Source organism: Phyllobates terribilis, unplaced genomic scaffold (genome assembly GCF_046119375.1).
Source record: "Phyllobates terribilis strain yellow unplaced genomic scaffold, ASM4611937v1 Scaffold_7__3_contigs__length_470593459, whole genome shotgun sequence".
Classification (NCBI taxonomy): domain Eukaryota; kingdom Metazoa; phylum Chordata; class Amphibia; order Anura; family Dendrobatidae; genus Phyllobates; species Phyllobates terribilis.
Genome location: NW_027362767.1, coordinates 269,792,296 through 269,864,384, shown reverse-complemented (window position 1 = coordinate 269,864,384; position 72,089 = coordinate 269,792,296). Strand labels below are relative to the sequence as shown.

Here is a 72,089-nt window from a genome sequence, read left to right as displayed (position 1 = left end):
ATATATATTGTTTTATATGTTTATGTTTTATGAAAAAAAAAATGTATGTTTGTGGATGTTTTTATTCTTTTACAGCCCGAGGACGTGCTGTGATTTACCAGGGGGGAATGTAGCACCCTGAGGATTCGGCTGCTACAGGGGTATTACACCTCAAGCCAGAGGTGTGATATTCCACTCCCGGGTAAGGATGGAGTGTGGAACTGAGCTCAGTAGGCTGCATACACTACATACATCCCATTTCCGGGGGACAGATCGACGGTACTCCCACCAATATATGTGCAGGTACGATAGTGTCTGTCCCTGGCTGGACTGGGAGGGGGGTGGAACATCCCAGTAGTGTAGGGGCAGATAGGGGGAGCAGTCTGGGTAATGCTAGGAGCTCATTGGGTGCTGGTCACCTGAGCTCACACATGGAGGGAGTATATAAGGTGGGAACCATCTTAGGTCAGGGTCAGACAGGCAGACAGCAACTAGTCAGTCTGTTGTAGAGGGTCAAGCAGTCCTGAAAGAAGAGAGAGAGGAGTCAGAAGGACCCAGAGGGGAAGAAGAGGGAACCCCAAGAGCCCAAATACAAGCAACAGGGTGAAGGGTTGGCACAAGGGTACCGGATCCCAAGCTGGTGGAGGGCACTAATCCTCAGCCAGAGACCGGAGGTTGTGGGCAGGATCTGCCACGACCCCCCCACTAAATCCACCAGGAAGGCAGACCAAGTATAGGGTCAGGGAACCCAGAGGAGGTGTACCCACCAAGAGACCCGAGGGAGCCGGACATAGGTGGATCCCTGGTGGGGAAGGCCAGAGAAAAGGAACGTAAGAAAGGGAGCTCAGGATCACGCTCCAGAATTACCTGGGGGTTGGCCGAGTCCAGGACCTGGTGGACGCAGCACGGCTCGGGCGGTCACTCAAGGCCGGAGTGACCAGAACAACAGCAGTAAGTAAAAACCCTGAACTGCACAGCCCGACTCTGAGTCTCAATACCATCCTCACTGCACCACCACAACCACCACCCTCTACAACTGACCCCCTGAGGCTATACCCCTCCCGTTGGGGGTTATACTACCAGAAGCTGCACACACACCATCAGCCTCAGCGGACCCTGCTGCAGCGGCGGCCGTATTGACCGCAAATCAACGGGTGGCGTAGTCGACACTAAAGAACATCCAGCAACATCTGTAGGACTGCCACACACTGAGCTTGACACCCTGGGCACGGACCGGGTCACCGCCACTCGGAGACTACAACCCCCATCTGATCCGGCTCCGGGTATCCCCCAAACAACACTGGCCCAGGGGGCGCGTCACATGTTTTTGGAGAAATAATAAAGATCCATATAGGATAATACTATAGCTTGTACTTACAAGTTATTCGGGAGCGCAAATAGCCTGGAGGAAATCTTTTTCGGATATTTTTCCTATGATAACTCTGCCCGAGTTAAACAATAGCCACCAGGGATCTGCAGCATACCGCTTAAAAAGGAAGATTATTACTGGATGTTCTGTGGTTCAAAAGGGACCTATAAGCAAGTGACCAAGGCCTAATAAAGGTGAGTGCAACTAACACCTATCTATGACCTGACCATACACCTACATTTAGATCTGCTTTCTTTTCCCTCTCTCCTGCTGGACATTTTTTATTTTTTGACATTCTCTCGGGTCATACTACAGTGCCTACAAGTAGTATTCAACCCCCTGCAGATTTAGCTGGTTGACACAAGCGGAATTAACTTGGCATTGTGACATTTGTACTGTAGATCAGCCTGGAAGTGGGAAATGCACTGCAGCAAATTTTTTTTTTTTTTTTTTTAAACGTAAAAAGTTAATTCAGAGTGTCATTTATTATTCAACCCCTCAAACCACAAGAATTCTGTTTGGTCCCCCTAAAGTATTAAGAAGTAGTTCAGGCACCAAGAATAATGAACTTCACATGTGTGGATTAAAGATCTCTTTTGCCAGCCTTTTCTGACTATTTAAGACCCTCCCCAAACTTGTGAACAGCACTCAGACATGGTCAACATGGGAAAGACAAAGGAGCATTCCAAGGCCATCAGAGACAAGATCGTGGAGGGTCACAAGGCTGGCAAGGGGTACAAAACCCTTTCCAAGGAGTTGGGCCTACCTGTCTCCACTGTTGGGAGCATCATCCGTAAGTGGAAGGCTTATGGAACTACTGTTAGCCTTCCACGGCCAGGACAGCCTTTGAAAGTGTCCTCCCGTGCCGAGGCCAGGCTTGTCCGAAGAGTCAAGGCTAACCCAAGGACAACAAGGAAGGAGCTCCGGGAAGATCTCATGGCAGTGGGGACATTGGTTTCAGTCAATACCATAAGTAACGTACTCCACCGCAATGGTCTCCGTTCCAGACGAGCCCGTAAGGTACCTTTACTTTCAAAGCGTCATGTCAAGGCTCGTCTACAGTTTGCTCATGATCACTTGGAGGACTCTGAGACAGACTGGTTCAAGGTTCTATGGTCTGATGAGACCAAGATCGAGATCTTTGGTGCCAACCACACACGTGACGTTTGGAGACTGGATGGCACTGCATACGACCCCAAGAATACCATCCCTACAGTCAAGCATGGTGGTGGCAGCATCATGCTGTGGGGCTGTTTCTCTGCCAAGGGGCCTGGCCATCTGGTCCGCATCCATGGGAAGATGGATAGCACGGCCTACCTGGAGATTTCGGCCAAGAACCTCCGCTCCTCCATCAAGGATCTTAAGATGGGTCGTAATTTCATCTTCCAACAAGACAACGACCCAAAGCACACAGCCAAGAAAACCAAGGCCTGGTTCAATAGGGAAAAAGTCAAGGTGTTGGAGTGGCCTAGTCAGTCTCCTGACCTTAACCCAATTGAAAACTTGTGGAAGGAGCTCAAGAATAAAGTCCACATGAGACACCCAAAGAACCTAGATAACTTGGAGAAGATCTGCATGGAGGAGTGGGCCAAGATAACTCCACAGACCTGTGCCGGCCTGATCAGGTCTTATAAAATACGATTATTAGCTGTAATTGCAAACAAGGGTTATTCCACAAAATATTAAACATAGGGGTTGTATAATAATTGACCCACACTTTTATGTTTAAAATTTAATAAAATTCAACTGAGCAACATAACTTTTTGGTTTGTAAGATTTATACTTCTGTTCATAAAACCTACTCTCGTTTGCAGTTTGAAGGCTCTAACTTATTTGCATCTTATCAAACCAGCTAAATCTGCAGGGGGTTGAATACTACTTGTAGGCACTGTATATAAATCCATGCCGTTTGCATGGATTTATATAGTGTGACCAAGTTGACAAGCACTTTCCAAGTGATGCTAAAATCGCTTGGAAAGCGCTTGTCAACCCGCATGCGGAAATGCATGTGAAGAAATCTTCACATCCGCATGTCCCTGGCAGGAAAAACGCATGTACAATCCGCAAGCGTTTTTTTCTGCCAGGGAGATGCAGAAACGCTCAGGAAAAATCCGGAGCATTTATGCATCGTGGGCACATAGCCTAAGAGTTTTCGCAGTATCAAAGGTGAGAAAAGGTCAGATTTCTGGAGATGTTTTTAAGGTGCAGGTGACATGAGCGAATGAGTGATTGTATATGGGGAATAAAGGAAAGTTGTGTGTCAAATATGACTCCAAGACAGCGAGCTTGCTGCTTGGGAGTTATGGTGGCACCACCCAAGGAAATTGAAAAGTCAGGTATAGTAGGTTAGTAGAGGGAGGAAAAACAAGGAGTTCAGTTTTGGAGAGATTCAGTTTCAGATAGAGGAAGGACAAGTTAGAGACAGCGGACAGACAATCACTGGTATTTTGTATTAGAGTGGGGATGATATCAGGGGAAGAGGTGTATAGTTGGGTGTCATCAGCATAGAGATGATACTGGAAACCAAATCTGCTGATGGTTTGCCCAATAGGAGCAGTATACAGAAGAAGAGGAGGGGACCTAGGACTGTTCCTTGTGGAAGTAAGGGGAAGATTAGTGTCTTGTATTTATTGTGGGAGTCTGAAAATATTTTGTGAGTCTATTTATTGTTGCATCTTTCTGTATTTATTTAGGAGCTTTTGTGACGCCCAGCTGCGCTTGGTATCACAAATCCTAGAAGGGTGTATTGAAGGATTCCTCCACCAGAGGGCTCTCTAAGCATTCACACACCTCCACCTTCCACCTCAGACCACCAGAGGGAGCCCGTTAGGGATATTTAAAGGGAAGGTGGAGCCAGGCAGCTCAGTGAGTGATTCAGCAAGTTCCTGCTCAGACACAAAAGCAATCAGTGCAGTCGAGCCAGAGCCTAGCAGTTCCTGCAGAAAGAGTTCAGTACAGTCTGTAGAGTGTGTCCAGACTAGAACTCACAGAGCTCAGGATAGAGAGCTAGGAGTGTGCCGACACTCTGAGAGTGGCGAAGAAGAGCAGTGTCCCGGCTGCAGTGTGTGTAGCTTAGTGACGGCCCGAGCGGGGCCGAAGGCGAGTGGAAAGTGAGTAACATAGGGGGCAGAGGAGCTTAACCAGCTGATCCCGAAGTAATAGCGGACACCGGGTCCGAATCTACGTGGATCTCTATGACCAGTAGAAAACTACCGGAACCCCTGGCGAACTACATGTCCCAGGATCACCAAAAGCTGATACGTACCAGGGTCAGGAATCACAGAGACCCCAAAGAATAGGGAGAGTGATCTCCAACAGAAGGCCCTACCACAAGGTCGGCAGGTGCAGAACAGAGACTAAGGCCTAGCTCCAGGCAGGTCAGAAACTTACCACACAAAGACCAGAGACAGGAGGCCCTATCCCCGCTCCCTGGGGGGGGGGGAATCCGGCAATGCACCCTTCACCCTACAGTGCTCCGGGATGTGCCTGAACTTCCATCAGTAAAAGGTACTGAAGTGACTATCGTGTCTGTCCCTGTTCTTGCTCTGACCCGGCGGGTCCCGTCTGTCCTGCATCCTTACATCATACGCTGCCCTGAGGCCTAGCTCTACCTGTGGGGAGCTGTACCATCAAGCTGCCTTACCACCGGCCTCAGTGGACTGCCGCAGCGCTGGTGATTCTCACCAGACACCACAGGTGGCGTCACGAACTTTCCCATCTAAACTATTCCCTTTTTGTTTTGTCCCTTTCTTTTTACTGACCGCCCTGGGTCACGAACCAGGCCAGCCACCGTGATAATCCCCGCAAGCAGCCATTGGCCCGGCTGTCGAGTACCCCACGGCCCAGGGGGCGCGTCACTTTGGTCTCCGGTCTGTATTAAAGGGGTCTATATTTATTTAGAGGGTCTGGTCTACAGTCTGTTTTTTTAGGAGGACTGTTCTGAGGTCTGTAGTTAGAGACCATATTTATTGAGGGGATTGGGTCTGCAGTTGGTATATAAGGGGTTTCTATTTATTTGCTAGTGTTTTCTAAGGTCTGTCTTTTTTTAAATCTGTATTTATGCTGGGGTCAGGTGTGTCATTATTTTGGGGGTCTTTTTATTTGGAGGACTGATCTGGTGGCTGTATTTATTCTCATGTATGTATTTAAGTTTCACCTAGGATTTTCATTAACCCCAGACCATTCTATCAGACAATCTCACTGAAAACTGTCCATTTTCTATAACTAGAACATATTCACTACTAGCTCAGCTGTGCAGTGAGAATAATCTGTTATTACATCTCCACTGAGGTCACTTGTAGCAATGCCATCCTATAATGTGACACCGAGACCTTTTGAGATTTGTAACCTACAGAGCCCTTATTGCTATTGATAGTTGTCAGAATGTACAGTGGAGGGAGGGGTGAAGTAATAAATCAGTGTATGCTCTTAGATACATTACACCCCACTGTTCTACCACCTGGAAAATCAGTAAATGTGTTTTTGGTTCATTTCATTTAGGCTATGTGCCCATGATGCAGAAATGCTCCGGATTTTTCTTGAGCGTTTCTGCATCTCCCTGGCAGAAAAAAACACATGCGGATTGTACATGCATTTTTCCTGCCAGGGACATGCGGATGTGAAGCATTCTTCACATGCATTTCCGCATGCGGGTTGACAAGCGCTTTCCAAGCGATTTTAGCATCACTTGGAAAGTGCTTGACAACTTGGTCACACTATATAAATCCATGCAAACGGCATGGATTTATATAGTGTGACCAGAGAGAATGTCACAAAATAAAAAATAAATCTATACTTACCTTCTGATGGCCCCCGGTGTCTTGCTTCGCTCGGTGCTGACTGCCGGCAGATCGCAGTACACTGAAGGACCTGCCGACGTCAGCTTCGCTTGACCCGTCACATGACTATGACGTCAGCGCAGGTCCTCCAGTCCATCGCTATCTGCCGGCAACGGAGGAGGAGTGCATCGGGGGCCATCAGAAGGTAAGTGTAATATTTATTTTTTATTTTATTCTTTTTTTTACAGTTTCTATGGTACCCAGGTCCGGAGGAGAGTCTCCTGTCCTCCACACCTGGGTATCATCCACACATTGAACGCATGTATTCCGCATGTCCTTATCTAGTGAAGCGGAATACATGCGTTCTAATGCAAGTCAATGGTGGTGAAAACGCAGCGCTTCCGTAAAATAATTGGTAGTGCTGCATTTTTTTCCGCAATAATAATCCGCAGCGGAAATTTCCGCAGCATGTGCACAGCACCTGCGGATTATCATTGGGGAACATGGCAGGCCTTCTACCATGCTTTTTTTAAGCGTTTCTGCAGCGTTTTTGCCGCTGCGGAAACGCTTAAAAAACGCATCGTGGGCACACAGCCTAAAAAGCAGAAAAATAATGCACAGAAATTGAGCTGTGTTTTCTCAGAGCAAATAATTACACTGTAATTAATTTAGTGGCATGGGGACGGTGTACCTGCAGAGATAAATGTCACGCAGGGTGTGGGAAAGACTTAGTGAAACACAGAGGGAAGAGGGAAAGGGAGCCCTGACACTAGGGAAAGGGGGGAGTGGAGATCTCCCAGTCTGGTCTAGTGTCACCCTGTCTCAATTACCGTCCCTATATTGGCTCTTCACCAATCGCCGCACGCGTGCCTCGCCCTGACTTTCCCTGGCATATGGCTAAGGCTAGGGAATGGAGGAGATGAGCACTAGTCGATCTCCACTAAACTCTACTGTATAGACAACAAGGGTAGACAAACAGGGGGGATTGCTTAGCTTTAGACGACTCTAACCAAATGCGCACACAGCCTCAAGCTCCAGAGAGGACGAAGTACTGCTCTTGCTAAAGTCTCACAAGAAGTAATGAATATCGCCGGTACCTCCCTCTCAGACACACCAGGTATTTATACACTCCGGCCAGGGAGCTAATCAGCCAGAGGGAGATAGCTGCTGGGTCCTAGAGACAGCTAGCCTCTAAGAAGATGTCTGTAATGCCAAATGTAGAGATCTTCTGCAACCAACTGCAGGGCGACTGTCTGTCACCTCTGACACACCCGTGACAATAAATGTGCAGGGCTCCTGTTTATACATTTCTTTACATATTATATGAGTTTTAAACCACAGCTAGAGTAATGAAAGTCAAAAAGTCTACTGATAAGTTATGTGCACCTAAGGCTATGTGCCCACGATGCGTTATTTTAAGCATTTCCGCAGCGGCAAAAACACTGTAGAAACGCTTAGAAAACGCATGGTAAAAGGCCTGCCATGTTCCCCAATGATAATCCGCATGTGCTGTGCACATGCTGCGGAAATTTCCGCTGCGGGTTATCATTGAGGAAAAAAACGCAGCACTACCAATTATTTTGCGGAAGCGCGGCGTTTTCGCTGCCATTGACTTGCATTGGAACGCTTGGATTCTGCATCACTGCATCTGTATATGCGGAATCCATGCGTTTCAATGTGCAGATGGTACCCGGGTGTGGAGGACAGGAGACTCTCCTCTGGACCCGGGTACCATAGAACCTGTAAAAAAAAGAATAAAATAAAAAATAAATATTATACTTACCTTCTGATGGCCCGCGGTGCGCTCATCTTCACTTGCGGGCAACTCGCGGTGGACTGAAGGACCTGCGCTGACGTCATAGTCATGTGACGGCAGGTCCTTCAGAGTACCACGAGCTGCCGGCAAGCCAGGACGGAGCGAAGCAAGGCTCCGGGGGCCATCGGAAGGTATGTAAAGATTTTTTATTTTTATTTTTTACCATTCTTTAAGGTCACAGTATATAAATCCATGCCGTTTGCATGGATTTATATAGTGTGACAAAGTTGACAAGCACTTTCCAAGTGATGCTAAAATTGCTTGGAAAGCGCTTGTCAACCTGCATGCGGAAATTCATGTGAAGAACGCTTGACATCCGCATGTCCCTGGCAGGAAAAACGCATGTACAATCCGCATGTACAATCCGCATGCATTTTTTCTGCCAGGGAGATGCAGAAACGCTCAGGAAAAAATCCTGAGCATTTCTGCATCATGGGCACATAGCCTCAGGCTAAGTGCCCACGTTGCGGAACTGAAGAATATTTTTTACGCTTCTCCCTGGCGGGAAAATCGCATGCGGATTTTACATGCGGTTTTCCCGCCAGGTAGAAGCGTTTGTGAGGCGTCTTTGCAGCGTCTTTGCATGCATTTCCGCATGCGGGTTATCAAGCACTTCTCCAAGTGATTTAAGCATCACTTGGAAAAGTGCTTGACAACTTGTTCACACTATATAAATCCATGCAACCGGCATGGATTTATATAGTGTGACCAAGTAATAGTTAAAAAAAAGAATCAGAATGGTAAAAAATAAAAAAATAAAGTTTATACTCACCTACCGATGCATTCTCTGCCCCGTCCGGAGTCTTGAGCGGCTCACGCTGTTGTGTGCAGAACCTGCGATGACGTCATTGAGTCATGTGATGGGTCACATGACTCAATGACGTGGCAGCGCGATGGAGGGAAAACATCAGAAGATAAGTATAAACTTTATTTTATTCTTTTTTTTACAGGTTCTTTGGTAACAAGGTCTGGATGAGAGTCTCCTCTCCTCCAGACTTGGGTACCATCCGCACATTGATTCCGCATGCGGAAACGCAAAATTAATGAACATGCTGCAGATTTTTGACCGCAGCATATACGCTGCGGAAAAATCCGCAGCATGGGCATTGACATTGCGGAATGCCATTGGGGACCATGGGGTGCGGATATACATGCGTTTTACAAGCGTTTACGCTGCGGAAATTCCGCAGCATATACGCTTGTAATACGCAACGTGGGCACGCAGCCTAACAGTACCAGCAGACATTGTTTCTGACCCTGGCAGGCAGGACCAGCTTTAGTGATGCCAGCAGTACTGAATGTTAGTATTATTGGAGCACTCTATGTATGGTGATATTACTTATATTTACAGTGGAAGCAGCATTGTAGTTGGTATATTTGAGCGCTTTATGCATTGTGGCATTTATTACTTATATTTGCAATGTATGGTGGCTCCAGCACTGTATGTTGGTATTATTTGAGCACAGTGTATGGTGTTATTTATTACTTATTTTACAGTGTATAGTGGTGGTAATATTTAATCACTGTACAGTGGTATTTATTAATTTCATTTACATTGTATAGGGGCCGTAATTGAGCACCATGTTGTGGTATTTACTCATTATATAACGGTGGTAATTGAGTACTGTATGGTTTTTATTTTATCATATTTGCAGTTTATAGCGGTGACAGCACTATATAATAGTATTATTTCAGCACTGTATGTATGGTATTCATTTGTATTTGCAGCATATAGTGGTATTATTTGAGCACTGTATGGTTGTATTTATTTGTAGTTTATAGTGGTGTCAGCACTGTATGTTGGTGTTATTTGAGTACTGTATGTATGGTATTTATATTTATTTTTGCAGTGAATAATGGTGGCAGTACTGTATGTTGGTATTGTTTAAGCACTGTGTAGTGGTATTTATTACTTATATATACAGTATAGTGTATAGTGGCAGCAGCACTGTATAACATTGTTACTTAAACAACTTTATAGAAGTTTTATTTGCCCTATATATGGTTTTATTATGCAAGAACAGTCTTGCGCAGTCAGGCACTATGTGTTATACTTATTTGTACACTATATGACACTACAAAATATAGTTGGGGTGTGCCAATAGGAAACACTACAAAAGACATTGTACAACAAAAAGCCAGCAAGGAAACCTATATATTTTTATGGCTAAAGAACTACAAACATCAATTCTGGATAGCTATAAGATATCTCTAGTTATTTAGATTTGTCCTAAGCAACATACAGTACAGACCAAAAGTTTGGACAGACCTTCACATTTAAAGATTTTCTGTATTTTCATGACTATGAAAATTGTACATTCACACTGAAGGCATCAAAACTATGAATTAACACGTGGAATTATATACTTAACAAAAAAGTGTGAAACAACTGAAAATATGTCTTATATTCTAGGTTCTTCAAAGTAGCCACCTTTTGCTTTGATGACTGCTTTGCACACTCTTGGTATTCTCTTGATAAGCTTCAAGAGGTAGTCACCGGAAATGGTCTTCCAACAATCTTGAAGGAGTTCCCAGAGATGCTTAGATGTTGGTCCTTTTGCCTTCATTCTGCGCTCCAGCTCACCCCAAACCATCTCAATTGGGTTCAGGTCTGGTGACTGTGGAGGCCAGGTCATCTGGCGTAGCACCCCATCACTCTCCTTCTTGGTCAAATAGCCTTTACACAGCCTGGAGGTGTGTTTGGGGTCATTGTCCTGTTGAAAAATAAATGATGGTCCAACTAAACGCAAACCTGATGGAATAGCATGCCGCTGCAAGATGCTGTGGTAGCCATGCTGGTTCAGTATGCCTTCAATTTTGAATAAATCCCCAACAGTGTCACCAGCAAAGCACCCCCACACCATCACACCTCCTCCTTCATGCTTCACGGTGGGAACCAGGCATGTAGAGTCCATCCGTTCACCTTTTCTGCGTCGCACAAAGACACGGTGGTTGGAACCAAAGATCTCAAATTTGGACTCATCAGACCAAAGCACTGATTTCCACTGGTCTAATGTCCATTCCTTGTGTTCTTTAGCCCAAACAAGTCTCTTCTGCTTGTTGCCTGTCCTTAGCAGTGGTTTCCTAACAGCTATTTTACCATGAAGGCCTGCTGCACAAAGTCTCCTCTTAACAGTTGTTGTAGAGATGTGTCTGCTGCTAGAACTCTGTGTGGCATTGACCTGGTCTCTAATCTGAGCTGCTGTTAACCTGCAATTTCTGAGGCTGGTGACTTGGATAAACTTATCCTCAGAAGCAGAGGTGACTCTTGGTCTTCCTTTCCTGGGGCGGTCCTCATGTGAGCCAGTTTCTTTGTAGCGCTCGATCGTTTTTGCAACTGCACTTGGGGACACTTTCAAAGTTTTCCCAATTTTTCGGACTGACTGACCTTCATTTCTTAAAGTAATGATGGCCACTCATTTTTCTTTACTTAGCTGCTTTTTTCTTGACATAATACAAATTCTAACAGTCTATTCAGTAGGACTATCAGCTGTGTATCCACCTGACTTCTGCACAACACAACTGATGGTTCCAACCCCATTTATAAGGCAAGAAATCCCACTTATTAAACCTGACAGGGCACACCTGTGAAGTGAAAACCATTTCCGGTGACTACCTCTTGAAGCTCATCAAGAGAATGCCAAGAGTGTGCAAAGCAGTCATCAAAGCAAAAGGTGGCTACTTTGAAGAACCTAGAATATAAGACATATTTTCAGTTGTTTCACACTTTTTTGTTAACTATATAATTCCACATGTGTTAATTCATAGTTTTGATGCCTTCAGTGTGAATGTACAATTTTCAAAGTCATGAAAATACAGAAAAATCTTTAAATGAGAAGGTGTGTCCAAACTTTTGGTCTGTACTGTACATCTACACACAGGCTTGACCTGTCCCTCATGGGAACAGGTGAATCCCCTGGTGGACACCTCTCTAGGAGTGGATCCACCATCACATGATATAAGCTATAGCTCTCAACTGTCCCAAATTCGGCGGGACTGTCCCGATTTGAGGATTCAGTCCCACGTCCTGTCACGGCACAGCTGTCCTCTCGTCTTCTATACATACTCACCTCTCTGGCGTTTTCATCGCTCCATAGCTCCTCCTCCTCGGGGAGCAGGGCCGCTCACTGCTCAGTGCATAAACTAAATTATATTACTCACCTCTTCTTTCTCCTGTGATCGCAATCTCCTCAGGACTCGAACTTGCATCAACTATCTACTGTGTCCAGAGGCTGTAGCTCTAACAACTCTCAGTGATAAACATAGGATAATTTGGTTATTTTGACTCTACATTGCAGGCAATGAATCCAGAAGCAGTTCATACAAATCCATAGAGAAACATTGTGTATAACAATGTATTTTTATGGTGCCTGTATACTGAGGTGAAGAAAATGTTTTTTTTGGTCCTATAAAAGTAGTAAAACTAATGAGCAATTATTAAAATGTATATATTTTTTTCTGCAAGTCCCTGGTCTTGAACCTACAAGCTTAAAACATTATTGATACAGGAACTTAAGCTGCTAAAGTACAAACTCTAGTGATGTCATCAGGAGAATTCTGTGTACTTGATCTGTACTGCAGGATCTGACTATAGGCTTATTGTTCTGATAGAAATACACTGCTGTGTACAATGTATGTATTTTTATTCTAGAGGGTGAATAGGAGATTTTTTCAGCCTATAAAATTGATAAAAAATAATAATGAAAAACACTTGATAATGAAAAAAATATTGTCATTTTTAATGCGTTTTATAAAAAATAATCAACATCACAAATCAGCACATAACAGGGACACATTTGGTGTCCCTGTAATCGTAACGACCCGCACAACACAGCGATCAGATTATTTACGGGGATCGGACCAAAACTGCAAAGTTCAGCAGTGTCTTTATACCACACAGAGCGGAGATTTCATGGAATCACATCCACTTTGCTTAAAAATGTAGACCGTGTTCACAAGTAGGGTAAATGCTGCGTATTTTCTGCTGCGTATTTTCTGCTGCTTTTTTTGCACAAAAATTCTGCTGTGTTTAACTGTCAAAGCAAAGTTATTGTCATTTCATGAGAATTACGCCGCCTATAAGAGTTCAACAACCAGTATTTTACATTATTTAAAAGTTAGTATTTCTCTATATGCTTGTCTCTTCAGCAGTTTTTACAGGTGTTCTTCCTTTCCTTTTTCTTTCCTTGCCTTTCCAATTCCTTTTCTTCCCCTCCTACCTCTTAAATGTTTTATTTATAAGGTATCTTATATGTGTATCCTAACTCCTTTCCTTGCCTATCCTGTACATATTACCAATCTTTTTCATTTTTCTTCTATCCCTTTATTTTTTTCTTTTTCCTTTTTTTCCCCATTTTCCTTAATAAACCATATTTTCCTTCCCTCTTCTCATCCTTAACCATTTCCACCCATTATTTTGCCTATATCTTTCATCCCTTTAAATTTAGATTTTTTGCTTTTATTTTGTTCTTGTTTGCTTCTATATTACTGTGTATTTATAATATGTCTGCCCTTTCTCTTTACCCCATTTATGTAAAAAATCCTTAATAAAAACTACTTTAACAAAAAAGGTGCCCGCTGTGTGCCCAAGGATGCTGCTGAACTATGCGGTTTTGGTGCTTTTTTTCTCTAGATGCTTATATGTGGAGCCTAAAAAAACGCATGTAAAAAACTGCAGATATTTTATTGAGTGCAGAATCAAAGCTTTCCTGTACTATAAAAAGCACATTAAAAACGCGGCTTCACATCTGCACCAGAAACGCATCAAATAAGGTTGAGAAGATTGTTATTGTGTACTTTGGTGCGGACATCTGCTGAAAACAAAATGAACACAGTATTTCTGCAACGTGTGAACATGACCTTAAAGACACAAAAAAGCCAGATGTTATATAGTGAAGCTACATAAAGATGAAAAAGTTCTGGTGACCTAGACTGTGAATGAAGGAACAAAAAATAATCCACAGGTCCCAACTAGAGATAAGCAGGATGCCCAGATGACGTCTCGTTGCCCCGGGTGATCAAAAGCGATACCGGGGACGCCAGAGAGTTAGAGACTCACGGCCTCCTGTCCAGCCTTCAGGTAGCACTGACCTGAACGCTGAACCAGAGACCCTTGAATCCATGTGCTTATCTCTAGTCCCAACTGTCCCAGATACAGTGGACAGTCCCGAATTTGGGTCTACACACTGCAGTCTCAAGCGTCTGCTGTATGTCCCTCATTACCAGCGCCCCTCTGACAACTCCTTCTGCCGGGGAGAGAAAGATAGTGGTAAATGGGCGTGGATTGGGGTGTGGCCAAAACTTGCCACGGCACACTACACGCGCCGCATGATGTCTCCCTCTTTCTTTTCTTCAAAAGTTGAGAGGTATGTATAAGCAGTAATTGCCGCAATAGACTTGATGTACAGACCAAGCCAGCATCTCATCGTTCAATCAGCAGACTGCCCAGTTTAGAATTTTGTAGAAGCATACAGTGTGTTAATGTGAACAGTTAAGCAAGTTGAAAATGAAATGATCTCTAAAAGGCCTAAAGTTAAAGATGACACATTTCCTTTATATTTTAGGAAATATATATATTGTGCTAGATCGGTTCACTTGACAGTACACGGAGGTAGACACGGGAACACTGTCTCTTTAAATTCTACCCAGGTTCATTATACAGGCACCATAAACCGTGGTGAAGAAAAACTAAACACGGCCCTTTGGGCAAAAACAAAGTGGTAGTGTAGCACCCTGAGGATTCGGCTGCTACAGGGGTATTACACCTCAAGCCAGAGGTGTGGTATTCCACTCCCGGGTAAGGATGGAGTGTGGAACTGAGCTCAGTAGGCTGCATGCACTACATACATCCCATTTCCGGGGGACAGACCAATGGTACTCCCACTAGAGAAATGTGCAGGTACGACAGCGTCTGTCCCTGGCTGGAGTGGGAGGGGGGTGGAACATCCCAGTAGTGTAGGGGCAGATAGGGGGAGCAGTCTGGGTAATGCTAGGAGCTCATTGGGTGCTGGTCACCTGAGCTCACACATAGAGGGAGTATATAAGGTGGGAACCATCTTAGAACAGGGTCTTTTGTAGAGGTTTGGTCCGACAAGCAGAGCAGCTCAGCCAGCTCCAAGGCCAAGAGAGTGAGAGAGAGGAGAAAAGAAGGACCCAGAGGGGGAGAAGAGGGAACTCCAAGAACCCAAAATTAGACCAGAGGGTGAAGAGTTGGCACAAGGGTACCGGATCCCAAGCTGGTGGAGGGCACTAATCCTTAGCCAGAGACCGGAGGTCGTGGGCAGGATCTGCCACGACCACCCACTAAATCCACCCGGAAGGCAAACCAAGAATAGGGTCAGGGAACCCAGAGACAAGGGTTTTACCAACAAGAGGCCCGAGGGAGCCGGACTTAGGTGGATCCCTGGTGGGGAAGGCCAGAGAGAAGGACAAGTCAGAAAGGGAGCTCAGGAACACGCTCCAGAATCACCTGGGGGTTGGCCGAGTCCAGGACCTGGTGGACGCAGCACGGCTCGGGTGGTCACTCAAGGCCGGAGTGACCAACACAAAAGCAGTAAGTAAAAACCCTGAACTGCACAGCCCGACTCTGAGTTTCATTACCATCCTCACTGCACCTCCACAACCACCATCCTCTGCAACTGACCCCCTGAGGCTATACCCCTCCCGTTGGGGGTTATACTACCTGAGCTGCACACACACCACCAGCCTCAGCGGACCCTGCTGCAGCAGCGGCCGTAGTGACCGCAAATCAACGGGTGGCGTAGTCGACACTAAAGAACATCCAGCAACATCTGTAGGACTGCCACACACTGAGCTTGACACCCTGGGCACGGACCGGGTCACCGCCACTCGGAGACTACAACCCCCATCTGATCCGGCTCCGGGTATCCCCCAAACAACACTGGCCCAGGGGGCGCGTCAGTAGCACAAAGCACAGTCCTTGTGGTAGCGGGGATTCGCCCGCTCCAAGTTTAGCAAACAAACAGTACAGCTTTTCCTTGTCAGGACACAACGCACTGGAGTTCCTCTCTCCAGCCCTACCAAACACTGAATGATTCAAAAAGTTGGCTATTTATAGCCCAAGCCACACCCTGGGGTGGAGATATGGTGAACAGCCTCCCACCTGCTCTACAGCTGTTCACATAAAAACCTAGCCCATTAAAAATGTCCGATTAACCCCTCAGCATATAGCAAACATGCTGGAGAAAACTTCAAGGTTCACATCACTGAAGCTAATAGCCTCAGTGAAACATTTGTCCCCTCCAGTACTTTGCTAATGACTTTGTCACAATATATATACAGGTGCATCTCACTAAATTAGAATATCATAATAAAGTTAATTTATTTCAGTTCTTCAATACAAAAAGTGAAACTCATATATTATATAGAGTCATTACAAGCAGAGTGATCTATTTCAAGTGTTATTTCTGTTAATGTTGATGATTATGGCTTACAGCCAATGAAAACACAAAAGTCATTATCTCAGTAAATTAGAATACTTTATAACTTCAGCTTGAAAAAGGTTTTTAAAATCCAAAATGTTGGCCTACTGAAATGTATGTTCAGTAAATGCACTCAATACTTGGTCGCGGCTCCTTTTGCATCAATTACTGCATCAATGTGGCGTGGCATGGAGGTGATCAGCCTGTGACACTGTTGAGGGGTTATGGAAGCCCAGGTTGCTTTGATAGCAGCCTCCAGCTCGTCTGAATTGTTGGGTCTGGTGTCTCTCATCTTCCTCTTGACAATATCCCATAGATTCTCTATGGAGTTAAGGTCAGGCAAGTTTGCTGGCCAATCAAGCACAGTGATACTGTTGTTTTTAAACTAGGTATTGGTACATTTGGCAGTGTGGACAGGTGCCAAGTCCTGCTGGAGAATGAAGTTTCCATCTCCAAAAAGCTTGTCGGCAGAGGGAAGCATGAAGTGCTCTAAAATTTCCTGGTAGACGGCTGCGCTGACTTTGATCTTGATAAAACACAGTGGACCTACACCAGCAGATGACATGGCTCCCCAAACCATCACTGATTGTGGAAACTTCATACTAGACCTCAAGCAGCTTGGATTGTGTGCCTCTCCACTCTGGGACCTTGATTTCCAAATGAAAATTGGAATTCTGGGACCTTGTGGAGTGTGTCAATGACTTCTTTCCCGATATCTGTCAAGTCAGCAGTCTTTCCCATGATTGTGGAACCTACTGAAACAGATTAAGGGACCTTTTTCAAGGCTTAGGAAGCCTTTGCATGTGTTTTTTGTTAATTATTTTAATTTACTGAGATAATGACTTTTATGTTTTCATTGGCTGTAAGCCATAATCATCAACATTAACAGAAATAAACACTTGAAATAGATCACTCTGGTTGTAATGACTCTATATAATATGTGAGTTTCACTTTTTGTCTTGAAGAACTGAAATAAATTAACTTTTTGATGATATTCTAATTTAGTGAGATGCAACTGTATATTTATATATATATATTTTTCATATTTTATATTTTAAAAATGTACAAAAAGGAAAATGGGCTGATGCAAAAGTTTGGGCACCCTGCATGGTTAGTACCTAATAGCACCCACTTTTAAATGTATCACAGCCTGTAAACGCTTTTGTAGTCAGACAAAAGTTTTTCAATTCTTGATTGAGGGATTTTCATCCACTCTTCCTTGGAAAATGCTGCTAATTTGAGGTCTAGTAACAGATTTTCAATGATGTTCAGATCAGGGGACTGTAAAATCTCCAGATTGTGCCTCTTGAGGTAGTCTATTGTGGATTTTGACGTGTGTTTAGGATCATTATCCATTTATAGAAGCCATACTCTTTTCAACTTCAGCCTTTTTACAGATGGTGTTATCTTTGCCTCAAGAATTTGTTGAAATTTCATTTAATCCATTCTTACATCTACCCGTGAAATGTTCCCCGTGCTATTGGCTGCAACACAATCCCAAAGCATGATTGATCTACCCCCATGCTTAATGGTTGGCCAGATGTTCTTTTCCTGAAATTCTATTCCTGGAGTTCTATTTTAACCTTATCGGTCCACAGGACTTGTTTGCAAATTGCATCAGGCTTGTTTAGATGTTCTTCTTCATACTTCTGATTGTTACGGATCCGGGTGGTGGAACCTCTGAGCTGCGGTGCAAGGAGGGACCCAGAGGGGCGTAACTAGGTATCAACTTGGAGCGACCAAGGTCGTACGGCGGCTCAATCGACTCCGTGACCAGGGAAGGTCCGAGCAGAGGGACCAGGTGCTACTCTGGGGACGACCTTGTAAGGGAGCAGGTGACTCCAACAGTACAGATGGCAGGGACTGACCGATATTGCAGATGGGCACAGCAGGCAGGCTGACGAGAGATCCGGGTAGATGGACTGGCAGACACGGCAGGCGACAGGCGGGAGCCTCTAGGTAGGCTGTCAGGTGGTCACGGCAAGTGACGGGCAGGAGCCTCTAGGTAGGCTGACAGATGGTCACGGCAGGTGACAGGCAGGAGCCACCAGGTAAGCACGGCAGGTAACAAGCAGGAGCCTCCAGGTAGGCACGGCAGGTAACAAGCAGGAGCCTCCAGGTAGGCACGGCAGGTAACAAGCAGGAGCCTCCAGGTAGGCACGGTAGGTAGCGGGCAGGTGCTTCCAGGTAAGGAGGCGAGCAGAGCCCATAGACAGACTGGCGGACTGAGCGGAAGACAGACTGTCGGGCTCGAGAGTAGTCAGGCTGGCGGACTGGACTGGTAGTCAGGCTGGCAGGCAGGACTAGTAGTCAGGCTAGCAGCGGGACCTGAGGGCTGAAGCAGAGGTAAGTACACTATGCAACAACTATTACTCGGGCACCTCCATTTTGGGGGAGGTGCCTTATATATGGGAGGACCTTCGGCAATTGGCCGGGGACTCCTTAGGGCAGCGCGCGTGGCCCCTTTAAGAGGGAGCGAGCGCGCGCCCTAAGCACCATGCCCGGGAAGCTGCACGCGCTGGCAGCAGCAGGAAGAGGAGCGCTGGAGGACGCCGGGCGGGGAGCGCGGCGGTGAGAGGGACGGCGTCTCTGCCTGGCAGCGGGCAGAGACGCCGATGTTACAGAACCCCCCCCCTCTTTACGCCCCCTCTTTTTTAGGCCAGAAAGAAATTTTTTAAGGAGAAGCGGGGCATGAATGTTCTCCCTGGGCTCCCAAGTTCTCTCCTCTGGGCCAAACCCCTTCCAATCCACCAGAAAAAAGGTTTTTCCTCTTGGTGGCCAGAATGTTCTCTACCTCAAAAACGTCCTCAGCGGAAACCGGAGCAGGGGGCAGAGGCGCCGAAGCTACACTGATGCTGAATTTTATGGTGAGGACGCAGGTGAGGTTTTCTTCTGATAACTCTTACATGAAAGCCATATTTGTACAGGTGTCTCTGAACAGTAGAACAATGTACCACAACTCCAGAGTCTGCTAAATCTTTCTGAAGGTCTTTTGCAGTCAAGCGGGGGTTCTGATTTGCCTCTCTAGCAATTCTATGAGCAGTTCTCTCTGAAATTTTGCTTGGTCTTCCAGACCTTATCTTCACCTCCACTGTTCTTGTTTGCTGCTATTTCTTAATTACATTTCAAACTGAGGAAAGGGCAACTTGAAAACACTTTGCTATCTTTTTATAGCTTTCTCCTGCTTTGTGGACCTCCACCATTTTATTTTCAGAGTGCTAGGCAGCTGCTTAGAAGAACCCATGGCTGCTGTTTTTTTTTGGCCCAAGGTTAGAGGAGGCTGGGTTTTTATAAAGCTGGGAAATTTGCATCACCTGGTTTTTCCTAACGATGATAGTGAACAAGCCATAACCATAACAGGCTAATTAAGTTCTGAACCTTGGTCAAAGTTATCTGAGCACACAAATCTCCAAAGGTGCACAAACTTTTGCATTGGCCTATTTTCCTTTTTAGAATTTTTAAAATGTAATAGATGAAAAAAAAAATAATGTTGTTGCCTAAAATACAAAGCTAATGTGTCATCTTTAACTTTAGGCCTTTTAGAGATCGTTTCATCTTCAACTTGCTTAACTGTTCACAATAACAGATATTTTGACCAGGGGTGCCCAAACTTTTATATTCCACTGTAGCTAAATTTGTGAATGAGGAAAATGTAATACTTGCATGTAACTGGACATTGGGCCCCCACTGTCAATGTAACTGATGGGCCCTTGGCACCCCAGTTCGATAGTGTCTACACAGTATTTAAAGCGCACCTGTCAGCTGGATTGTGCCAAGTAAACCACATACACTATCAGGCAGGCGACATTACACTGAGTAAAATGATACCTTTGTTGATTAAATCCGTGCTGTGGTTCTTTTCTAATCTTTATTTTCAGTTCTGCCATAATGATATGCTTGTGCTCTGGGGCGGGACTTTAGGGAGGGGCTGTAACTGGTGCTCTCATGTATGCTTATCTCTGGCTTCCGACAGGTCACTGTGCTTTCAGTGACATGCCTACTATTTTAAATATTGCCTTTGTAATTCCTCTGCCAATGTGAAATTTATATCCCCCAAACTGGCCGAGAGATGCAACTGCGCACGCGTGGGCGCCATTTTGCTTTTGGAAAAAGAATTTGGGTGCAGCACTATGGCACAGCACATGCGCAGCAGCATCTCTCGGCAACCGAGAAATACTACTGTGCAAGCGCGGGCGGCAGGGGCCATATTACTGCAGGCAAATTTATTTTTCCTGTAGCAAAATGACGCCCACGTGTGCGCAGTAGCATCTCTCGACAACCGAAAGATGCTAATGCGCATGTGTGGGAGTCGGCAGCCATTTTGGGGGATGTAAATTTCACATTGGCATAGAAACTACACAGTTAGCATTTAAAATAGTAGGTAGGTCACTGAAAGCACAATGACCTGTCAGACGCCAGAGATAGGCATACATAATGAGAGCACCAGTTACAGTCCCTCCCTAAAGTCCCGCCGCAGAGCACGAGCATATCATTATGGCAGAACTGAAAATAAAGATTATAAAAGAACAACTGGATGGATTTCATCAACAAAGGTATCATTTTACTCAGTATAACGGCGCTCACCTGACAGTGTATGTAGTTTAGTAAGCAAAATCCTGCTGACAGGTGCACTTTAATGGAAATTTCCAATCTGTCTTATGAAAAAGAAGAGTGACATCCAATAAAGCTGCTCAGATGATATTACCCAACTTTCCTAGAACTCCAAACAGATCTACCAAAATAGCAGGCAATAAAAGGAGCCATATCGATTACCACTTAGCTTTTCCAAAACTGACGGAAGACAGTTTAAAAACGTATAATTTCATTATTTTACAGGGAAATCTCTTCTAATACACAGAAAATGGGATTGGTTCCAATAATAAAATATTAGAAAAATTTGCAGGACTGTTGTGAATAGGGTTAAATGATCTAAGTCAATATGTCAGTCAGATGGTGGAATGTAAAATGATCCCACTTTACATCGGCCTGGTTGCTCCCTGCTATTTGTTTTTGCTTTGTTGGTCGCCTGTGATGAATTTCCCAGTTGTCTGCTGCAAATCTTGAACTTGGGTCCTTAAAACTTGCGTGACAAGAAAGCGTTGGGGGAATTCAGTGGCTGCCGCTGCATAGACAGATGAGCAGCTTCCACTGACATCTGTGAGCAGAGGAAGGAGGGGGCTGCCAGAGCGCAGTATGGAATCAAATCGTATGAGTCATCTGTCCTTGTCTAATCTGCTCTGAAATCGTTACCAATTAAGCTCAAGGTTGCCTTTGAGAAAAGCTGGTGAACACCCTGCCTGGGCCCCAAAGATGAGACCACCAAAATAGTGCAACACCACAATTGAGACAGAGGAAAGCTGCCTAAGGTCAGGGCTAGTATACAGAATACAGAATATCTGCCTGACATGTGGACCTTAAATAGAGATATAGATATTGTGTGTACAGTATGTACTGTATAAACAGTCATAAAGTCTCCATGCTTAGTGTGGCACACACAGACACACAATGCAAAGATTGAGTCAACTTCTCCCTTTTTTATCTGTTTTCAGGTGTGATTTTCATATTGCCCAAGCCTGTTACTTGCCACAGGTGAGTTTAAACGAGCATCACATGTTTGAAACAAAATTGTTTACCCATATTTTTGAAAAGGTGCCAATAATTTTGTCTGGCCCATTTTTGGGGTTTTGTGTGAAATTATGTCCAGATTGCCTTTTTTATCCAGATTGCCTCTTTTGTGTTCCAATACACGGAAAGGAAATAAATAAGTGTATAACAAACATGTGTAATTGCAATAATTTTCAGGGAGAAATAATTCATTTTTTGGAACAATTTCAAGGGTGCCAACACTTTCGGCCATGACTGTGTGTGTATGTATATGTGTATATATATATATATATATATATATACACACAGTACAGACCAAAAGTTTGGATACACCTTCTCATTTAAAGATTTTTCTGTATTTTCATGACTTTGAAAATTATACTTAACAAAAAAAGTGTGTAACAACTGAAAATATGTCTTATATTCTAGGTTCTTCAAAGTAGCCACCTTTTGCTTTGATGACTGCTTTGCACACTCTTGGCATTCTCTTGATGAGCTTCAAGTGGTAGTCACCGGAAATGGTTTTCACTTCACAGGTGTGCCATGTCAGGTTTAATAAGTGGGATTTCTTGCCTTATAAATGGGGTTGGGACCATAAGTTGTGTTGTGCAGAAGTCTGGTGGATACACAGCTGATAGTCCTACTGAATACACTCTTAGAATTTGTATTATGGCAAGAAAAAAGCAGCTAAGCAAAGAAAAACGAGTGGCCATCATTACTTTAAGAAATGAAGGTCAGTCATTCCGAAAAATTGGGAAAACTTTGAAAGTGTCCCCAAGTTCAGTTGCAAAAACCATCAAGCGCTACAAAGATACTGGTTCATAAGAGGACCGCCCCAGGAAAGGAAGACCAAGAGTCACCTCTGCTTCTGAGGATAAGTTTATCCGAGTCACCAGCCTCAGAAATCGCAGGTTAACAGCTGCTCAGATTAGAGACCAAGTCAATGCCACACAGAGTTCTAGCAGCAGACACATCTCTACAACAACTGTTAAGAGGAGACTTTGTGCAGCAGGCCTTCATGGTAAAATAGCTGCTAGGAAACCACTGCTAAGGACAGGCAACAAGCAGAAGAGACTTGTTTGGGCTAAAGAACACAAGGAATGGACATTAGACCAGTGGAAATCTGTGCTTTGGTCTGATGAGTCCAAATTTGAGATCTTTGGTTCCAACCACCGTGTCTTTGTGCGACGCAGAAAAGGTGAATGGATGGACTCTACATGCCTGGTTCCCACCGTGAAGCATGGAGGAGGAGGTGTGATGGTGTGGAGATGCTTTGCTGGTGACACTGTTGGGGATTTATTCAAAATTGAAGGCATACTGAACCAGCATGGCTACCACAGCATCTTGCAGCGGCATGCTATTTCATCAGGTTTGCGTTTAGTTGGACCATCATTTATTTTTCAACAGGACAATGACCCCAAACACACCTCCAGGCTGTGTAAGGGCTATTTGACCAAGCAGGAGAGTGATGGGGTGCTACGCCAGATGACCTAGCCTCCACAGTCACCAGACCTGAACCCAATCGAGATGGTTTGGGGTGAGCTGGACCGCAGAGTGAAGGCAAAAGGGCCAACAAGTGCTAAGCATCTCTGGGAACTCCTTCAATATTGTTGGAAGACCATTTCCGGTGACTACCTCTTGAAGCTCATCAAGAGAATGCCAAGAGTGTGCAAAGCAGTCATCAAAGCAAAAGGCGGCTACTTTGAAGAACCTAGAATATAAGACATATTTTCAGTTGTTTCACACTTTTCTGTTAATTATATAATTCCACATGTGTTAATTCATAGTTTTGATGCATTCAGTGTGAATGTACAATTTTCATAGTCATGAAAATACAGAAAAATCTTTAAATGAGAAGGTGTGTCCAAACTTTTGGTCTGTACTGTATATGTGTGTGTGTGTGTATATATATATATATATATATATATATATATATATATATATATTCCTTCTTAATCTATTGCACATCTTTGTATCCCATATGTTCAATTTCTACTGTGGGTGTGTATATACAGTGAAGAGCAAAAGGGTAACAATGTTTTGATTTGAACTTTTCACTTTCAGGCTAGATATCTCACCATCCACTGCTGCTTTGAACGTGAAACTACCATCATTTTATAGACAATCATCTTGGCTATCTCATACATAAATTTGACTTGTAACTACTTAGCATATGATTAGTTATGCAGACTCTTGTCATGTCACTGCATTGTTACTGTTTTTCTCCTTCAATTTGCCTGGACGTCCACCTCTTGGCTTTTGAATGGATGGACGGACTTCAATTCATATTCTTCTAACTGTCATGGCTCTCACATAATGCAGTTTGGCAATTTTATTGGTCAAGAGACCGCTATTGATGTGATGGATGATGCAGTTTCTCTTTTCTTTGGAAATCTTCTTCGTGGCTGCTCCTTCATTCAAACCAGTGATCTTTCCCTTGGGAATCAACCTAATAACACACTGATCTATTAGAAATGTGAGGACAGGTTGTATTTTGTAGTATACAGGAAGAAAAAGATTTTTGCACCACCAGGAGCAAAACAGTAACAGTGCAGTGACATGACAAGAATATGCACAACTAATCAAATGCTAAATAGTTGTAGTCAAATTTATATATGAGATATCCAAGATGATCGTCTATAAAATGAGGGTAGTCTCACGTTAAAAGCAGTAGTGGATGGTAAGATATGGAGCCTGAAAGTCAAAAGTTCAAAACATTGTTACCCTTTTGCACTTCACTGTATACTGTTGTGTGTGTGTGTGTGTGTGTGGACATGTCAGCAAGACAATGATGCCAAACACACAGCCAAGAAAACTCTCGATTAGTCCCTATATAGGTTCCGCACCTATCGCCGAGCAGGAAACCTAATTCCTGAATGTCCCTAGAGCTAGGCTCTAGGTAGGGAGGGGACAGTGTGAACCCTAGTCAGGCCCCACTGTAACTAAAGACAACAAGGTAAACAAACAAAGGGGAAACAGCTTGAGAAGACACAAGAGAGATAACGTCAACTGTCCTCCAAGGGAAGTCCTAGAAGAAACTAGCCAACTACCAGTACTCCAGGCATGGACAGAGGAACATAGAACTATCACCGACAACTCTCTGGAGACACTGAGAATTTTTAACTACCAAGCAAGGGTGTGTCAATTAGCAGCAGAAGGTGGAGGTCGCTGCTGGGTCCTAAAGGAAGACGGATATCACTACACTACAGAGATGAGACGATCAAGAAGGCATCTGCAACGCCAAGTGCAGTGACCTTCTACAGTCAGATCCAGAGCGACTGTCTGTCACACTTGATACACCCGTGACAAAAGTATTAAATACATTTGACAGCGTGTTCAATACTTTTTCCCTGTGTCATTTCTCATTATTACACATAACTTAATTTGTGGACATCTATGGTTTGATTTCTTTGCCTGTGTGGATTGGTTGGGTTGTTACCGACATCTTGTGAGAATTTCATGCCAATAGCACCTTTAGAAATATATTTATTTAGATAATTGTTGATGTGTTCAATACTTATTTCACCCACTGTAAGCAGGGGCTGACATACCGCCGGTGCAGCCGGTGCAGCTGCATCGGGGACCCGAGAGGCAGGGGGGCCCTGAAAGCCTTGGCAATGTCAGCGTGGTCAATGACAGCTGGTGCCGGCGGCAGGATCAACGCTAGCAGGAGGCTCTCTGCATGCTGCTGCGCATATCATTATGCTCTGCGACGAGCCGTCGGGCCCATTCCTGACCTTACCTGCTGCTGTGTTACTTGATGCTGCGTCCACGCTGGCTTCTGGTGCGGTAGCATGGTGGTTTCTAATGGCAGCAATAAAGGACAGAATCAGGAAAGAGGGCGTCTCCTGGCTTACCGGTATCTTGGCTGAGCAGGACGCACTCCCTCCTGATGATGAAGCTTCTCATCCCTGTGGCCGGCGGTCAGCTCGGCATCTCCGCCCACCGGATCGCTTGAGCCCTGCCCCATTGACGTCAAGGGGTGCGCGCATGCGTCACGCGCGCACTCCCGTTCTGGCCACGCCCCTTCCATTTCGGCCACTCCCCTTTTCTACACATGACTGCTGCAACGCTCCCCTGTCCTAGGGAAAATGTAGCGCCGCCATTACTGTTCTTATTATTATGACACCTGCCTTCCCACGGGTTGTTCCATCTCTTGCCATTATTTTGAATTATTCAGTTCTTTCCTAGAATGGGTGGCCAAGTATGAAATAGGTTCCTCCTCTATAATCCATTACCTTGACAATTTTCTTTTTGTGAGTCCACCAGATTCCAGGTCCTGTCAATTTTTGCTGGACACTTTTCGTTTTTTCGCTTCCCATTTCAGTGTTCCTTTATCCAGTGAAAAAACTTTTGGTCCCACTACGTCGCTATCCTTTTTAGGAATTGAGATTGATTCTATTGCCATGGTTTTTCGCCTTCCCCCAGAAAAAATTTCAAAATTGCTGTCCCAGATTGAAGGTTTCTGTTCTGTTTGCAAAGTAACACTACGTCAAATGCAGTCCATGCTGGGCCTCCTTAACTTTGCTTTCAGGGTAATGCTTTTTCCAGACGTTTATCTCTCTTGACCAAAGGCATCAATCTTCCCCATTATAGAATTTGGATAAAACCTCCTTTAAAAGCGGACTTGCTGGTTTGGAAGGAGTTCCTCTTGTCCTATAATGGACATACATGCTTTCAGTCATTGGAATTGACTAATGAGGATCTATCTCTTTTTTCCGATGCCGCCGGATCCACTGGCTTCGGTGTCATCCTTGGCGACCAATGGTGCGCTGAACCTTGGCTGGAATCTTGGCGCACTGAGGGCTGGGTCAAAAACCTTACTCTGTTAGAGTTATTTCCAATCGTCACAGCCATTTCTTTATGGGGCCTGTCCCTCAGGGATAAACGGATTTGTTTTTGTTCTGACAATATGAGAGTGTTGTACATGCCATAAATCAGCTGTCATCCTAGTCTTCCCCGGTTATCAAATTACTCAGGTTCCTGGTATTAAAATGCTTAAGTTTTAACATCTGGTTTTGAGCGCGCCATGTTCTAGTTACAAATAACGTCATTGCTGATTCCCTTTCTCGTTTCGATTGGCAGAAATTCCGGGAAGTTTTCGCCGCGGCCAAAGCGGAGGGACATCCATGCCCAACCCACATGTGGGAGGTGGTAGAGAAGAATTGATGGAGTTGGTGAGATCTTCAGTGGCCCCGTCTACATGGCGCTCTTATGGTAAGGCATGGAATGAGTGGCATAACCTAGTTGGGGATAAATCAGTAGCGGCATCCGACGCTGCCCGTCTGGAGGTCACTATCGAATATTTACTTTACTTGCGCAGCGTGGGTGTTTCAGGAGCCGTTGCACAGAACCGCCTATCTGGTGTCAGTTTTTATTTTCGCCTCTTAGGTTGGAATGATGTTACTAAGGTTTTCATCATCCGCCAGGGTATTAGGGGTTGGAGGAGGGAGCACACTCGTCAGGAGAGCAGACGGCCTATTTCTTTCAGTTTACTTACACGCCTAATCAAGTCCACCCCCTCCGTCTGCTATTCTCCGATCGAGACTGCTCTCCTCACCGCCGCTTTTGGTCTTGCATTTTTTGGTGCTTTGCGCATTAGTGAATTGGTGTCCTCATCTAAGCGCACTTCAGAAGGACTCCAGCATGATGATGTCACCCCTTGTGATCGAGGTCTCCGTATCCGCATTCGGAAATCAAAAACTGACCGGTCTGGTATTGGTTCATGGGTTCCCCTTCTTGCCATCCCCGGTCCGATTTGTCCCGTAACCCTTGTCAATAATTATTTATCGTTCCGGCGATCTGGGGACTCCTTTTTCTCACATGAGGATGGTTCTCCTCTTACGGTTTTTCAATTTCAATCTCTTTTTCGGAAATGTTTAGCTCTCTTAGGCCTTCCTGCCAAGGAATTTGGTACACACTCCTTTAGGATAGAAGCTGCTACTGAAGCAGCCCACGCTGGTTTGCCCAACTCAGAGATCCAGCGCATTGGTAGATGGTGTGGCGCCCCTGAGGGTTCAGTCGCCACAGAGATACTGCACCTCACCCAGAGGTGTGGTGTCTCCCTTCTCTCAGGTAAGATGGGAGTGCTGCACAGAACCCCAAAACACCCGCATTCAACATCACACTGCTCCAGGCCAGCCGGAGGGGCAAGACGCAATGTAGTTTTCTGCTGAGCCCTGGCTGGAGTAGGGGGAACCCAAAGGTAGGGGGAACCAATAGTGGGTGTGGGTGGAGGAAGCAGATACAGGAAGCACTTATACAGTAGATATAAAAGGGAGGCCCCAGAAGGGGACTTTAGTGAGGGCTGTTCAGAGGAACAGTCCTGGAGCAGAGGCTCAGCAAGAGCTCTGCTCCACAAGTTAGGGCCCAGGATAGAGGCCCCAGAGGGGAGCAGGGAGTAGGCTCCGTTCTAAGGAAAGGATCCCAGGGGGTACAGCGCGTGCAGGACGGCACCCGTACGCCCCACTCCTGCCAGGTGTCAGGAGGGATCGGTTGCTTCATTCTAATCTCCAGGGGGTCAGGTTGGTCCCGGATCCGACGTACAGGAAGGACTTCAGCATACCCGAGCGGGATTGAGAGTGGGCAGCGGTGAGAAGGACCAAGTGTGAAGACGGTCAAAGTAGGAACACGAGAAAGTGGGGTTCCGCCAGGCATTCCTAAGCTGCTTGAAGAAAGATTGAAGCCCTGTTCGGCTAGGCAGAGACGCCGTCCCTCTCACCTCCCCGCTTCTGGCGCGGCGTCCTCCAGCGCTTCTCTCCCCGCTGCTTCCGGCACGCGCTCCTTCCCCGGCAGTGTGCTTAGGGCGCGCGCTCCCCCTCTCTTAAAGGGACCGCGCGCGCTGTCCTAAGGAGTTCCCGGCCAATTGCCGGAGGACCTCCCATATATAAGGCACCTCCTCCAAAATGGAGGTGCCCGAGTAAAGTTGTTTGCACTGTGTCTGATCTGTGCTTCAGCCCTCAGGTTCCGCTGCTAGCCTGACTTCTCGTCCTGCCTGCCAGCCTGTTGTCTGTCCGTTACCTGCCGAGCCTGCCAGCCTGCTCATCTGGAGCGCTCACCTGTTACCTGCCTGTTACCTGCCTTGGCTATCTGTCCGCTTACCTGGGAGCATCCGCCTGCCCTGTCTGTCAGACCGCTCACCTGGGAGCGTCCACCAGTTACCTGCCTGTTACCTGCCTCGTCTGTCAGACCGCTCACCTGGGAGCGTCCACCAGTTACCTGCCTGTTACCTGCCTCGTCTGTTAGACCGCTCACCTGCGAGTGTCCACCAGTTACCTGCCTGTTACCTGCTGTGTCCGTCAGCCCGCTCACCTGGGAGCGCCCACCAGTTACTTGTCAGTTACCCGCCTCGTCTGTCTGCTCGCTCACCTGGGAGCACCTGCCTGTTTCCTGCCAGCCTGCCAAGAGACCCTGCCGTCACTTGCTGTGACCACCTTCCTGGTAAACCTAAAGACTGCTACTTGCCCTGCTTTCTCGAACTGTGACCACCTGTCAGCTACCAGAGACTTCCGCCTGCTTGCCGTGTCCATCCGCCATACCGGTCAGTCCCAGCCATCTGACCCGTGGGAGCCACCTGCTCTCTTACAAGGTCGTCCCCAGAGTAGCACCTGGTCCCTCAGCCCGGATCCTCCCTGGTCACGGTGTCGTTAGCTGCCGTACGACCAGGGTCGGTTCGGGTGGATACTTAGTCACGCCCCTCTGGGTCCCTCCTTGCACCTCGGCACAGAGGTTCCACCACCCGGACCCGTAACAACCGCCCTGGGCCAGCCACCGTGATTCCTACCAAAGGGTACCCCACGGCCTGGGGGCGAGTCATCCATCTGGCGTCACGAACAGGATACGTGACCAACCCGCCATCTGCGGGTATCGTGCGCCTAAAGAAGTGTTTTCTGCTCTGAATGTCGCGCCCGCCCCAGAAGAACGGGCGCCATTATGGGCGTGTTAAAGGACAACAAAATGGAGCCTCCCATCGTGGACCGGGTCCCAGAATGGCGCCAAAAGCAAACCATGCCCCTTGCAACTGTGACAGTCCGCATAGATGTGTCCGTCAAGGCAGGAAGGTCGTCACAGGGAGTGACCGACAGCAAATCGCCATGGGACCACCCCCAAAAGAGGAGAGGAGGAGGAGAAAAGGAATGGAGAGAGGGAATGGCCTCAACCCGTCTAGCCAGACCGCACCCGGCAGCCAAGATGGAAGGGAGCAAAAACCAAGCCTCTGCCTCTGGCGTGCCGCTGCACCAAGCCACCCCCTCCACCATGGAGGACGATATGGATAAGCTATCCCCGGAGGATGTGGAGTTCCTCGAGAGCGAGGTCCTCGAGCTGGGCCAGCAAGTGGAGCGAGCCCAGCAGGCAGCGGTTGCCCGGTGGAAAAGTGAGCTGCTGGAGAAACTATCCACCCGCCGGAAAGTGAGACCGGATGCCAGAAGCCACACACCGGGCCCGGCGGAGCTCACAGGAAACCAGGAGGTCGAGGGGAACACAGGAGTAGGTAGGAGAGAATCCCCACCCCCGGGCGCTGCCAGCGCCGACCTGCTCCTGAGCCTCCTGCCCCAGCCCCCGCCATATGCTGCCGCACTCTGGCCGGAACCAATATGCAGCCCGAAACCTCCACCCCCGGGCGCGGAACCTGAAAACCCCGCACCAAGGGCCTTCCCGGAACCCCTGCCTCTGAGCGCTGCACCAGAGGGTTCCCCATACGGCGTACTTCCGGAACCTCTAATCCCGGGCGCTGAAACTGCGGGCCTGTTGCTGGGAGCCCTCCCGCCACCTCCGCTGGAGTGGATCTACGGTGCGCCGGTCTTTGACTGGTCCGCCCACTTTGAGGATCAGCAGCCGTGTCCGCTCTTCCCAATACCAGCGCCCCCGGTTGCCTGTCCCAGCATAACTCCTCTCCGCTGGGGGGGAGATCTGATGGGGCTCTCCTATGAAACAGAGTCTGCCGCCCAGCATAGGAAGGAATTCTGCCGGCGGGAGCTACGGCAATTAGAGAGGGAGCGACGCGCGCGGGAAGCGCGCAGTGACCGCCTGGAGGCCCGCGACAAGGCCGCCAAGGCACAAGTCCGCCAGGTGGAGACAGCAACCCCAGCCCCCATGAGGAAGGCCTCATCGTCAAGTTTAACATCAAGGCTGGGTGGGGCTTCATCCGGAGTCCCGAGTTTAACAGGGACATTTTCGTCAACCGGCGGGATGTGGAGCCTGAGCTGGAAGTAGGCCATCCCGACAGGAACCTGTATCTGGGAGATCGAGTCACGTTCACCCGGCACCATGGTGAGCATGGCTGGTATGCCCTGCAAGTGTACCATGCCAACAAGGACACACCGCTGCAGGAAGTCCCTCGTGACCCGGCTGGGTCAGGGAAAAATGAAGAATACCCCAGGAGGGGTCCCCAGTACTAGGCTTAGTACTGGGACTGTGAAACTGAATATAGTTACCCGTCCGGGTGCTGAGTTTAATATGTAGTTGTAATAAGTTTTCTTAGGTACCCGTAAGGGTATAGAGACAATAGGGAAGAGGACAGTGATCTCCCTACAAACTTTCCATTGTAAAAAGTTCTTAAAGTGCACCCTCTTGGTTTTATACTTGAAACATAGTACCTCGGAACAAAAACCCGTTTGGCGTGGCGGAAGACGAGGTCCAGCATCTGGATCATTTATGCCCTGCAGCCACGCCCAGGGCCTACGTTGGGGGTTTGCGGATGGGTCCCTCATGCTGCTACTGTTGCACCCTGGTGCAGGAACTCTCTTGAAAATGTTTCATATGAAAAGTGCTCTTATAATCTTTTATAATGTAACGTAACCAGTAACGTTTAAAGAAAATGTGCCTCCCATAAAGGGAAGAAATGTTATGTGTTTGTGATCTTATATGCGGATGCATCTTAAAATTTTTGCATGTCATTTATTCTTGTTTTGCTTTGTTCCAGCCCGCGGACGTGCTGTGTTTCACCGGGGGGGAATGTGGCGCCCCTGAGAGTTCAGTCGCCACAGAGATACTGCACCTCACCCAGAGGTGTGGTGTCTCCCTTCTCTCAGGTAAGATGGGAGTGCCGCACGGAACCCCAACACGGAACCCCAAAACACCCGCATCCAACATCACACTGCTCTAGGCCAGCCGGAGGGGCAAGACGCAATGTAGTTTTCTGCTGAGCCCTGGCCCTGGCTGGAGTAGGGGGAACCCAAAGGTAGGGGGAACCAATAGTGGGTGTGGGTGGAGGAAGCAGATACAGGAAGCACTTATACAGTAGATATAAAAGGGAGGCCCCGGAAAGGGAGTTTAGTGAGGGCTGTTCAGAGGAACAGTCCTGGAGCAGAGGCTCAGCAAGAGCTCTGCTCCACAAGTTAGGGCCCAGGATAGAGGCCCCGGAGGGGAGCAGGGAGTAGGCTCCGTTCTAAGGAAAGGATCCCAGGGGGTACGGCGCGTGCAGGACGGCACCCGTACGCCCCACTCCTGCCAGGTGTCAGGAGGGATCGGTTGCTTCATTCTAATCTCCAGAGGGTCAGGTTGGTCCCGGATCCAACGTACAGGAAGGACTTCAGCATACCCGAGAGGGATTGAGAGTGGGCAGCGGTGAGAAGGACCAAGTGTGAAGATGGTCAAAGTAGGAACACGAGAAAGTGGGGTTCTGCCAGGCATTCCTAAGCTGCTTGAAGAAGGATTGAACCCCTGTCCGATGAACGCGGCGCGACGATGGAGGCCTTCACCTGTAAAGTGCACTTGTGAATTGCCTAAGAACTGTAAGTAAAATCTTGGACGACTGCATCGAATAGCCTCTGACTGTTTCTTCACCGGCGCCATTCTTCCTCCCCGCACTACAACGCCCAGCGCACCATTCATCCATTTTACACTGCCCTGAGGCCCGCTCCGCCTGTGAGGAGCCGTACCATCTTTAGCTGCCCTGACATCTGCCTCAGAGGACAGTTGCAGCGCTGGTGATCCTCACCAGACACCACAGGTGGCGTCACGAACTCTCTGAACTTTTTACTAATAAGTGATACCCCTTTGTGCACTGACCGCCCTGGGCCAGCCACCGTGATTCCTCCCAAAGGGTACCCCACGGCACTGGGGGCAAAGTCAATGGTGTTTCTCCGTTTTGCAAGATGACTTGCAAGTGTCTGCTGTGTGGTGCCCTGGAGTCGCAGATTGGAGCAGGAAGCTGCTGTAGAAGAAGAGTGGACGGATCATCACTCCAGGATTTGAATTCTGAAGACTTTCCTTTTGGAAAACTGTGACAGTGTAAGAATATTGTTTTGAAAAATAAATAAATAATTATTTATATATTAATCATGTTGGGAGTAGTGAGCATATAAGGACAGATAGCCCCATATTCTGTGCACAGTGGCTGCTAGTGACATGCACTAGCCTGGTCTGTATCAGGCTGCAATCTCTTTAACATAGAGCAGGGCAGGGATGCCAAACTCAAACACACAGAGGGACAAAATTAACAACTTGGACAAAGTCACAGGCCAGCCGCCAATCAGTATACAGTAAAAATGGCCTCACACAGTCCTCCATACAGAACAGAATAATGGGCCCCACATAGTCCTCCATACAGTATAATGGGCCCCACATAGTCCTCCATACAGAACAGAATAATGGGCCCCACAAAGTGATCCATATAGAATAATAGACCCCACCACATAGTCCTCCATACAGAATAATGGGCCCCACATAGTCCTCCATATAGTATAATAGCCCCACATAGTCCTCCATATAGTATAATGAACCCCACATAGTCCTCCATATAGTATAATGGGCACCACATAGTGCTCCATACAGAATAATGGGCCCCACATAGTCTCCCATACAGAGTAATGGCCCCACATTGTCCTCCATACAGTATAATGGGCCCCACATAGTCCTCCATACAGAATAATGGCCCCACATAGGCCTGCATACAGAATAATGGGCCATTCCTGAGGCTTCTACTGATATTATGTCAACAGAGCAGCAGCTTCTCTTCTGCTCCGCTCTGTTGAAGTGCCGTGACTGCCCGTGTCATGTTGATTGACAGCTGCCTCCCACTGCATAGCTGTGGGGAGCCGGCTGTTGAACAGCATGAAGTTGGTAGTCATGCTCTGTCAACAGAGCAGCCCAGAACATGAAGAGCTGTTCTATTGATATGAAGCAGCAGGATCGCTGGCAGGAGCAGTCCATGCTCTATGCCAGCACAGAAGAGGTATGCAGTTAGCAGCTACCTGCCTATCAGTTCTCAGGCCTATAGTATAAAAATAAAACAGTTCTGGACAACCTCTAAGTTTTGAAAAAAAAATTCAATTCTCTTCACTACAGTATTATTTCCTCCAATATATAAAGTAATGACAGTCTTTACTGCTTGAAGGGCCACAATAAGCGCATTCAAATGTGACATATCAATTGCATGACTGATTTGTGTTATATTCAGTTGTTAAATATGGAACTTACATTTATTGTTTAAATTTGATAGTTGTGTTCTAACCTGGTTATAAATATTACAATCTGTATGTTTACATAACTTTATTGCAGAATGGGGGTGGGGGGCAGAAAGATTTTTTTGCACAGGGGCCCTCTGAAGTCTGTGTCCGCCCCTGACTGTATGAGATACTATACTTGGTTAAGTATGAAAATCTTTCTATTCCACTGACAGCTTTTTCGGTATCTTTTTTTTTTGCTGTGACGTCATGTGACGTTTTGCCACGCCAGCTAATCAAAAGAAGAACCACAGACGCCGTCAGGTAACAGTCAGTTCTCAGGTCTATGGGTGTAACTATAATGTGTGCAGAGGTTGCAATGACACCCGTGCCCTTGAGCCTAGGGGGGGGGGGGGGGCCGAAAAATCCCTTTGGTCCATATGAAAAGACCAATACTGTTAAAGACCTGTGATAGTTGGGGGCCCTGTTGAAGATTTTGCATTGGGGCCCAAGAGGTTGAAGTTACGAGACTTCTGAGGGCTCTCATACAGTGGGGAAAAAAAGTATTTAGTCAGCCACCAATTGTGCAAGTTCTCCCACTTAAAAAGATGAGAGAGGCCTGTAATTGACATCATAGGTAGACCTCAACTATGAGAGACAAAATGAGAAAACAAATCCTGCAAACCACATTGTTTGATTTGGAAAGAATTTTTTTTTCAAATTTTGGTGGAAAATAAGTATTTGGTCACCTACAAACAAGCAAGATTTCTGGCTCCCACAGACCTGTAACTTCTTTAGGAGGCTCCTCTGTCCTCCACTCATTACCTGTAGTACTGGCACCTGTTTGAACTTGTTATCAGTATAAAAGACACCTATCTGCAAACTCAAACAGTCACACTCCAAACTCCACTATGGTGAAGACCAAAGAGCTGTCGTAGGACACCAGAAACAAAATTGTAGCCGTGCACCAGGCTGAGAAGACTGAATGTGCAATAGGCAAGCAGCTTGGTGTGAAGAAGTCAACTGTGGGAGCAATAATTAGAAAATGGAAGACATACAAAACCACTGATAATCTCCCTCGATCTGGGGCTCCACACAAGGTCTCACCACGTGGGGTCAAAATGATCTCAAGGGCGGTGAGCAAAAATCCCAGAACCACACGGGGGGACCTAGTGAATGACCTGCAGAGAGCTGGGACCAACGTTACACAGGGTACCATCAGTAACACACTACACCGCCAGGGACTCAGATCAGATCCTGCAGTGTCAGACGTGTCCCTCTGCTTAAGCCATTACATGTCCGGGCCCGTCTGAAGTTTGTTAGGGAGCATTTGGATGATCCAGAAGAGTATTGGGAGAATGCCATAAATAGAGATGAGCGTTGTTCGACTCGAACTGTTCGCCAATCTCAAATTCGAGCTGTTTTGGGCGGTGTTCGAGCAGTTCGGCGAACACGAACGATTTGAGAAAAATTCGGCTGTTCGAGGTTATGTTCGATAACTGTTCGTGCACCAAAATCATAACTGGATTTTTTCTCAGTAATGATGAAAATTAATGTTAATACGCAGTTTGACTGTACAGCGGGGTGGGGGGAGGGGCAGGGGATGGATCTCTGCAGGAATAATGAAGATCTCCATTTTTTTTTCTCTTTCCCGCATTTACAGTGGGGAGGTGCAATCTGTCAGCCTATCAGCAGCGCACACACGGAGCGAAGTGCTTTTTTTCACACAAGCAAGGGCATGTGTCATTAGCAGTGTATGTCACATGTCCTTGCCCTATAAGACCAAGCCATTTTCCCCGTCGCCACCATTTTCTCACTGCTGCAGCTGCGTGTTAGACGGCATCGCTGTTGCTGTGTGCGCTATACCTTGTTAATTTCAAGCCAATTTTCGCACAAATCTACAGATAGCTTGGGAGTAGGGAATAGTTGTGATTGCAGTCCTTTTAAGGACTAGGTTACAGCATTTCCTACGACTTTTATCAGGCAGGTCTGTGCTCTTAAATAGATAGATTGTGGGAGTATAGACTAATTGTAATTGCAGTCCTTTTCAGGACTAGGTTACATCAGTTCCTATCAGTTTTTGCCAGGCAGGTCTGTGCCAGTGCTGTGCAAGTTTTTTTCACAGCATTTGGCTGAATCTAGCAAAGCTAATCCTTTTTGGCCTATTGCAGAGTGTGTTAGTCAGTGGAGTAGCCTATCTGTGTTGCAAGATATACCACCTGTGTATAGAATACCAATTTTTTTACTGCACCTAGTGAAGTAAAATCTTTTGGGCATAGCATCATTCTATTAGTCCATCTATACTGACCTCCACCAGGTTGCAAATTGAATATAATTTTTATCTGCATCTACCTCTGAAAAAATATTTGGGCTTCTAGCTGTGTGTGGGACTTGTTCTATTAGTCCATCTATACTGACCTCCATCAGGTTGCAAACTGAATATAATTTTTTTCTGCATCTAGCTCTGAAAAAATATTTGGCCTTCTAGCAGTGTGTGGGACTTTCTCTATTAGTCCATCTATACTGACCTCCATCAGGTTGCAAATTAAAAATAATTTTTATCTGCATCTAGCTCTGAAAAAATATTTGGCCTTCTAGCAGTGTGTGGGACTTTCTCTATTAGTCCATCTATACTGACCTCCATCAGGTTGCAAATTCAAAATAATTTTTTGTCTGCATCTAGCTCTGAAAAAATATTTGGCCTTCTAGCAGTGTGTGGGACTTTCTCTATTAGTCCATCTATACTGACCTCCATCAGGCTGCAAATTAAAAATAATTTTTATCTGCATCTACCTCTGAAAAAATATTTGGCCTTCTAGCTGTGTGTGGGACTTGTTCTATTAGTCCATCTATACTGACCTCCATCAGGTTGCAAACTGAATATAATTTTTTTCTGCATCTAGCTCTGAAAAAATATTTGGCCTTCTAGCAGTGTGTGGGACTTGTTCTATTAGTCCATCTATACTGACCTCCATCAGGTTGCAAATTCAAAATATTTTTTTGTCTGCATCTAGCTCTGAAAAAATATTTGGCCTTCTAGCAGTGTGTGGGACTTTCTCTATTAGTCCATCTATACTGACCTCCATCAGGCTGCAAATTAAAAATAATTTTTATCTGCATCTACCTCTGAAAAAATATTTGGGCTTCTAGCTGTGTGTGGGACTTGTTCTATTAGTCCATCTATACTGACCTCCATCAGGTTGCAAACTGAATATAATTTTTTTCTGCATCTAGCTCTGAAAAAATATTTGGCCTTCTAGCAGTGTGTGGGACTTTCTCTATTAGTCCATCTATACTGACCTCCATCAGGTTGCAAATTAAAAATAATTTTTATCTGCATCTAGCTCTGAAAAAATATTTGGCCTTCTAGCAGTGTGTGGGACTTTCTCTATTAGTCCATCTATACTGACCTCCATCAGGTTGCAAATTAAAAATAATTTTTTGTCTGCATCTAGCTCTGAAAAAATATTTGGCCTTCTAGCAGTGTGTGGGACTTTCTCTATTAGTCCATCTATACTGACCTCCATCAGGTTGCAAATTCAAAATAATTTTTTTCTGCATCTACCTCTGAAAAAATATTTGGGCTTCTAGCTGTGTGTGGGACTTGTTCTATTAGTCCATCTATACTGACCTCCATCAGGTTGCAAACTGAATATAATTTTTTTCTGCATCTAGCTCTGAAAAAATATTTGGCCTTCTAGCAGTGTGTGGGACTTTCTCTATTAGTCCATCTATACTGACCTCCATCAGGTTGCAAATTAAAAATAATTTTTTGTCTGCATCTAGCTCTGAAAAAATATTTGGCCTTCTAGCAGTGTGTGGGACTTTCTCTATTAGTCCATCTATACTGACCTCCATCAGGTTGCAAATTAAAAATAATTTTTTGTCTGCATCTAGCTCTGAAAAAATATTTGGCCTTCTAGCAGTGTGTGGGACTTTCTCTATTAGTCCATCTATACTGACCTCCATCAGGCTGCAAATTAAAAATAATTTTTTTCTGCATCTACCTCTGAAAAAATATTTGGGCTTCTAGCTGTGTGTGGGACTTGTTCTATTAGTCCATCTATACTGACCTCCATCAGGTTGCAAACTGAATATAATTTTTTTCTGCATCTAGCTCTGAAAAAATATTTGGCCTTCTAGCAGTGTGTGGGACTTTCTCTATTAGTCCATCTATACTGACCTCCATCAGGTTGCAAATTAAAAATAATTTTTATCTGCATCTAGCTCTGAAAAAATATTTGGCCTTCTAGCAGTGTGTGGGACTTTCTCTATTAGTCCATCTATACTGACCTCCATCAGGTTGCAAATTAAAAATAATTTTTTGTCTGCATCTAGCTCTGAAAAAATATTTGGCCTTCTAGCAGTGTGTGGGACTTTCTCTATTAGTCCATCTATACTGACCTCCATCAGGTTGCAAATTCAAAATAATTTTTTGTCTGCATCTAGCTCTGAAAAAATATTTGGCCTTCTAGCAGTGTGTGGGACTTTCTCTATTAGTCCATCTATACTGACCTCCATCAGGCTGCAAATTAAAAATAATTTTTATCTGCATCTACCTCTGAAAAAATATTTGGCCTTCTAGCTGTGTGTGGGACTTGTTCTATTAGTCCATCTATACTGACCTCCATCAGGTTGCAAACTGAATATAATTTTTTTCTGCATCTAGCTCTGAAAAAATATTTGGCCTTCTAGCAGTGTGTGGGACTTTCTCTATTAGTCCATCTATACTGACCTCCATCAGGTTGCAAATTAAAAATAATTTTTTGTCTGCATCTAGCTCTGAAAAAATATTTGGCCTTCTAGCAGTGTGTGGGACTTTCTCTATTAGTCCATCTATACTGACCTCCATCAGGTTGCAAACTGAATATATTTTTTTTCTGCATCTACCTCTGAAAAAATATTTGGGCTTCTAGCTGTGTGTAGGACTTGTTCTATTAGTCCATCTATACTGACCTCCATCAGGTTGCAAACTGAATACAATTTTTTTCTGCATCTACCTCTGAAAAAATATTTGGGCTTCTAGCTGTGTGTGGGACTTGTTCTATTAGTCCATCTATACTGACCTCCATCAGGTTGCAAATTGAATATAATTTTTTTCTGCATCTAACCCAGCCAATAGTTTTGGCCTAATACCACAGTTTGGCCACTCAGCTCTGCTCGGTTCCCATCCATTGTTTTTTTGTGCAAACAACTCCAGAGTTGTGAATTAGTTAACCACCAAAATGAGTGGAAAAAGGCCTGCTGCTGGTGGAAAGGGGAATAGGCGTGTTGGGAAGGGGAAAAAAGGTTGTGTCCGTGGGGTAGGTGTTAAAGCAACAGTAACATCTGCAGAAGAAAGACCATCTTCCAGCCAAACTAAAATGTCTACTTCTTTTAGCGGACAATGTGATAAGATCCCTTTCTTACGGCCACGCCAATCGCTACAAATTCCAGATGAGGCACAAAAACAGCAGGTGCTTCAACGGATATCAAGTGCTCCTTTAAGTGGGCTCTCCTCCACATCAACTTCAACATCACAAATACTCCAGTCCTCAAAGGTGTCACCCCAATCGCACTTGCTTCCTCACAGCTCCCAAATCTCCAGCTGCCCGTCTGAGTTTGAGGTAGAACAGATGGTTGAGTCTGCAGAGCTGTTTACTCATACTATAGCCTGGGAATCAGAGGTCGACTCCAGCGCTTCTGTGAATCCAGACGAGGAAATGATCTGCACTGATGCCCAGAATCTTTATGAGTCGGATCCAGGACCAGACGCAGAAGGTTCTGACCATAATGTAGACCCTCATTCCCAAACTGTAACTCCTGTTGGTGGAGACAATGAGGAAGACGACGATGAGACTCAAATACCTGATTGGAGCGACAACTTTAGTTTTTTGTCAGGGCAGGAACAGGTTGGCTCTGAGGACGACGGGTGTGATAACGCACAGGGTGATGATGATGAGGTTGGAGATCCCACTTACAGTCAACCCACAGTCAGCCAAGAGATGAGGTCAGCAGAGGAGGTGGAGGAAGATGCTAGTGACGACGAGGTCAGGTTGTGCCTTCCTGGACAGAGACATAGTACTGGAAGCACGTCAACAACTGCATCCTCAAACACAACTCTGCCTCTCACCACAAGTCGTGGTGGCTCTTCAGGCCGCATGGGTGCTAAGCCTTGCATAGCCTGGGCATTTTTTCAGATCGATAAAGATGACCCAACTCGTGTTATCTGTAACATTTGTCAGCAAAAGCTAAGTAGAGGCCAAAAAATACATAGTTTGAGTACTTCATGCATGAACCGGGACATGGACATGAAGCATAAGTTGCAGTGGGAAGCTCAGTGTGCTACAATGCGGCCTAGCCGGCCGGGCCAACCACCGTCTGCCATATCTTGTGCATCCGCGGCCTCTTCATCCTCTGTGACTGGGGGGACAGCAGTCACACCTGTTTTGGGGTGCAGACTTGCCACCTCTTTACCCGCAACAGCCAGCGTGATTGGCAGGTCATCATTTTCTTTGGAGGTGGTAACACCAGCTGGTGTTGAGCGCTGTCCGACATCGATAGCACCACCTTTGGATCAAGGCAACCTAACATGTCCGCCTGCATCTTCCTCACAGACCGGCAGTTTGCCGGGGACACCCTTATCAACCCCGTCTAAGCACAATAGCCAGCCCTCGGTCCCTCAGATGTGGACAAGTAAAAGACCATTTCCTCCTAGCCATGAGAAAGCTAAGAGGTTGAATTTCACCATCTGCAAGCTCTTGGCTACAGAAATGCTGCCTTTCCACCTGGTGGACACAGAGGATTTTCGAGACCTTATGTCCGTCGCAGTGCCCCAGTACCAGATGCCCAGTCGGCACTACTTCTCAAAGAAAGGTGTGCCTGCGCTCCACCAGCATGTCGCACACAACATCACCGCTTCTTTGAGAAACTCTGTGTGTGACAGGGTGCATTTCACCACAGACACTTGGACGAGTAGGCATGGACAGGGGCGTTACATGTCGCTGACTGGGCACTGGGTAACTATGGTGACAGCAGGACAAGGGGCTGCTGTCCAAGTCTTGCCGTCCCCACGAGTTGTGCGTCAATCCTCTTTATGTCAAAGTTCCTCCACTGCTTCTGCCTCCTCAACCTCCTCTCGGTCTTCCACCTGCACCCAAAGCCTGTCTGGTCATGCCACAAGCTTTCTAACTGCGCAGAAGGGATCCTGCACACCTCCTTACTATGCTGGCAGTAGGGCTCAACGTCATCAGGCGGTTTTTACTTTGAAATGTCTGGGAAATGTGAGTCACACAGCTGAGGAGTTGTGGTCAGCTCTGGAGAACCAATTTCATGAATGGTTGTCTCCACTGGACCTGAAACCTGGGAAGGCCGTGTGCGACAATGCTGCAAACCTGGGTGCGGCCCTTCGCCGGGGCAATGTCACACACGTGCCTTGTATGGCTCACGTGTTGAACCTGGTTGTCCAGCAATTTTTAGCCCACTATCCCAGACTAGATGGCCTTCTGCAGAGGGCACGGTCGCTGTGTGCTCACTTCCGCCGTTCGCATCCCGCAGCTCAGCGACTTACATCTCTACAGAAGTCGTTGGGCCTGCCACTTCACCGGCTAAAATGCGATGTGCCTACCCGGTGGAATTTAACTCTGCACATGTTGCAGCGACTGTGGCAGCACCGACAAGCCCTGGTGCAATACGTTCTGACGTATAGCCTGGGCCAACGAGATCCAGAGGTGGGGCAAATCACGCTGGAGGAGTGGTCTCAGATCAGGGACCTATGCACCCTTCTGCACAGTTTTGAAATGGCGACGAAGATGTTTAGTGCTGACGATGCCATTATCAGCATGACTATTCCGGTGATTTACATGCTGGAGCACATGTTAAACAGAATTCGGAGTCAGGTGGTGGCACAAGAGGAGGTGGAGGAAGTAGAGGAGGAGGAGTTGTATGCGGAAGGGCTAACATCTGCAAGGTCCAGACGGTCGGCAGCACCAAGCCGGCAGGCATGTGAGGGTGGGGGAGATGGTTTTACCAGGGCGCATGGTAGCAGCCAAACTAGTGAGGAAGGTGCAGGAGCCCAGGAAGAAGTGGAGGACGAACTGGTGGAAGACTCATCAGATGAGGGAGACCTTGATCACATTTCTGTTGTGCGAGGTTGGGGGGAGAGGACAGAGGAAGGAAGCATGATTGTTACCTCGCCACCAACACAACAGGGACTTGGTGCTCCTGGATGCGCAACACACATGAGTGCCTTCTTGCTGCACTACCTGCAACATGACCCTCGAATTGTGAGAATTAGAAATAATCCTGACTACTGGGTTGCCACACTGTTAGATCCCCGGTACAAAAGTAAATTTGCAGAAATTATTCCTGCCATAGAAAGGGATGCACGCATGCAGGAGTATCAGCAGAGACTGTTGCAGAATCTTACATGTGCTTTTCCACAGAACACCAGTGGTGCACGTAGTGAATCTCACAGTTCCAACTTGCCAACCGTGGGACCGTCAAGTGTTCAGCACTCAAACCGTAACAGAACCACAGTATCTGCTGGTAACATCAATTTTGCGGAATCATTTCACCACTTTTTTAGCCCATCCTTTGCAAGGCCACAGGAGACAAGAAGTCTGACACATAGTCAACGCCTAGAGACGATGGTACAGGAGTAAACATTGAAGACATGACTGTGTCACTGGACCCTTGCTCTTTTTGGGCTTCCAATCTGGATAAATGGCCAGAGCTAGCCACTTACGCCTTGGAGATCTTGTCATGCCCCGCAGCCAGCGTTCTGTCTGAACGTGTGTTCAGCGCTGCTGGTGGTGTGCTGACAGATAAGCGCACGCGGCTCTCCACTGATAATGTAGACAGACTCACGTTCATAAAGATGAACAAACCATGGATCCGAAACGACTTTTCTACCCCTGTGTCATCCTGGGGAGAGTAAAAGCTTGATGATTGGTTAAAATCACCCTACCAACCGTTTTAAGCTTTCAAATTACTAATCATGTTTATCTGTATCTTGGCTGGAAAATAATTTGGGCTTTGTAGCAGTGTGCAGCACTGATTCTATTAGGCCATCTATAATAAGCTCCACCAGATTTAAAATTACTAATCATGTTTATCTGTATCTTGACTGGAAAATAATTTGGGCTTTGTAGCAGTGTGCAGCACTGATCCTATTAGGCCATCTATACTAAGCTCCACCAGATTTAAAATTAATAATAATTTTTAGCTGCATCTAGCCCGGAAAATAATTTTGGGGCTCCGAGATGCGCAAGACACATAAGTGCCTTCTTGCTGCACTACCTGCAACATGACCCTCATATTGTCAGAATTCAAAGTAATCATGTCTACTGGGTTGCCACACTCTTAGATCCCCCAAACTTTTCGATCAACCTTTTCATTTTAATAAAGACCAAAAAAATGGTCATTTTTGAAATTATAAGCATTAGCAGGTTATTAGAAACTGAAATCAAACAGTTTTCAACTGAAAACTTTATTCTAGGTGATGTTACATTTTCACATAGGACCCCTTGTTCGAAAGGAGCTTCTGAACTCTCTCGTCCATTGAATTTGTCAGGTTTTGGATGGTTTCTGCTTCAATTGTTTTGCATGAGGACAGAATACCCTCCCAGAGCTGTTGCTTAGATGTGAACTGCCTCCCGCCATCATAGACACTCCTTTTGATGATGCTCCAGAGGTTCTGAATGGGGAAGAGGTCAGGGGAGCATGGGTGTCACACCATAAGTTTGTCCCCTTTTATGCCCATATCAGCCAGAGATGCAGATGTTTTATGTGCAGCATGAGATGGTGCATTATCATGCAAAAAAATGATCTTGCTGTGAAATACACGGTTCTTCTTCTTGAACCATGGCAGGAAGTACTGTTTGAGAAAATCCACATACATTATGGAGTTCATCTTTAGCGCCTTCAGGGATCCTAAAGGGGCCGACAATCTCTCTCCCCATGATTCCAGCCCAAAACATTACTCCACCTCCTCCTTGTTGGCGCTGTAGCCGTGTTTGCGTGGGGTGTCCATCAACCAGCCATCCTCCACTCCATCCATCTGGACCATCGAGCGCTGCACGGCACTCATCCGTGAACAAAACAGTTTTGAAATCAGTCTTCATGTAATGTTTGGCCCACTGGAGCCGTTTCTGCTTGTGTGAAGTGGATAGAGGAGGTCGACAGGATGGCGTATGCACAGCTGCAAACCTCTGAAGGACCCTGCATCTTGTTGTTCGGGGGACGTTGGAGGCACCAGCAGCTTCAAAAACTTGTCTACTGCTATGACAAGGCTTTTTTGCCGCTGCTCTTTTAACCTGACGTAATTGCCTGTAGGAAAGAGTCCTCAATTTGCCCTTATCAGCACGCACACGTGTGTACTGTGAATCAGCTACATACTTCTTGATTGCCAAGACACTTCATCCTGATCATCGCACAATGTTGATTGTAGTCATGCCTTGACCTAAACACTCCACAATTTGTTGCTTCTCAGCAGCCGACACATCCTTTTTCTTTCCCATTTTGGCAGAAAATGTAGGCTGCTTAATAATGTGAGACAGCCTTCTTAAGTAGTCTTGCCTTTCATTGGACACACCTGCCAAACTAATTAGCACAGGTGTCTGCAATTGCTTACAGTGATATAAAGAGCCCTGACACACATCACCATCAATGAGTTTAACTGACAAACAAACAAATTCTTCCCTTATCACTCCTAAACACTTTTTGCATAATAATTTGGAACACAGTGTACATGTGCTTTTCCACAAAACACCAGTGGTTCACGTAGTGAATCTTACTGTTCTAACTTGCCAACCGTGGTCTGTATGGAGTTGTTCAATAAAGGGCCCAAAATTAAGATAACATAGATGGGGGAGGTCTCTATGAATAGGAATTCCTAAGTATTTGATACCCTGTGAGGGCCAGGCAAAGGGAAAGTTGGACTGGATGGAATCCTATATGGATTTGGGGAGGGAGACATCGAGGGCCTCAGACTTCGCTGCATTGATTTTAAAATTTGACCATGTAACAAAGTGATCTATTTCAGCCATAACAGCATGGATGGATATATGTGATTGAGTGATATATACTAGGACATCATCAGCAAATAGAGAGCACTTGTACTCGGTGCCTCCCACCTCAATCCACCTAATATTGGGGTTATGGCGAATTGATGAGAGCAGGTGCTCCGTCACTAGGATGTATAAGAGAGGGGACAGAGGACATCCCTGCCTTGTCCCATTGGTGATTGTGAAAGGTGATGAAAATGTTCTGATGCACCCCTTGGGCCTTGGGACACCCGGAGCCGGACCCTTTTTGGTGGATGCTGGTGGTTGTAGTCTTCGTGGCGGCGACCCGGTTCCGTGGCTCAGGGTGGTCAAACCAGTGGCGGAACTATTTATGTGGTTTTGATGTTTAAATGTCCGACTACGCCACCCGTGGATTGCGGTCAGAGTGAACCGCCGCTGCAGGGCAGACCGCTGAGGCTGGTGTTGTGGGTGCAGCAGAGCGTAGCATAACTCCCCACGGGAGGAGTATAGCCTCAGGGCAGTGTATGCGGAGGATGGGGGTGATGGTGCAGGGCAGCAGCAGTAACGACACGGAGTCAGTGATGCAGTCCAGGGCCTTTACTCACAGTTCTTATTATCCAGACCACGTCTGCAGGTAACGGCTGCCCACGTCGTACTGTGCTCACAAGGTGAGGGGCTCAGACAACTCCCAGATAACTTTGGAGCGCTTCACAGGACCCACCTTTGTGTGTCCTTTGTCTGGCCTTTCTTACCAACCCTTCTGTCCGGCTGCCTCGGGCCTCCTCTTGGTAAACTTGGCGCCAGTTTCCCTGACCCTATGTGGTGCCTTCCTAGCGGGTGTAGCGAGGGGCTGCGCCACATAAAATGTCACAGCCTCCGGTTTCTAGCTGAGGGTCGTTTCCTGCCTCCACTAGTTTCGGGGACCGGTCTCCCCCTTTGGCCTGACCCCTCCACGCAGGTGGATTCGGGCGTGCGGTGGCGACTCGCCCGTCCGCACCCCTGGGATCCCTTCATTCCTCGTTCCTGGAGCCTTCTCCGCTCCTCTTCCTTCCTTCTCCCTCTTCCAGGCCTGGGCCTCTGTTACTAGGCCCGCCTCCGGAGCAGAGATCATGCAGAGCCCCTGCTCCCTGCCACTTCTGCTCAGACTTCTCTGCACTGATGGTGCCCACCTTTTATACTCCCTTCTCAATGCACCCAGGAACTGCTTCCTCCCTGCTCCTGCACTACAGGGTTCCCCTTCCTCAGTGTTCCCTCCCCCCACTCCAGCCAGGGACAGGGACTGTCGTGCCCATCTCAGAGGCATATTGGTCGCCCTGCCCCACGGCAATGTGGTGTAATGCATGCAGGTGTCGGGTCCTGATCCACACTCCATCCTTACCTGAGAGTGAGATATCACACCTCTGGGTGAGGTGCAATACCTCTGTAGCAACCGAGCCCTCAGGGTGCTACAGTTCCATTTATCTTCAGCCTAGGTGACGTATTGTGATACAGGGCCGTGATTTTGGCTATAAAAGGGTCCCCTAGACCCCTACCCCAAGCTTTTTAAGAGAATCATATATGGCGTGCCAGGAGACTCTATGGAATGCTTTCTCAGCATCCAACGAGAGTATCTAATTACAAATTTTTAACTGCATCTAGCCCAGGAAATACTTTGTGCCTAGTAGCAGTGTCTGCTAGTCAGCGGATTATCCCGGCTGTTAAGCAAGCTACACCACCTGTAGTTTGGACACTTAATTTTTTCAAAGGAAATGCTTCGGGACCACGGGATACTCAGTGAAGAGCATCAGGAGGCACCCCAAGGCATAGGGGCTGGGACTGGCAGTAGGATGCCTTGCGGTGGACAGCCGAGCTCGATCCTTATAAAAGCTTTTTAACTGCAGCAGCTTTAGTGGACGCTACTGGAGCTGGAATTACGCGGCTGCTGGCATGAGACTTGCCCTCCAATAGATCCTTGTAAATGGATTTAAAGTGAATTCATTCAAATTAGAGAGACAATTTAAATTAAAAAGCTTAGAGCTGCCTACACCACAGGGGGGCTCGCTCGACCCACCAGCGGACAGGCACCAGTATTGGGAGAGGGGGGCTGGCCGTCAGGGTTCACCGCGGCTCTGGCACAAACCCGGTGACACGGAGGTGGCACGGGCAGGAGCGGACTGAACGTGTCGGCTTCTCACTTTTTGGATTTTAGAAGGGCATGACATGCCTATATCTATGTCTCCCCCTCCTTTTACTCCTCCACCTCTTTTCTTTTCGCATGACTATATGTACTTGTCACTTTTCCATGTGTTAGTTGTGTCTTCTGAGCAGTTTGTCAGCTTTTGGACACCTTTGAAGGTGTTTTCTATGTGTTTTTGTTTGCCTGCCATTGGTTTTAACGGTGTTCGAAGGTGTTCGACGAACAGTTCGGCGAACACACGGGTGTTCGACGAACCGAACCGAACTCGAACACTACGGGGGTGGCTCAACACTAGTCATAAAGTCAGATGAAACCAAAGAAGAACTGTTTGGTAGAAACACAACTCGTCGTGTTTGGAGGAGAAAGAATGCCGAGTTGCATCCAAAGAACTCCATACCTACTGTTGAGCATGGGGATGGCAACATCATGCTTTGGGGCAGTTTCTCTGCCAAGGGACCAGGACGACTGATCCATGTACATGAAAGAATGAATGGGGCCATGTATCGTGAGGTTTTGAGTGCAAACTTCCTTCCATCAGCAAGGGCATTGAAGATGATACTTGGCTGGGTCTTTCAGCATGACAATGATCCCAAGCACACCGCCAGGGCAACGAAGGAGTGGCATCGTAAGAAGCATTTCAAGGTCCTGGAGTGGCCTAGCCAGTCTCCAGATCTAAACCCTATAGAAAACCTTTGGAGGGAGGTGAAAGTCCATGTTGCCCAGCGACAGCCCCAAAATATCACTGCTCTAGAGGAGATCTGCATGGAGTAATGGTCCAACATACCAGCAACAGTGTGTGCCAATCTTGTGAAGAATTACACAAAACGTTCGACGTCTGTCATTGCCAACAAAGGATATATAACAAAGTATTAAGATGAACTTTTGTAGGTGACCAAATACTTATTTTCCAGTAAAATTTGAAAAAAAATTCTTTCCAAATCAGACAATGTGATTTTCAGGATTTGTTTTCTCATTTTGTCTCTCATAGTTGAGGTCTACCTATGATGTCAATTACAGGCCTCTCTCATCTTTTTAAGTGGGAGAACTTACACAATTGGTGGCTGACTAAATACTTTTTTTCCCCACTGTACAATGACCACAGACTACCAATGTGGCCGCTGGATTTGGTTCTGCGAATCGATTCCACCAATTCTAGTGTCGACCCATCCTCCGATGAGTTGAAGTGAAGCATTAGACCCTATGGGGCATTCTTGATTTGTGTGAAATCTTAAGATGTCCGGTCTAAAATGACAAGTTTGCAGTCACTCTTTGTGACCGCACACTTGTAAATTCTCACATAGCGCATAATGCGTGCTGTAAAGATTCTACGGTATCAGAACCGGGAACAGCGGACATGTGACCGCAAGCATGCAATATGCATAATCCCGACCAGAATCCGACTAGATTGTTTTCGACCTTGCGCAATACCCTTGTATTGAACACGCCGGAAACGGTCTAGTCAGGTTCTGGTGGGGAGTCTGCATATTGCATACTTACAGTCACATGACCACTGTTCCTGGAGCTGAAACCGGCGAATCCTCACAGATCAATGTGTGTGCCGGGAGAATCCACAAATCTGCAGTAACAGAGTGACTGTAGACTTGTCATTTTGGACTGGACAACCCCCTTTAAGTCGTCTGTACACATTAAATAGTTGTCAGTCAAACAATGCTTTAGCTGATCATTTGGCCGACAGCCATCTCAGCCGACTCTCCCAGGAGCGCTCATTTGGCCGAATGCTCCTGTGCGCTCTATGAAAATGCTTCTGGCTGACAAGGTGACTTATCTTCGGTAGAACAATGCGATCAGCAGTCCGAAATCTGACATGTGTGATCGACATCCCCCGACTATCAGTTGTCCGCCACCATACACATTAGACTGTCTCAACCCATTAATATCGGCTGTTCGGACAATATTAGTCCAATATGTATGGGGGCCTTAAATTTGGGACTTTTTGTGTGGTTAGAATCTCATTTATCTGACCTATATTGGACTAGGCAAATGCAAACATTCTGGATGGTCAAGCATAATCCAAATTATAATTTGCAACCTTGCAGCAGAAAGATACCAGAATTTTCGGGTAAACCGTGATGACATCCTATTTCCTATTGCTGTCCAGTCCACTCTTCTTGTGTATCAGTTATTGATGGGCTGTATGGTTAATGCATTGTATCCCTGTGTCTATGCATCTTTGTTAATAATGCATCTCGCTCTTATTAATTGTCATACACCCCGGTGATCTCATGAGACATCTTGATTTGTTTCCTCAGTCATCACATGTTTATCAGCAAACAGCCATGAAAAAGAGTCCCAGCAGATGTCAGCTAACTGACGGCTTATATCCCCTCATATTTTGTGTTTCACTGTTCGGAGGCAATTTTCCATCTAGTGAGCTGGCACGAGGGCCTGAGGACTGACAACTACAAGCCAAACAAACCCTGGGCAGTAAAACAAGTCATTGTTCCATGTCAGTGGAGATTGTCCATCCATTCCTCTTAAACAGAATTCCAATACGTGAAACAATTTGCAGGCAGATATGAGCACGAGGAGACACACTGGAAATATGACTTTGTGGAAAACAATAGAGATATGAGCACGTGGGGACACAGTAGCACGAGTTTTCAAAACCTTATTGAAAAAAAACACTCAAAAAAATTTGCTATATGAACATTAATGTGGCATTCCGATTCTTCAAAATCCAAGTGACAAAAAAAAAATGGATGATGCTATATGGGTCTGTTGATATCCCTTCTCATATGACATTCAGCTGAGAAATTAAAAAAAATATCATAAATGCTTTAAAAATTGCTGAAATTATAATATTGGAAATTATGTAATTATTAAACATATTTTTAAATGATTTACACTTTTATTTCTTAAAGTGTTTTATTTTTCTTCATATCATATTGCTATTTTTTTTCTTTTTTTTGTCAATATTGTCTGTAAAAACTTTGCTGTTAATGTCGGATTCCATGTATTATACATGTAAGTAATTTGTGCTTCTCTGCAACTATCACATCTGTTCCCAATTAAGGACATTTATTTTATGATTCAAGATTTACTTTGAAAATAATTCACATTTTTTTCTTTCCTTTTTTTCTCCCCAAAACAAAAATAAAGGGGGTGAAATATCTTATTTTTCAAATGTCTTAGCTTTCAAAATTATCAAATTAATCTGAACGATTCTGAATGACAGAACAAAGGCAAGGAAGGAGCTGAACCTCCCCATCTATGTGCAGTGATGTGCTGACATCTGGCTATCTCCACACATCTTCACATATATTAGCCAATTGTGTCTAGATAAGTGGAGGACAATGCTCTGTGCTGGTCATTACCATTTTTCTTAACTCCACTTATCCAAACTGCTAAAAAGATCCAGAGCCACTGCAGACAATTAGGCTTAAGGGAAGCAATATATCTCAATAAGTATCAGCCAGAGTTTCCCTCTCCCTGCTTGAAAGAACATATATAATTTGATTGGTTGCTGAGCTCATTCCCTCTGGGGAATTCTAAAGAAAATAGCATTTTTTTTAAACACTAACCAGCACAAACCTCCTGCCCTGTGAAACCAAAGGGGAGGTGGAGGATCTGCATCCCTAAAAATTTAGTAGACTTAGTATAATTACTTATGTGTCAATAATCTGAGTTTATTTTAGTATGACAGAAATAAATAGTTACCCATGAATATTTATTTCCTTTTTGTTATAGTACAGTTTCCTTGTATTTTTGTTGGTATAAATAGAGTTTTACTTCTAAATATACAATATGTTCGCAAAGAGCAGATTGTGTGCATCACAAAAAATCTCCACACAGTATGAAATGAAGACACCATGACAGATGTAAAAGACACGGGACAGATTTAGTTTGATGTGTATGCCGCCACTTTGGAAACGCAGCCGCGCGCTGTCCTAAGGAGTCCACGGCCAATGGCCGGAGGACCTCTCATATAAAAGGCACCTCCTCCAAAATGGAGGTGCCTGTGCAAGGTTGTAGCTTTGTATCCTAAACTGCTTCAGCCCTCAGGTCCTGCTGCTAGTCTGACTACCAGTCCAGTCTGCCAGCCTGACTACCAGTCCAGTCCGCCAGCCTGACTATCAGTCCGCCAGCCTGACTACCAGTCCAGTCCGCCAGCCTGACTACCAGTTCAGTAAGCCAGCCTGACTACCAGTCCTGTCCGCCAGCCTGACTACCAGTCCAGTCCGCCTGCCTGATTACCTGTCTCCGCCAGCCAAGTGTACTCTCCAGCCCGACGGTCTGCCTACGATCCAAACCCGCCAGTCTGTCTATGGGCCTGGCTTGCCTGCCTACCTGGAGAACGTACCAGTTACCCGTGGGAGTCACCTGCTCTCATGCAAGAACAGGCCCAGAGTAGCACCTGGTCCCTCTGATCGGTCCTTCCCTGGTAAACGGAGTCGACTGAGCCGCTGTGCGACCTTGGTCAGTCCGAGTTGATACCTAGTTACGCCCCTATGGTCCCTCCTTGCACCGCAGCACAGAGGTTCCACCACCCAGATCCGTAACAGTTTGCACGGGCCATGGAACCCGGTGGCACCCAGGCTCCTTTGCTTGCTGACCTGTACCAGGAGGTTTCTCGTCAGAGATCCCAACAGGAAATCATCCTGACCTACCTACAGTCTGTCAACTCTCGTCTGGACATGCTGTCTGTCCCACCTGTGCCCGCCTTGAGTCGAGCGACACCCGCTCCGGCAGCGCCGCTGCCTACCAATACCATGGCATCCAGCCTAGGACCCCGGATTTCTGCGCCTCCTCGTTTTGGAGGTGACCCCGTCTTATGTCGGGGTTTTCTGAACCAGTGCACACTGCACTTTGAACTTCTGGAACATCAGTTTCCCTCCGACCGGGCCAAGGTGACGTTCATCATGTCTCACCTCACCGGGGAAGCATTGGCATGGCTAAACCCTCTATGGGAGAGATGGGATTCCCTGGTGTCCGATCTTCCGGCTTTCCTCACCGCCTTCCGGAGGGTCTTCGATGAGCCCGGGTGAAGGATTTCTACTGCCTCCTCATTGCTCCATCTCCGCCAAGGGAGTCTCACCGTGCGCCAGTATGCCATACAGTTCCATACCCTCGCTTCTGAGCTTGCCTGGGACAACGAGGCCCTGGTGTCCACTTTCTGGGAGGGACTTTCCGGTCGGATTAAGGACGAGTTAGCCGGCCGGGACATTCCTACCACCCTGGATGACCTGGTGTCACTGGCTACCCGGATTGACATCCGTTTCCTAGAACGTGCTAAGGAGACTACCCAGGAGAGAAGATTTCCTCGTCTTGCTCCTGTCTTCCAGAAACAGCAGCAACTCCCCAGCACGCTCGACCGAACCTATGCAGATCGACCAGACCAAGATGGTCAAGTCTCGCCAAGAAACACGCCGAGCCGAGGGGAGCTGTTTCTACTGTGGTAGTAAGGAGCACCTGATCCGTTCCTGCCCGGTGAAGCCGGGAAACTCCAGTGTCTAGGACCGCACGGAGAGGTCATCCTAGGCAAGAGTAAATCCTCTCCGTTCTTGACTTTATCTGTCTCTATCTCCTGTGGAGAGAACCGCTTCTTTGAAACCGCACATCTGGATTCCGGAGCCGCTGGGAATCTCATTTCCCAGTCCCTTGTAGAGAAGTATCAGATTCCTACCAAAGCTTTGGCTGAACCACTGGCAGTTGCTTCTGAGGATGGAAGACTCCTTCCGGTGACCATCTTGCTCGTCATAGAGCCTGTAAACCCGCAGGTGGGAATGCTGCACTCAGAGAGGATCTCCTTCCATGTGCTTTCCGGACTCTCTCACTCCCATTTGCTAGGTCTACCCTGGCTACAGAGACATGAACCCGTTCTGAATTGGCAATCCGGTGAGGTGCTCTGTTGGGGGCAGGATTGCCATGAGACCTGCCTGGTCCCGGTTCGCCTGGTTCGACCTCCGTCTACTCCGGCTAATTTACCTGGTCTACCGGCACCTTACTGGTCCTATGCAGATGTCTTCGACAAGAAGGAAGCGGAGACACTGCACCTCATAGGCCATATGATTGCCCTATCGACCTGGTACCCGGTGCCACTCCACCCCGTGGGCGAATTTACCCTTTGTCATTGGCCGAAACCCGGGCCATGTCGGAGTACATCGAAGAAAATCTGGCTAGGGGATTCATCCGGAAATCTACCTCCCCGGCTGGAGCCGGATTCTTCTTCTTAAAAAAGAAAGACTGTTCACTACGCCCCTGTATCGATTATAGAGGACTCAACCAGATTACTATCAAAAACAAATACCCCCTGCCGCTCATCTCGGAGCTGTTCGACTGCCTTAAAGGCGCGAAGATCTTCACCAAGCTCGATCTTTGTGGGGCGTATAACTTGGTCCGGATCCGTCAAGGAGACGAGTGGAAGACGGCATTTAATACCCGGGACGGCCACTATGAATACCGTGTGATGCCCTTCTGTCTCTGTAATGCTCCAGCCATCTTCCAAAAATTAGTTAACGACACCTTCCGTGACCTCTTATATTCTTGCGTGGTGGTGTACCTGGACGATATCTTGGTCTTCTCTCTGGATCTTCCCACACACCGGAGGGATGTTCGTCAGGTCCTGTTTAGGCTCAGGCTGAATCAGCTATATTCAAAATTTGAGAAAAGCCTCTTCGATCAGACCTCTCTTCCATTCCTGGGCTATATTATCTCTAAGACAGGTCTACGAAATGGACCCCGAGAAGGTCTCTGCCGTCTTAAAGTGGCCCCCTCCGGAGGGGTTGAAGGCGATTCAGCGATTCCTGGGCTTCTCCAACTATTACCGCCTCTTCATCCCACATTTCTCTTCCTGGACTGCTCCCATCTCTGCGCTCACCCAAAAGGGAGCAAATCCTAAGGAATAGCCGTCCGAAGCTGAGGAGGCCTTCCTCTCCTTAAAACAAGCCTTCTCTTCTGCCCCAGTGCTGCACCGTCCGGATAGCAACAAACAGTTCTTTCTGGAGGTTGATGCTTCCTCTTCCGGAGCCGGAGCGGTGCTCACCCAGAAATCTCCGTCCGGGAGAATGGTAACCTGCGGCTTATTCTCCAAACTCTTCTCCTCGTTCGAGCGCAACTACTCCATAGGAGACCGAGAACTGCTAGCCATTAAACTGGCGCTGGAGGAGTGGCATTACCTGCTTGAGGGGGCTCTGCATCCGGTGGTCATCTATACTGACCACAAAAACCTGGCATATCTACAGAATGCCCAAAGACTCAATCCACGTCAGGCCCGGTGGTCTTTGTTCTTCGCCCGCTTCAACTTTAACCTACATTACCGCCCGGCGGACAAGAACGTTAAAGCCGACGCCTTGTCTCGATCCTTCCTGTCTTCCAATCAAGAGGAGGAGCCTATGCATATCATCGATCGCTCCAAAGTGATGAATGTGGCCCCCTTGGATCTGTCTCGTCTCCCACCCGGTAAGACGTTTGTAGCGGTTCCGGATCGTAAGAAGGTCCTTCACTGGGGTCATTCATCTAAACTAGCCTGCCATGCTGGCCAGAAGAAGACCTTCCTGCTTATTATCCGGCATTACTGGTGGCCTACCCTGCACAAGGATGTGGTAGACTTCGTCACGGCCTGTTCGTCCTGTGCCGGCAACAAGGCATCTTCAAGCCGGCCGCCTCCTGCCTCTTCCCGTACCTGCTGCCCCGTGGCAACACATTGCTATGGACTTTATTACTGATCTCCCTGTTTCTGCTGGTTGCACGGTCATTTGGGTGGTCGCTGACCCCTTTTCTAAAATGGCCCACTTCATCCCTCTGCCTGGTCTCCCGTCTGCATCTGTGCTGGCTAAGGATTTCATCCATCACATCTTTCGTCTCCACGGCCTACCCCTCCACATTGTATGTGATCACGGGGTCCAGTTTATTTTGCGTTTCTGGAGAGCTACGTGTAAGCTGCTGGATGTCACCCTGGATTTCTCCTCTGCTTACCATCCACAGTACAATGGCCAAGTGGAACTTATCAACCAGATCCTTACCAGCTTCCTCCGACACCATACCGATTGGGTGGAGCTCCTACCATGGGCCGAGTTCTCCTATAATAACCATGAGAGCGAATCTTCTTCCAAGTCCCCGTTCTTTGTGGTCTACGGTCAACACCCCCGGATTCCGTTTCCCGTCTAAGCTTCAGTTGACAACCCTGTCGCGGAGTCTCTGGTCAGCGAATTTTCCACCATTTGGGAGGACACTAGGTCCACACTTCTTCAATCCTCCGAGCGGATGAAGAAACATGCTGATAAGAGACGTCTGGATCCGCCTCAATTCCATCCGGGAGACAAGGTTTGGCTCTCCTCCAAACATGTTCGTCTCAAAATACCCTCCTATAAGTTGGGTCCACGGTTCATCGGTCCATTTGAAGTCCTCAAGCAAATCAACCCAGTAGCCTACAAGTTAAAACTCCTGGCCACCTTACGGATTCCCAACTCCTTCCACGTATCTCTGCTCAAACCAGTTGTGCTTAATTCTTTTTCCAACAATCCAGGTACCTCCCCAGCTCCGGTCCCCGCTGAGGACATCTATGAGGTAGAGAACATTCTGGCCACCAAGAGGATAAGAGGAAAAACCTTTTTTTCTGGTGGATTGGAAGGGGTTTGGCCCAGAGGAGAGAACTTGGGAACCCAGGGAGAACATCCACGCCCCGCTTCTCCTCAGAAAATTTCTTTCTGGCCTAAAAAAGAGGGGGCGTAAAGGGGGGGTACTGTAGTATCGGCGTCTCTGCCCCCTGACAGGCAAAGACGCCGTCCCTCTTACCGCCACGCTCCCGGCCCGGCGTCTTCCAGCTCTCCTGCTGCTGCCGGAGTCCCCGGCCAATGGCCAGAGGACCTCTCATATAAAAGGCACCTCCTCCAAAATGGAGGTGCCCGTGCAAGGTTGTAGCTTTGTATCCTAAACTCTGCTTCAGCCCTCAGGTCCCACTGCTAGTCTGACTACCAGTCCAGTCTGCCAGCCTGACTACCAGTACAGTCCGCCAGCCTGACTACCAGTCCAGCCCGCCAGCTTGACTACCAGTCCAGTCCGCCAGCCTGACTACCAGTCCAGTCCGCCAGCCTGACTACCAGTCCAGCCCGCCAGCCTGAATACCAGTCCAGTCCGCCAGCCTGACTACCAGTCCTGTCCACCGGCCTGTCTACCAGTCCTGTCCGCTTGCCTGATTACCTGTCTCCGCCAGCCAAGTGTACTCTCCAGCCCGACGGTCTGCCTACGATCCAAAGCCACCAGTCTTCTTTGGGCCTGGCTTGCCTGCCTACCCGGAGAACGTACCAGTTACCCATGGGAGTCACCTGCTCTCATACAAGGACAGGCCCAGAGTAGCACCTGGTCCCTCTGCTCGGTCCTTCCCTGGTTCACGGAGTTGATTGAGCCCTCTGGTCCCTCCTTGCACCACAGCACAGAGGTTCCACCACCCGGATCCATAACAACATTTATCCCCATTAAAGCTCATTTGCCATTTATCAGCCCAAGCTTCTAGTTTACATAGATCCTCCTGTAATATAAAATTGTCCTCCTCTGTATTGATTACCCTGCAGAGTTTAGTGTCATCTGCAAATATTGAAATATTACTCTGTATACCCCCTACAAGGTCATTAATAAGTATGTTAAAAAGAAGCGGGACCAATTCTGACCCCTGTGGTACCCCACTGTTAACTGAGACCCAGTCTGAGTGTGTTCCATTAATAACCACCCTTAATTTCCTATCACTGAGCCAGTTGTTCTTAACCCACCTACATATATTTTCCCCTATCCCCATTGTTCTCATTTTATGTATCAAACTTTTGTGTGGAACCGTATCAAAAGCTTTTGAAAAGTCCATATACACAACATCCACTGCATTTCCTTGGTCTAGTCCGGAACTTGCCTCCTCATAAAAGCTGATCAGATTAGTTTGACAGGAACGGTCCCTCGTAAACCCATGTTGATATTGGGTCATGAGGTTATTCTTCTTCAGATACTCTAGTATAGCATCTCTTAGAAAACCCTCCAGGATTTTACCCACAGTAGAGGTTGAGCTTACTGGCCTATAATTTCCAAGTGCGTTTTTTGTCCCCTTTTTGAATATTGGCACCACATTTGCTATACGCCAGTCCTGTGGTACAGACCCTGTTATTATGGAATCTTTAAATATTAAAAATAATGATCTATCTATGACATTACTTAATTCCTGCAGTACTCGTGGGTGTATCCCATCCGGGCCCGGGGATTTGTCAACTTTAGTGATTTTTAGACGCCGCCGTACTTCCTACTGGGTTAAGCAAGTGACATTTAATGAATCATTTTTGTCATCACTAAAGATGTTTTGTGTCATGCGATTTTCTTGTGTAAATACTGTTGAAAAAAAATCATTTAGCATATTGGCTTTTTCCTCATCCTCATCCACCATTTCACCCAGACTATTTTTAAGGGGGCCAACACTATCATTTTTGTTTTTTTCTATTTATGTAGTTAAAGAATATTTTGGGATTATTTTTACTTTCTCTGGCAATGAGTCTCTCTGTCTCAGTCTTTGCTGCCTTGATTTGGTTTTTACAGAACTTATTTAATTTTCTGTATTTATTTAATGCCTCATCACTACCTACTTGCTTTAGTTCTCTAAATGCTTTCTTTTTGTCACTTATTGCGCCCCTTACAGCTCTATTTAGATATAGTGGTTTCCTCCTATTTCTAGCATGTTTATTCCCATAAGGTATATATTGTGCACAGGTCCTATTCAGGATGCTAATAAATGTCTCCCATTTGCTTTGTGTAGTTTTATGTCTCAGGATATCGTCCCAGTTTATTGCACTAAGATCATCTCTCAACCTTTGGAAATTTGCCTTCCTGAAGTTTAGTGTCCTAGTAACCCCTCTACTACACATCTTATTAAAGGATACATGAAAACTTATTATTTTGTGATCACTATTACCCAAGTGACCCCCAACTCGTATATTTGATATGCGGTCTGGCCTGTTGGTTAATATTAGGTCTAGCAGTGCCCCACTTCTTGTTGGGTCCTGAACCAGTTGTGAAAGGTAATTGTCTCTCATAGTTGTCAAAAACCTATTACCTTTGCTTGAACTACAGGTTTCTGTTCCCCAATGTATTTCAGGGTAGCTGAAGTCCCCCATAATTATGACTTCTCCTTGAGTCGCTGCTTAATCTATTTGCTTTATGAGGATATTCTCCACTGCTTCCATTATTTTTGGAGACTTATAACAAACCCCAATCAGTAATTTATTATTTTTTCCCCCTCCCCTTATCTCCACCCACAGGGACTCTACATTTTCATTAGATTCACATATACTGTATTCTAACGCAAGATGGGTTTTAAGGATGATTTTACATATAAACACACCCCCTCCCCTCACTTGTTTGTACGGTCATTTCTGAACAGACTATAGCCCTGTAAATTAACTGCCCAGTCATGGCTCTCATCCAGCCATGTCTCAGATATCCCCACCATGTCATAATTATTTTCCAACAAAATTAATTCTAATTCCTACATTTTGTTGGTGAGGCTTCTGGCATTAGTGCACATGTATTTTATGTATCTCTCTGTACCTCTATTCCTTCTTACTATATTGACTGTTCTAACCCCACCCCCAATTTCTTTATTTGTGCCCAGGTCACTAGCTGCACTATCTTCCCCACCTATAAAATAAATACCCCCCCCCAATTCCTAGTTTAAACACTCCTCCAACCTTCTATCCATTTTCTCCCCCAGCACAGCTGCACCCTCCCCATTGAGGTGTCACCCGTCAACCAACTGAGAAGTCGGCCCAGTTCTCCAGGAACCCAAACCCCTCCTTCTTACACCAGTTCCCGAGCCACTTATTTATCTCCCTAATCTCCCGTTGCCTCTCTGGCGTGGCACGTGGTACAGGTAGTATTTCAGAGAATACCACCTTGGAGGACCTGGCTTTAATCTTGCAGCCTAATTCCCTGAAATCATCTTTAAGGACCTTCCACCTACCTCTAACTTTGTCATTTGTGCCAATGTGCACCATGACCGCTGGGTCCTCACCAGCCCCTCCCAGTAATCTGTGAACCCGATCAGCAATGTGCCGGACTCGAGCGCCAGGTAGGCAGCACACTGTTCGACGATCCCTGTCTTTGTGACAGATTGCCCTATCTGTTCCCCTAATAATTGAGTCCCCCACTACCAGTACCTGCCTGGCCTGCCCTGCTCTCCTATTTCCCCCCTTACTGGAGCTGACACTCCTCCGGCTTTCAGAAGACATGCCTTGCTGCAGCAGTGCTACCCCTGTACCGACACCCCCCTCATCTGCCAACTTTGCAAACTTATTGGGGTGTGCCAGATCAGGACTAGCCTCCCTGGCACTCTTCCCTCTACCCCCCCCTTCTAACTGTCACCCAGCTAACTTCCTCACTGTCCTGCAGTGCCCTACTACCACCCTCCCCCACATCTACCCCAGTGAGCAGCTGCTCAGTGAGCAGCAGACTCCTTTCCATATTGTCAATGGATCTCAGTGTTGCCAGCTGATCATTTAGATCCAGTACCTGGGCTTCCAAACGCACAACGTGCACACATCTCGCACAGCAGTATGCACCCCTGACCGGCTGTTCAAGGATTGCATAAATGTGGTAAGATGTACACTGGATAGCATTGTCAATAATGGAGCTCATTTCCTAATGAGGATTGCACTAGACAGAAATGTTTGGTAAAAAGAAATATAAAGAATTAATAAAATACAGACAGCAATTTAGTCCAAATTCCTCTCTTCCAAACTCCCTGAATCCAAGTCACTGAAAAACAAGTCACACACTTACTTCCGTTTGCACTTGCACTCCAGTCACACTCAGCTCGTTCACACTCGCTAAGGAAGAAGATTTAAAGAGTTATTTTTTTTTTTTCCCCTTTTAGCAGCAATCCAACCTACAGCTCAATGCACTTCCAAAGGACTCAATTATAGCAAACAAGACAGTAAAACTGTGACTAATCTTACATTTAAAACTGGTCTGACTGATACAATTGCTGGGGGTGTCCCTAATGAGGCCAAATGTGTCAAATATTGTTGCATCTAGTTTTAAACCAATTTATTGGGTATTCTCAGAAATAAAAGTTATCCTCTATAAATAGTATAAGTGATAAGTTACTGATTGCAGGGGGATCTGTCTGCTGGGGCCTAGCAGAACAGGGCTGTGGATCCCAAGAACTTGACTATGCAGAGCACTATCTTAATTTGCGTGGAGGTGCACATGCTTGACTTCCATTGTCTAAGGCACTACCGGTGAAAGCTAAATGTATCATCCAGCATAAGACTCTGTAACAATTTTTTTTTAAAACTCGTTTTATTGAACTATCAGCTCAAGAATATACAACAAATCGAATAAGTAGGGTTATAATACAGGTTCTTGGTAAATGCTTTCTCATGAAGTCAACGCACTCAAGATTTCCTTATTTGATAAAGAGATTTAGATAAGTAGGTACAAAATAATCTGTTGCAAGGCTACATAAACAAGAGTACAAATGCGATAAATTAACAGAAATAACCATAATACAATTAAGTCAGTATTGTAGTACCTGTATCGGGACTCAATTCCTCTCCAACATCAGACAACAATAAAGTAGTGAAATCACATCAGCTCAGACCTCAACACCATGGCCAGAAGATAGATGGAGTCTGAGAATGTTGAAGAAGAGGAGGGCCTGGAGACACACCGGTCAACTCCACATTTTTGAGGATTTCTAAGGGAACCTCTATTTTTATACAGCAGATTTTCATACGGAATTACTATCCTAAGGCTGCGTGCCCACGTTGCGGATAACAAGCGTTTTGGCTGCGGATTTTCCGCAGCGGAAACGCTTGTAAAACGCTTGTTAATCCGCATCCCATTGTCCCCAATGAGAATCCGCAAGTTCTATGCCCATGCTGCCGATTTTTCCGCAGCGTTTATGCTGCGTTCAAAAATCCGCAGCATGTCCATTAATTTTGCGTTTCCGCATGCGGAATTGCCTTGTGCAATGCATTAAAAACGCAAGGCAATTCCGCATGTGGAAAACGCGCGATAAGCGCGCAATAAACGCGTGCGGAATTCCGCATGCGTTTTTCCAGGAGAGAACATGCGGAAATGAAGCAGAAATTTTCTGCTTCATTTCCGCAACGTGGGCACATAGCCTAACCAGCATCTTTCATTGAGAAAGAGAGGGAGCTCTATCACCCATCCATCTAAGAGCTTTCAGGCCAGAAAGAGAGTTTGTCGTAAAAAAAATTATGATTATGATGGGTCCACAAGGACTCCTCTAGGATACCCAGTAAACAGACCTTTGGTGTGTGTGAGATTGAAATTCCCAAGATGTACTCCAATATCTTTAGTATTTCTTCCCAGAATGATCCTATACATTATGAGAGCACTCCTATGCCATGTGCCCAAAAAAATCCACACCCAACATTCCACAATGGCGACAATAAGAATGAGACACCCTGCCCATTTTCTAAAACCATGTGCGAGACTAATAACTCTTGCCCCCAGTAGATGTGTGTATAACATAGAAATCAGTCCTTTAAGTCCCTGGGTCATAGGAATACCTATCACAGTAGAGTTAGAGATTGGGCTACCAGTAATAGATTATTAAATCTGTAAAGCTTGTTGACTTTGTAGATATTTATAAAACAATGTTCCATGGATTTTATGTCCTTCTTTTAATTGGAAGTACAACTTAATGGCATTTTCCAAATATATGTTGCCTATGGTAACAATGTTAAATGCATCATCCTCTAATATAGACAGATGATAAAACATATGGTTGTCCCACAGCTGGATGGCCCATTTGACAACCTAGACTCTTAGTTGTATGCCATACCTGTGTCATCTGTTTATGAAGTAAGAGAAATTTACAAGAAAAGAGTGTTGAGCATTCAAGTATTGGCCAGAATGTAGAGGACTGAAGAAGGACTGCTTGTCAGGGGTGTGTCAGATGTGACAGGCAGTCGCTCTGCAGCTGGCTACAGAAGATCTCTTTGTTTGGCATTGCAGACGCGTTCTTAAATCTGTCTTACTGTAGGACCCAGCGGCTACCTCTCTCCTGCTCTGATTGACACCCTGGCTTGCATGTTTAAATACTTTCAGTTTGCTACAGGGAGGCGTCGGTGATATTCACATGTTCCCTAGTGAAGGCTTAGAGCTATTGCAGTCTGCTTACTTCCTCTCTGATGCTTTGGAGGACGTTTGGTGTAATCTCTCTGAAGTCTGCTCAAGCTAAGTTTCTCCCCCCTTTGTTTGTCTCCCTTGTTGTCTTTAGTTTATAGTGGGGACTGACCAGTGCTCACCCTTCCCTATCCAGGGCCTAGCTCTAGGGATATACAGGGCTTAGGTTTCCTGTTCAGCGATTGGTGAGGAACCAATATAGGGACAGTAGGGGAGACAGGGTGATATTAGATCAGCCTAGGGGTTCTCCACTCTCCCTTTCCCTACTGTCTGGTCTCCCGTCCCCTCATCCCTTCGTGTTGCACTTTGTCTTACCTACACTGTGTGTGACACTGCCCAGTAGTTCTCAACTTTTTAGGTCTTTGTAGCATATCAACATTAATTTTGTGTCTGTGCAACAAACCATAGAATCATAGAATGGTAGAGTTGGAGGGGACCTCCTGGGTCATCTGGTCCAACCCCCTGCTCAAAGCAGGATTCACTAAATCATCTCAGACAGATATCTGTCCCGCCTCTGTTTGAAGACGTCCATTGAAGGGGAACTCACGACCTCTCGTGGCAGCCTGTTCCACTCATTGATCACCCTAACTGTCAAAAAGTTTTTTTCTAATATCTAATCTGTGTCTCCTCCCATTCAGTTTCATCCCATTGCTTCTAGTCTTTCCTTGTGCAAATGAGAATAAAGATGATCCTTCTACAATGTGACAACCCTTGAGATATTTGTAAACAGCTATTAAATCTCCTCTCGTCTTCTTTTTTGCAAGCTAAACATTCCCAAATCCTGTAACCGTTCCTCATAGGACATGGTTTGCAGACCGTTCACCATTCTGGTCGCGTTCTTTGAACTTGCTCCAGTTTGTCGATGTCTTTTTTAAAATGTGGTGCCCAAAACTGGAAGCAGTATTCCAGATGAGGTCTGACCAAAGAGGAGTAAAGTCCGATAATGACTTCACGTGATCTAGACTGTATGCTTCTGTTAATACATCCCAGAATTGTATTTGCCTTTTTTGCTGCTGCATCACACTGTTGACTCATGTTCAGTCTATGATCTATTAGTATACCTAAGTCTTTTTCACATGTACTGTTGCTTAGCTCTATTCCTCCCATTTTGTATATGCTTTTTTCATTTTTATTGCCCGGATGTAGTACTTTGCATTTTTCCCTGTTAAAAAAACATTCAGTTAGTTACTGCCCACTGCTCCAGTTTATTTAGGTCTTTTTGAATCCTCTCTCTCTCCTCTAGTATTAACTATCCCTCCTAGCTTTGTGTCATCAGCAAATTTAATCAGTTTACCCTCAATTCCTTCATCTAAATCATTGATAAAGATGTTGAACAATACAGGTCCCAGGACAGAGCCCTGTGGTACCCCACTTGAGACATTCATTCAACTGCATTTGAAGCCATTTACGACCACTCTTTGATGTTGTTATATGGGACTGTAAACTGGTAAAGAAAGATTTGGGGATAGGCCCAGACTTGTGTTCCAACAGATAGAGACTAGTTATGAGCAAACGTGCATTCCACTACCCGGTACTCGCCCGAGCTTCACGGTGCTCCACAAGCTTGGCGAGTATTTCCGGTTTGCTCCGGTGGGAACTCGGGTTCCCGCCCTGCATGTTTGGCGCTCTTTAGAGAGCCAGTGAACATGCAGGGATTGCTTGCCATGCACTGTAATGCCGTAGCCATGTTGGTTGTGAACATTACAGTGATTGGCTGGCCGCACAGCATCATCAGGTCTATATAAGACCTGGCTCCGCTATGCTCGTCACAGTCTACCCCGGAAACAGGCAGAGTAGGGAGAGATGCTGCTGAGTCAGGGAGAGATTTGTTTGTTTATAGTTAGTATAGGTATTCCACAACATATATACAGTACAGACCAAAAGTTTGGACACACCTTCTCATTTAAAGATTTTTCTATATTTTCATGACTATGAAAATTATACATTCACACTGAAGGCATCAAAACTATGAATTAACACATGTGGAATTATATACTTAACAAAAAAGTGTGAAACAACTGAAAATATGTCTTATATTCTAGGTTCTTCAAAGTAGCCACCTTTTGCTTTGATGACTGCTTTGCACACTCTTGGCATTCTCTTGATGAGCTTCAAGAGGTAGTCACCGGAAATGGTTTTCACTTCACAGGTGTCCCTGTCAGGTTTAATAAGTGGGATTTCTTGCCTTATAAATGGGGATAGGACCATCAGTTGTGTTGTACAGAAGTCTGGTGGATACACAACTGATAGTCCTACTGAATAGACTGTTAGAATTTGTATTATGGCAAGAAAAAAGCAGCTAAGTAAAGATAAACGAGTGGCCATCATTACTTTACGAAATGAAGGTCAGTCAGTCCGAAAAATTGGGCAAACTTTGAAAGTGTCCCCAAGTGCAGTTGCAAAAACCATCAAGCGCTACAAAGAAACTGGTTCACATGAGGACCGCCCCAGGAAAGGAAGACCAAGAGTCACCTCTGCTTCTGAGGATAAGTTTATCCAAGTCACCAGCCTCAGAATTCGCAGGTTAACAGCAGCTCAGATTAGAGACCAGGTCAATGCCACACGGATTTCTAGCAGCAGACACATCTCTACAACAACTGTTAAGAGGAGACTTTGTGCAGCAGGCCTTCATGGTAAAATAGCTGCTAGGAAACCACTGCTAAGGACAGGCAACAAGCAGAAGAGACTTGCTTGGGCTAAAGAACACAAGGAATGGACATTAGACCAGTGGAAATCTGTGCTTTGGTCTGATGAGTCCAAATTTGAGATCATTGGTTCCAACCACCGTGTCTTTGTGCGACGCAGAAAAGGTGAACGGATGGACTCTACATGCCTGGTTCCCACCGTGAAGCATGGAGGAGGAGGTGTGATGGTGTGGGGGTGCTTTGCTGGTGACACTGTTGGGGATTTATTCAACATTGAAGACATCCTGAGCCAGCATGGCTGCCACAGCATCTTGCAGCGGCATGCTATTCCATCCGGTTTGCGTTTAGTTGGACCATCATTTATTTTTCAACAGGACAATGACCCCAAACACACCTCCAGGCTGTGTAAGGGCTATTTGACCAAGAAGGAGAGTGATGGGGTGCTACGCCAGATGACCTGGCCTCCACAGTCACCAGACCTGAACCCAATCTAGATGGTTTGGGGTGAGCTGGACCGCAGAGTGAAGGCAAAAAGGCCAACAAGTGCTAAGCATCTCTGGGAACTCCTTCAAGATTGTTGGAAGACCATTTCCGGTGACTACCTCTTGAAGCTCATCAAGAGAATGCCAAGAGTGTGCAAAGCAGTCATCAAAGCAAAAGGTGGCTACTTTGAAGAACCTAGAATATAAGACATATTTTCAGTTGTTTCACACTTTTTTGTTAAGTATATAATTCCACATGTGTTAATTCATAGTTTTGATGCCTTCAGTGTGAATGTACAATTTTCAGTCATGAAAATACAGAAAAATCTTTAAATGAGAAGGTGTGTCCAAACTTTTGGTCTGTACTGTATATCCATCTGAACTAACAGTCCTTCTGAGGACTAATCCTGCTGCATATATTCAATGGTGATAGCAGGAGTTAGGCAGGCAGGCAGGCAGTGTATGTGGCAGACTGCAGTGCATGATACAACACAAGAGGGTCAATTGAATGTTCTGTCTGCTGCTGCTGTTCTTACAGATATTTGTAGACATAGCCCCAGGTATCAGGGGCCAGGGCAATTTTTTTTTTATCTTAATCCTGGTTATCTGCTTAAAAACCAAGGCAGGCAGCGTATGTGACAGACTGCAGTGCATGATACAGCACAAGAGGGTCCATTGCATGTTCAACTTCTGACTAATCCTGCTGTGACAAATATTTGTAGACATAGCCCCAGGCATCAGGAGCTAGGGAACATTTTTTTTTTTATCTTAATCCTGGTTATTTGCTTAAAAAGCAATCCAGCGTACACCATTTTTCTGCTCCATTTGATTGTTAGCACTGCAGAATACAGCCAGATCTTTTCCATATTACAGCGATAAAAATCCAGAAATTTGAACTGAACGTGGAAAATATTGGCCTCCTTTTCCATTTTGTTGCAGTGTCTCAGTCAAGCTATTCACACTAGGCCCATTTCTGGCTTCCATTTCGTTGCAGTGTGTCAGTCAAACTATTCACACTAGGCCTTTGTGAAGAATAGCCTTAGTACACTACACGCCTGCTATTTAAAACCATGGTTCTGTGAGGGGCTCAGGGTGGTAGTTGCTGTGAGGGACTGTTGATGTGATTCCTCACCCTGGCTCCCTGACAAAGACAAATGTCCCAATTCTCCTGTGCTGTGCGTGTGGTGTGTAACACTCATGTTTCGGTTGCAGGTCTCTGCTGTCTTTGTTTTCTCCACTCCAGGAATGGTAGCACACACATTTAGGGACTTCCACTCCGTTTTATAAAAAAGAACTTTACTTGAACGTTTGGATTCAACTTCATACAGCATGCGGCATTGATCACATACTTTTCCAGGGTTACCGTCCATTGCACCGCACGTAGTGATGTTCACTGTCTGTTTGTCCTGAGCTGTCCCTTCCATAGTCGACCTTTTTGACCTATGAGACACTCGCAGTTCTAAGAGTCCCGTGCTGTCTTCTCTGTACTATTCTCTGTCTGACTTCCCTTCCTTGTCTTTTGAGACAAGCTTCTCTGCTGGCTCCTGTGGACCGTAGGCCCCGAACGTTAAGGGAAAGTCTATTTCAGAGTTCCTGACTGACATTCCTCCACTGATGGACAGCCCGTGCTTCTGGTGCACCCCTGGACCTCCAACTGCTGCGCTGTCACATCTCTCTCTCTCTCCAACTCCCACTAGAACTCCTGCAATCAGGAAGTCCCTTAGTTTTACACTGAACCTGCTCCTCCCACACTTACATGCTCTCTAAGTTATAGTGCCCACCTCTGCACTACCCTTCTACTAATCTAATAGTCTACCTACACTTAACCTATACTGACCCTGTAACTAATACATCAGACATCAGGTCATATACATACTCAGATATAAAAACAGAGTACAACATTATGTGCACAAAGAGGGAAGAGGTGCATCACCCTCTTACATTCCGCCCTACTAAAACATGGTCGTCCCAACCATGACAACACCTGTAAAAACACCAATGCACATTCAAAACATTCAACACACATGTTTATAGTAAAATGCACAACAGATTAGTATTCTCTTTTTCCAGTGTCTCTTGCTGGTCAACCTTGACCTTGGTCCCACTTGGTTGGGACCCTGGAACACAGAGTTCAAGTCTTTTTATTAAGACCGGCCATTTTGGCCCACTTTATTAGTTGCCCATACACACATGGGCAACGTCCTTCAACCCGGCACGCACATTGTGTCATCCGAATAACAAAACGGGTCCGACTGACCCTAGTCCCTCCGCTGTAAGGGACTAACCATAACTGTTCAAGTTCCTTTAAACATGGGCCTGACTGACCCTGGTCCCCTTGCTCCTGGGACCCACAAAAGTGTCCATTTTAACACACACCAGGCCCATTGGCCGACAATTCCTGCTCCAGGTTCACCAGACACAGGAAGTTCTTTTGTTTTAGACACAATGGCCCACTGGCCAACTTACATCAGCTCTGACAGTCCTGGAGCAGCGACCCGACACGATCCTCGGGTCATCCTGACAGTTTTCCCCCTCCCTCCTTTTTGCTGGGTACAGTCCCTTTAAGACCGGTGGGTTGATCAACCCTATAGCAACAGTTCAAGGTAAAATAAGGGCATAGTCCATAAAACAGTTGCACTCAGTCCTTTGGTGTGGGACACTTAACCCTATCAGGGTCTTAGTTCTGTAATCCAGCAGGGGAATGCGCAACAGGCGCAGAGGAACTTGGAGGGGGAAAACACATATAAAAAAATTTAACTTGTGGCCTTTCTGGCCAGCACCGAAGCTCCTTGATGCTTCCAGGGCTCCCTGACCTTTAAGAGATGCAAAACAGTCGCTTTTGCTATGGCCACACTTGGCCAATACTGGGAACTTCCGTTTTGTTTTTTTTTTCATTCAGGGCTCCTGCCCACAGAGACGCAGAACAGTCTCCATTCTTTCTGGTGCAACAAGCACAACAAGACACCTTTTTTCAAGGTGGTTACCTTACTTGGGGATCTCGCTGTGGCTGCCATAATGGGCCACTCTCTGACCTTGAATATAAATGATGGTGGTCCCAGAAGATGAACCACTGGAGGCAGACTCTCCGCTTTTGCTCCTGCTTTTTGTCTCCGATGACAACAGGCTCGGGGATTCAGACCTAACACTCCCCTGACAGCACACTGTAGTCCCCAGTGACTCTGGAATAGGGGACACTGCTCTGAGACTCACCCCCTGGTTTTGGGCCACCGCCACCTGTACCGTGGGCTCACAATTTGCCGCACAGGCCTTAGTATTTCTCTTTCCTGCCGCTCCATCTCCTGGCACGTCTTGTGCCGGTCCCACTCCATTCTCCCGAGGCCTCCACAGAAAGACATGATGCCGAGTTGCTGAACTTCCAGCGTCACCTCCAGCAATGGCGCCGCTCGACTTGACACGAGGGAACCTTCCTCTAGGCTCCACCAGTCCCTGGGTGGCGCCGCTTCTGGCAGTTCCTCCCACTCAGCCTTTGTCTCTGGGATCTTCATTAAAGGGCGGGGTTTCTTCTTTCTTCGCCACGCTCACCACGGGCTGGCGCCACTCACAGGGGGCCGCAACCCCGACCCAGCCCAGAGTCCATACCGTGCTGTTTTTCACGCCATTTTGCACTCAGGACACCCACGATGGGCGGAGCTATCGCCAGCCTCCATGCCATCATCCGCCATCTTAGCTCTCACTGAATTCATCCCTGCATCTGTCTCTTTCTCACAATGCATGATTTCGTCCTGCCGACTACGCCAATTTTGTGAGGGACGCAGGGTGGTAGTTGTGGCGAGGGGCTGCCGCTGTGACCCCTCACCCTGGCTCCCTTACAAAGACAAATGTCCCAATTCTCCTGTGCTGTGCGTGTGGTGTGCTTCTGGTGCCCCCCTGGACCTCCAACTGCTGCTTTGTCACATCTCTCTCTCTCTCTTTCCAACTCCCACTAGAACTCCTGCAATCAGGAAGTTCCTTAGTTTTACATTGAACCTGCTCCTCCCACACTGGAGCAGTTCCTAAACCCCTTAACTCTTTCCTAACTTACAACTACATCCTCTCTAAGCTATAGTGCCCACCTCTGCACTACCATTCTACTAATCTAATATTCTACCTACACTTATCCTATACTGACCCTGTAACTAATACATCAGACATCAGGTCATATACATACTCAGATATAATCACAGAGTACAACATTATGTGCACAAAGAGGGAAGAGGCGCATGACCGTCCTGGTCACCCTCCTACAGTTCTATGTCAGACGTATCACATATAACAACGTTCCAAAATTCATTACAGAGTGTCGGTCAAGCTATTCACACTAGGTCTCTGTGAAGAATAGTATTAGTAAACTACAGGCCTGTTATTTAAAACTGTGGTTCTCTGTCAGAGATACAATGGGGAAAAAAAGTATTTAGTTAGCCACCAATTGTGCAAGTTCTCCCACTTAAAAAGATGAGAGAGGCCTGTAATTGACATAATAGGTGTTATGCACACGCCCGGGCTAAGCGGCGTGTGCGTGTGAATGGTAGTGATTCCACTGGACCGTGCCGGAGAGTGAATGCCTGGAGGGGCGTGACTAAGTATTCACCCGATCCGACCAGGGTCGCACGACGGCATACGACGCCAGTGCACCAAGGAGGAACCGAGCAGAGGGACCAGGTGCTACTCCAAGACAGACCCCGGACACGGCTGTTGACCCACACAGGGGAATACAGGAACAGGCTGGTAGGCTGGCACACAGACTGGAGGGTATAGGCAGGCACGACTGGTATGCAGGCAGGCAGGTATGCAGGCAGGGGGGTAAAGGCAAGCACAGCTAGAGTGCAGACAGGGAGGCACTAGCAGGTAGGAACACAGGCGGGATAGGACCCAGTACACACCGGGACTCAGGAACAATACAGGCAGAGGGATACAGGCGCGGGTCTGGGAATACGGCCACTAGAAGGCGGAACGAACAGGCAAGGAGCGTGTTCAGACAGGACAGACCAGACACAGGAGCGGGTCTAGGAAATCGGCCACTAGAAGGCGAGAGGAACAGGCTAGGAGCGAGTTCAGACAGGTCAGACAAGATACAGGAACGGGTCTAGGTAATCAGCCCCTAGAAGGCAGGAGGAACAGGCTAGGAGCGAGTTCAGACAGGTCAGACAAGATACAGGAACGGGTCTAGGTAATCGGCCCCTAGAAGGCAGGAGGAACAGGCTAGGAGCGTGTTCAGACAGGACAGACAAGAGAACACAGAAAGGACTCAGTTCAGACACGGGAGCTGATACCGCAAAGCAGGAGACATACAGGACTCCGTTCAGACACGGGAACTGATACAAAAAGCAGGAGACAAGAGACGGGACCTGGCACCTTCAGAGTGCAAGCACACACTGAAGGAAACACTATGCTCAGGCAGGGATAGAAGGGAGCTGCTGAGCTATATACCAAGTGACAGACAGCAATAGGCTGAGGACGCACAAGGGGTGTGACCCACAGCAGGTACAAAAGGCAGGAAGTGATCGGGCGCCGCCCTTAAGCAGCAGAAACAGACACAAACAGACAGCATGGAGGGAAGCCAGAGAGACATTCTGGACAGGAGATCAAGTGCGCCCTCTTGCACAGTGGGAGATGGACCACCATGCAAGGACGCCGCCAGGTATGTTACAGTACCTCCCCCCTTACGCCCCCTCTTCTTCAGGCCTGCCAGAATCTTCCGCAGGGAATTCGAGGGCCAGTCGTTCACTGGGTTGGAGGGGGACAGAGACTTAAGGGTAATCTCTGCTTCGAGGTACATCTTGTCAAGCTCACAGGAAAAAATAGACGGGTTATCAGGTACATAATGAGGAAAAGTCACTGTCTCTTTGTTATCTGGTGGTATCCAGGAGGATTCAGGAAACAACTGGAGGTCCTCCGCCGGGTCAGAAGAGTGCAGAGGCTCAGAGAAAACAACTGCTTCAGAGTACACTAGGTCGGACTCACTGGAGGAAGCAGGCGAGGTATCGGGTACCGAGTATAGGAAAGTCTCTGTCCATTCACCACCAGGTGGCACCCCGAAGGGTTCTGGAGACAGCTGGCGGTCCTCCGCCTGGTCAGAGGGGTGTAGAGACTCACGGGTAACCTCTGCTTCAGAGTACACTAGGTCGGACTCACTGGAGGAAGCAGGCGAGGTATCGGGTACCGAGTATAGGAAAGTCTCTGTCCATTCACCACCAGGTGGCACCCCGAAGGGTTCTGGAGACAGCTGGCGGTCCTCCGCCTGGTCAGAGGGGTGTAGAGAC

General features: G+C 46.6%; 1 long non-coding RNA gene across 1 annotated transcript; it reads left to right on the top strand.

Annotated features, from left to right (window-relative positions):
* Positions 1–27,126: 27,126 nt before the first annotated feature.
* On the top strand, positions 27,127–50,150 carry LOC141153162 (uncharacterized). Its single transcript, XR_012247248.1, has 3 exons — positions 27,127–27,204; positions 34,666–34,697; positions 49,826–50,150. It is a non-coding gene; the product is annotated as an uncharacterized lncRNA (long non-coding RNA).
* Positions 50,151–72,089: the final 21,939 nt, after the last annotated feature.